The following is a 59638-nucleotide window of genomic DNA, read 5'->3' as shown; positions in this document are numbered from 1 at the left end:
AGAAGGCAATAACATAGAAGGGAAGACAAAAAAATTGGTTGGAATCAGGAACATGGGGCAAGCAAGCGCCTCTCCTTGTATCTTGTTGCTGATGATGTCCACCTACAAGATTAGTTAATGGTGCTGGGATAACAGCAGGTTTCAGTGAAGAACAACCAGCAGGATAGGGATAACAGTTTTCTTTTAATTAAAATGATTTATAGGGAAACTAAACTTTTAAACTTAACTCATAAAGGAGTTCTGGTCCTATGAACTTCTGAACTTGACTGAGAGACAAAGAAAGGTGACTTAAGCAGTTATAGAAAATGGAGGCTTGGATACAGAACAGAATGGAATCAATTTAATTTTTTCACACTCTAAGGAGTTATACCCTGGAACCAAATTTCCACAACTACACTTTGTACAACCAGCATGATTGAATCATAATAGGATGCATTTCAGACTTTGGTACAAATGACTACATCCCCTCTTTGACCTTGTTTGGTCCCTGTTTTTAAAGTTTAATGTCGAGAGGAAGCAGATTGTGTGTGTGTGTGTGTGTGTGTGTGTGTGTGTGTGTGTGTAAGGAAGTGAGTGAGTTTGTGACCAAGAGTACAAAGTTCCATAATAATTAGAAATTCAAGTCTTTATTTTCAATTATAAAACATGGACCATGGTCCTAACAGTAAGGAAATATTTGTGGGAGAGGGGACTTTTAGATTTACCGTAGAAGTGACCAACCCATCATACAAGTGAGTACTGGGTCAACCCAAGGGAGCCGCTATATGCTGGAGACCAGTTCTGACTGCCTACCCCATAATGTCCAATCTACCTGACCTTGCAAGAAGCTATCAAATTATTTTACTGGACTATTGTCCAATTGTATATGCTCCCAAGAAATTGGAAATTTTCCCTGAAGAATCTGCTTATCCCATTTCCCAAATTAATCTACTAGTTCCTGACCTCACTCCCAGTGCTCATGGACGGATGTGAGAAATTCACAGTTCTACCTTAATCTCTGAAGGACAACAAAAATGATGATTTTTGCATTTGACCAATTGGATGATCTAGAGGTCAAACAAAATTAGCCACCTTGAAATCACCCTCCATTAGTCATAGGCCATAGTTTAAACTCCCAAACTTCTGATCCATAATCATGTAAAAGCTACTAAGAAAACTAATGATTCTCTATCACTTGCAACCAGCTCTTCTACCATAAAAGCATTTACACAAAATGTCAGCGTGATCCTCTCTTCTACCATAAAAGGGGTATAATTTGTTGACCCACAGGACATAGAACTTTTGAGGGTTGAACAGCATAAACTATCTCTTTGAGTCCCCATCAGAGTTGCTTAACTTTGACCTTTTGTACTCCACCCACTCCAATCCCTCAACTGGTTGGTTCTCCTACTACCATGACTCAGCTTCTCATTTTTGATCTTGCTTAACCATGCTTAGAAGCCCACATTACCGATTAGAACTTGTTTCTTCCAATTTCTCTTGATCCCACGGCATCCTTCATCCCTGGTCTATACTTCCACATTACCGATTAGAACTTGTTTCTTCCAATTTCTCTTGAACCCCCGGCATCCTTCATCCCTGGTCTATACTTCCCGGGTATTGCTTTGAGAAAAACTTCTAGTTGGCTACCATCTTGCCTCCATAGAATACATCTTGGAAGCCCTCCCTGGAAGGGGAATGTTCCCAGTGGTCACCTTTATCGGGTGATCAGAACGGTTCACATAGCTCAGAATTAAAAAATCGTTATCTGAAGAACGTGCCAGAGTTCAAAAATAGAGCCCTTCCTTAGTTTCAAGGATTTCTCAAGCTTTAAATTGATCGATGATGTAGGTGTCCCCATGGGACCTTTGACTCCTAGTCCCTAGCTCGCACCACCTTCTTCAAATATCCAATCTGCCACCTTCCAGAGAAGAGGAAAACAATTTCTCCTTAGTTTCTAGCCTTCCCGCAAAGTCCAGGATCCCATGTGATTAGTAGATCAAATGATTTACAGGGTAATGAGAAGAGATGTGCATGTTTTTTGACCTTGTGTTCTGAATGTGCTCATTACAATGTCGATAATTCTCCCTCTCCCCTCTTCCTCCTCAAATCCCTTTAACTCCATTTGAGAAAGAGTAATGATCACCTCTGACGCCCCTTCTACGGCACTTTGGCCTTTTGATTGGATTCAGGCAACTCAAACACCAGCCAATCTTCCCAATCTAATGTGAAGGCTAGAATTGAGAGAGAGAGAAAAGCTCAAATTCGCTTAGAGGTTTTCTCCTGTATCTCCACATGAGGTGCTGAATGTGACATTTGTTTTACAACCCTGCCCCAGAAGAACTAAGAAAGGGCAGCTGCCCACAGGAGTGGTTGCAGGGCTGTTCGAGGCTTCCACCTGGCAGCCCACCAACCAAGATCAGTAAAGAGAAACTAATCCCTCAGCTAGCTGCAGATTTCCTTCAGCCATGGAGAACAATGAAGTAGAGAAGTTGCCATCTGTAGTAGTGAGAAGTAAATCTGCTGGGGGCTGGCACCCAAGCATCACAGCGAAACCCCCACATCTGAAGAGCTATCTGAGAAGGAAGAGTCCCTATCATCAATGCTTATTTTTGTTGTTGGTTCAGTCATTTCACTCATCCAACTCTCCACGACCCCACTGGAGCTTTTCTCGGCAAAAACATTAGAGTGGTTTGCCATTGTCTTCTCCAGCTCATTTTCCAGATAAAGAAACTGAGGCAAACAGACTTAAGTAACTTGCCTAGGGTCACCACCTAATAAATATTTGAGGCCAGATTTGAACTCAGAAGACAAGTCTTCCTGACTTCAGGTCCAGCTCTCTGTGCACAGTGGTACCAACCAGCTGCCCATCCATGCTTATTAGCCATCATAAATCAGCATGGGTGAATTTGGAGTCCAGAGGAGTCCAAAGCATGGAAGTCAGAACTACAATACCTAGGGTCATACCCTGGCTCTACTATTTACTACTTGTACAACCTCTGATTCCTTATCTATAAAATGAAGGAGTTGAATAAATCAATCAGTCAACAAGCATTTTCTAAATGCTGTGTATTAGGCATCCTGCTCAGTGTTGGGAATACAAAAAAAGGAAAACTGAGTCCCTGCCCTCAAGGAGCTTACAGTCTAATGGGAAAAACAACAAAGAAATGTCCTAAGGACAAGTTAGAGACAGAGTAAGTGAAAAGTAGCCAGAGAGCAGGGCTACCAACAGCTGGAAAGAAGGAATTGAAGGACAGGGAAAGACCTCTTAGAGAAAATGGAATTAGACATAAATATTTATAGACATCTAAGGTAAATTCCAGCTACGGATTCTAATAAGCTGTGGAAATAAGGGTACATATGCTTAGGACTGAATATCTTCTCACAACTTCCTATCCTCCTATTACTCAGACAATCTAATGGCCATTATCAAGAAACCCCTTGATAACCTAAAGATAGAGCCCTTGAATTCAGGATTATCATCGTAATATGAAGCCACCTTTTCCTGTCCACTATGCCCTATATATGGAGTGCTGGCAGCCTAAATGTAATGAAAGACTTATGGATAAGCACCTGAGTGTATGATAAATTATCTGTTATTTTACTATAATAATATCCTCATCCCCATCTTCATTGCATCATCTTATCTATCATTATTTGTCATCATCCATCATCAATCATTTTATTTTCATCATCATTGTTATCTTATCCTCAGTCATCATTTTCTCAGTTATTATCTTAGCCAACATGATAATTATACTATTTTATTTAAAATTATCATGGTCTCCTTTCTTCTTCCTCCTTTCTTTTTTATTTTTTGTTCTCTTCCTTCTCCACCTTATCTTTTTGCTCCTCCTTCTCCTTCTACTTCTTCTTTACATCTCCCTTTCTTCCTCCTCCTCCTCCTCCTCCTCCTCCTCCTTCTCCTCCTCCTCCTCCTCCTCTTCTCTTCCTTCTCCTCCTCCTTCTTCTTCATCTTCTTCTTTTTCTTCTTCTTCTTCCTCCTTCTCATACTCTGCTATAAAATCATTTTAGAACCTGTTGTATTGTTGTATTGATTCTAATCAATTGGACTGGAAAATAGTTAAAAAGAGGGAAGAATGCAAGTAAGAGAGAAACAAGGCACTAGCTATAAGTGCAATAGCTCCAATATATCATTAAAAACCAAGCTAGATTTTTTAAAATGAGAAACAAAAGGTGATTTTGGTCCTGATTATTACCAATTGTTACTCGGGTGAAACATTTGCCCCAATGTGGAGGCCAAAGGAACACAGAAAATAGTGAAGTAACAAGTGTTTGATTCCCTTCCTAACCAAAGAGCTCTTACAACCCAGGGCAAAGCCAAACTGTTATCTGAACTCATTCATAAAACATTAGGAAAAATGAAATTTGAAATACAATTGTAAAAAAAAAAGAAATGTAATTGTAATATCCTCTTAGAAAACAAGGGGGAAATAGCTGAAGAAAAATAAGAGCCTTCTGGGAGTATGATGGAAACTCCAGGTTAGCTGGACCAGCATGAGGACATTTGTCAATCAGTCTATGAGGACAACAAATCGATATGAAGAAGACCCAGTACTTGTGATGACAGTAGATAGTCCACTTTATCATCTGGATTCCAGTGTCTCAATACCTGAGACACTCCAGGGTGTGGGGAAAGGACTATTTAAAAATCAACGATCTACACATTTTTAAAAACCTGAGATAGCACCTAACAGCTATTAAATTGGCAAAGCTGGTGATTGCACTAAAACTTATTGCCTGTGGGGCTATGAAGAAATAAGTAAGCTAATACACTACTATTGGAATTGTGAATTGATGCAATATTTTTGGAAAGAGTATGGCGTTTTGCAATAATAGCTGCAAGCTGTCCATATACTTTGACCCTGTGATACCACTGCTCAGTCAACACCCCAAGAATGTTATTGACAGGAAACAATCCAGACCTGTAAAAAAACATTCCTGTCAGCTTTATTTTTACTAGACAAAAACCAAAGACAGACAAGAAACTGTGGAAGGTGAATGTGATGCAATATTAATATGTTAAAGAAATATAAAACTACAGGAGAAATGCAGAGGGAACGAACGATACAGAAGCAAAATAATATATATATATATATATATATATATATATATATACTGATAACATGCAAAACTATGTAAAAAAATAAAAATCTGAAGGTACAGAGAATGATAGATTTTTTCATAACATTTACAAAAAGCTTGGAATTTTGCACAGTATTGACCAGCCAGCTCATCTGGGGCTCATAAAAACCTTCTGAGGTAGATACTACTACTAGTATCTGGCACCAGTATATAAAAAAGGAAATAGAGATAGAAGTAAGACAATCTCTCAAGGTCTCTCAGTTGGGAAAGATCAGAGTTAGGATTAGAATCCAGGTCTTCCTGTGTCCAAATCCCCCATTCTTAGCTCCATTATATCTCATGAACAGATTGCAACTGGTTTTCTTTTGTCAATGTCAATATGTACATTTTAAAATAAATAAACAAACTTAATCTTACGGTTTTAACAATACTTTTTAATTCTCACTTCTCTGAATGGACTTGTTGGTGGTAACTAAGTTTAGAAATTTTATTTTAAAAGAAAGAAAAGAATCCTAGGATTTGAGATCATTCATTCACTCATTGAACAGGCATGCAATAAGGGGCCTAGTACATGCCAGGCCCTGTCCTAGGTGCTAGGGATACAAATGTAAAATGATACCTTCAAGGAGCTTCCATTTTCTTCCAGTCAAATTCCCTCATTTCTCTTGATCTCAGTTTTTACAATTGTTAAAAAAAAAAAAAAAAGAAGAAGAAGAAGTAATAAAACTAAGTGCTCTCTGAAGATCCCTTCGAGCTCTAAATCTATGATCTTATGACCATTTAAAGAAACTAAGGATAAGAAGTTTGAAGTGATTTGCCCAAAGTGGGTGGAAAAGGTGTCTGTGGACATACTAGAAAAAATAAGACCAACTAATTCCCATTGTAATTCAGTACACTGAGACCCATTTCCTTAGTCTTCTCTCAGGGCTGAGGTTTGAGATCCTCTGGAGGACTGAGACCAGTTGTGTGCCCAGGTGTGAGCCCAGGTGTGTGCCCAGATGTGAGCCCAGGTGTGAGCCCAGGTATCTGCCCAGATGTGAGCCCAAATATCTGCCCAGGTATGAACCCAGGTATGAGCCCAAGTGTGAACCCAGGTGTCTGTCCAAGTATGCTTTGACACCCAGGTAAAGTTGTGCTTACAAGAAGGAACCACAATGACAATTCCCCATTGCAGATGTTCCCTCATTCCCAAAAATTTGCCAAGAAGACAAATATTCTGATTTTGAGTCATTTTGTTTAATACAATAGGAAACCAAAACTACTTGACAGTGAGTCCTTTTGTAAATGCAAGAAATCTCCATGGTTAGATCAAATCACTCTTAAGCTTAAAGGCCCTTAAACTTTTTGGGTCATGGACTCCTTTGACAATCTGGTGAAACCAGTTAATCCCTACTCAGAAGAATATTACTAAATAATTGACAGAAATGCTAACTTGTATTTAGAAGTTAATGGAAAGAGATGGAATTTTTCCCCTCCAAGTTTTCAGATCCCCAAATATCCATCCACAGATTGTCTCATGTTAAAAAATCCCGTTAACCAGGAGATCATTATATACGTCAACAACGATACTGTATGAGGATGTATTCTGATGGAAGTAGATTTCTTCAACAAAGAGAAGATGTAACTCAGTTTCAATTGATCAAGGATGGACAGAAGCAGCTACACCTAAAGAAAGAACACTGGGAAATGAATGTAAACTGCTTGTATTTTTGTTCTTCTTCCCGGGTTATTTATACCTTCTAAATCCAATTCTCCCTGAGCAACAAGAGAACTGTTCGGTTCTACACACAGATATTGTAGCCAACATCTACTGTAACCTATTTAACATGTATAGGACTGTTTGCCATCTAGGGGAGAGGGTGGAGGGAGGGAGGGGAAAAAATCGGAATAGAAGTGAGTGCAAGGGATAATGTTGTAAAAAATTACCCAGGTATTGGTTCTGTCAATAAAAAGTTATTTTAAAAAAATAAATAAAATAAAACTGAAAAAAAAAATAAAATAAAAACTCCCCTGTTTCTGTTCCTTTCTTTGGAAGGATTGGATTTTTGCTTGTTTTCCTGAGCGGTCCGACTGCCTAAGAGCTGTGCATCATAGGGGGTCGAGGGGACCTTCTTAGAGGTAGTGTTGACATTGAGGTAGGTATTTCAGGACAACTGCTCCTTTGAGGGTGTTGCCCCAAACCTCCGAGCCTCCCTGTGGCCCCAGAGTTTTCCAGAAGCCTTCAGGTATAATGTTTAGGGACTTTAACCAAGGAATTCTCCACCACCTCCCGAGGCAGCCCCTTAGACTGTTTGCCAGCTCATATCATTGGGAAGTAGCTCTAAATATTAAGTTTAAATCTACCTCCTACATCTAACCCAGAAGTTCTTAATCTTTTCTATATCATGGAACCAACCTTTGTCTGCTGAAACCTTCTCAGAATAATGTTTTTAATTGTACAAAATAAAAAAATATAATAAAGGAAATAAATTATATTGAAATACATTGTTATCAAAATGTAAAATAAAAATCTCAGAACCCAGACCTGCCTATCCCCTGCTCCATGGAACAGCCCTTCAGATACTTGAAGGGAGCTACTGTGTTCTCCCCTCGCCCCCCCCCCCAGTCTTTTCAAATAAATCCATTCTCCATCCTGGTTCCTCTTTTGGAAATTCTCCAGCTTAGCAAAGCCCGTCCCACTGAAACTGTGGAGCCCAGAACTGAACACAGTCCTCCAAATGCGGTCTGGCCAGGGCAGAGATATTTTCTAATCCAATTCATACAGACAGACCATAATGCACATGGAGTTTAGTGAGAGTCAGAAGAAAGAAAATGTCGCGGAACATCCAAATTGGCAGCGAACGCTCCCAGACGCAAATGTTGGCTCGGTTTTCGGCAGACAAGTGAATTGACCTTGAAGGAAAAGGGGTTGGGGGATCAATTTCCATTTGATTTTTTTCCTGCAGGAGAGATGCTCCATTAAGCTAAAGCAGAAGTCAGAAGCGGCCTGACCCTGTGGTTGGAGAAGCTGGGACTGAGAGCCGCGGGCCGGGATGTTTGGGAGCCTGTCAGCCCCCGAGACAAGCTCTGCTGCCCTCAGCCCTTCTCTGAGATCCACTTTCTCCCAGGAAGGGATGGTGGCAGACACTGCCAGGCCCGGAAACGGCTTCCAGAGATTCATTAATTCCGAAGAGCGCTTAGAGGATGGGGAGATAATGCTGATTTCCAGGCAAACTCTCCAGCAGCAGAAAAGCATTTCTAATTATAGGGACCACAGAAAAAGGCTATTTCTTTGGAGAACTTGTTTTGCTGACACAGGAGCTGGCTCTAGACCTAGGGCCCCATCCTAAGTCTTTCCTATACAAGCTGTGTGACCTTGGCAAGAGTCTGACCCCCTCTGAGACTGAATTTCCTCACTAGCAAAAAGCTAGGACAATTCTTGCCTTCTTTCTTCCCTCCCTCCCTCCCAGAACTTAAGAATGAAATGTAATGCTGCATAGAAACCTCTTTTTAACCATAAATTCAAGAATAGAAAAATTTCTTAGCTGCCTACTGTATGCCATGCCTTGTGCAAGGCTCTGGTGAAATCAAATAAAAAATAAAAACAGGCCTGGAGGAGTTTGCATCCTACTGTAACGTAATCTGTAAGTGCTCAATGGATGTACATGCATGGGAATATTTACTTAAAAAAATCTGCTTATAGTTCAGAAAGGGGGGAAAGAATAAGCCAGTCACTGGAACCCCCCTTTTCTTTCTTTTCTCCTGGCTTGTTATTCCTCTTCCCCTTAGCTTCCCTGCCAGCTGTGGCCCAGGATCAGCCTCTTTTCCCCTTCTCCAGTCTTCTTCTCTCACCTCAAGACCAGGTTAGCTTAGGATGGCTTCGGCCATGGCAGGACATGGTATGGAGGAGAGCAGGTTCAGGAGATCGCTCCTCATCCTCATCCCTCCCCCAGCCCTGCTTTGATCTTCTACTGTCTGACCCATAAGAGCTCAGGGCCAGAAGGGACCCGGGGTGGGAAGCAGCTAGTCCAGCTAATACCTGCACAGGAACATCTCTAAACAGGGCCCAACCAGGGGCTGTCTAGCTTCCATGGGATTTCTCTGAGAGAAAACTCTCTGCTTCCACAGGCAGCGCATGTGTCAGAAACCATGCTGAAAGCCAAGAGGAGCAAAAAGAGAGTTCTGACCTTCCGACAGCTTACAGGGAAAACACATCAAAGAAAGCAGAAAAGTAGGGGACAGGTAGAGTAGCTGGGAGTCAAATCCAGGTTTAGGAGAGCTCACTGTCGGCAGCTGAACCCCAAATCTGTCTCTACACCTTCGATGCGTCTCTCTCCATTCTGTTCTTCAGGACCAAGCTTCTTCCCCACCGGAGCTCCTCACACTTTATGATGTTCCTTCTTCTCCCACTCCCAATCGTTCTCTTCTGGGGGGGAGGAGAAGCATCTCCTCTTTCTCCTAGAAAAAAATTGTGGTTTCCATCCATCCCAAGCATCCTCTCCCTTCTCACCAAGATTCAGGTCCTGCCCTCCACTGTCTCTGCCCAGGGAGCCAGTACAATGTTATAGAGAGTGAGGAAAGTCAAATGCACCCACTGCAGCCTCTTCCACTTAGTCCCTATGTGACCTTGGTAAAGTAACTTAATTCCTCCTCCGTTGAATGAGCAGCTGGGACTCACTGGCCTTCCCATCCTACACCTAGGATGTCATGGTTCTCTGACCCGTGGCTGACATAATGCCCGATTGACAGAGAACTTGACTCTCTCCTACTCCACTGTCCTGGTGAACCCCCATGTCCTTTATTTCCCACAACAAGGTTCCAGTGAAGGCAGAGAAGGTAAAGGAATGGAAGTAACCAATTACTCCCTCCCTTTGGGCGCACACTAACAGGGAATCTCTGAGGGAGACTCGAAGGGCTCTGCTCCAGATGTTCCCATCTCCAACAGACCAAGGCAGGAGTGGGGTCTTGGTGAAATGTTGTGAGTGACAACAGAAGGAGGAGCCACCAGATCGACGCTTCAGCAGGAAGAGAAGGAAGGGGATGAGCAGGCAGAAAAAAATCTTCAAGGTTAGCCCACAGGAAGCCCTGCCCTCGCCCTCTCTGGCCTCTCGGACCATTCTCCCCATTCCTCTTCCTGCGGGAATCTCTGCCTCTGACCACAGAAGCCATTAAGACCGGGGCTGGAGGAGTCTCTGATCTGGGCAGGGGCAGGGCAGAAATTCAGCAATTAATTTGACAATCGATGTGAAGTATGTACAAATTTATATGGTATAATGAATAAAAGATGGCCCGAGTATCAGGACCTGGTTTAGGTCTTGCTAACATATAATCATAATATTTGGGGAAAGGACCTCCAGAGATTAAACTTATATTAAACCTAAATTTGCCTTTTTACAACTTCCATGATTCTGTTCTCAGCGCCATAATGTAATGTAACGCCAGACCATAATGTACCATAATGTAACACAGGACCACATTGACTTGTTTGGCTGCCATATAGAACTGTTGAATTGAATTCACAGAAACATCAAGATCTTTTTCAGACAAATAGATATCTAACCAAGCCATTCTCATGTTGGAATTTTTAAAAATCTGGATGAGATCTGGCATTTATTCTCATTCATTTCATCTTATCAAATTTTGCCCATTTTTCTATCCTCCCATGATCCTTTTGAGTCCTAGCTATGTCATCCAATGTGTCTTATGACCTCTGACAATTTGACAAACATGCCGTCTAAGCTGATTTTAGATCATTGCTAATAATACAAAATAGCAAAGGTCTCACCACAATCTTTGGTACGTTCTACGGGAGATCTCCTTTCCTGTAGACACAGAATGATGGATGACCACTCTTAGGGTCTGGCCATTCAGAATCCATCAAATTGTTGTATGTAACCTACCTTTCTCCATCATCTTTACAAGAATTAAATTATCTAATATCAAAGCAAATAATATCTAAGGTATTCTCCTGATTCATAACTTTAGCAATTACATCAGAAAAAGGAAATGAAGTTAGTCTGACACGATCTGTTCTTGGTGAAGAGATGCTGACTATGACTATTATTTTTTTTTAATTAATGTAATGGAGGGATAGACAGGGGAGCCCTCCTGATTGGCTGGCTCAAGGTGGCCTCTGAGTTCTCATCCCAAATTCACTAATCATCTCTTTAAAATGTTCTAGAATTTCACCAGAAATAGCCATGCTACAAATGGTCTTTGTAGACTCCATTCTTTTCACTTCTTTGAAAGCTGGAACATTGGCCTTCTCCAGTTCTGCAGTTCTCTGCCCATTCTCTGCCCATTCTCTGCCATCTTTCAAAGGTCATTGACAATGGCTCAGCAATTTCATTGGCTTTTCTTCAATACTTAAGGAGGTCATTTGTCTGGTAAAATTGACTTATCTTCGAAGGTCAAGGACAGATAAATACTTTCTTGCTACTCATCTGGAAGGTCGGCTGTTAGTCACTCATGTTCTGATCTTTGCAGTCCAGAAATAATTCTCCCTGATGAAATGAATAATTTCAGTTATTTATTTCCCCCCTCCCCCAGATGGCAGGATGACCAGTGGATGTTAAATATATTAAAATATAAATTAGATACACAATAAGTATACAAGTCATTCTGCTCTTGGTGGTCGTCAGCTACCATTGTCCACCGGCCATTATCAGGAGTCCCATTCTTTTGGTGACCCTCCTTTTGTTTTCATTATAATGTTTAGAAGAACAAAGCCCTTTAAAAATTATATTTTGGCTTCTCGTCAATCTCGTCTCATTCTGAACGTTGGCTTTCCCGGTGCTATTTTCACAGGACAATGCTACACTTGTGCATTCATCCTCTGTTTTTTGTCCAATCTCCCACGCATATCTTTTAAAAATCAAAATTGGTTAGGAGTCTGGTTTCTCATGCATATACATTGATTTCTGTAGACAACTCTCCATTTTAAAATCTTCCTCCATTGCTCATCTTGATGACTCCAGAACACCATTCTTGATACCTTCTCATGTCCGACACAACAGCTGTGTGGTCCTGGGCAAGTTCCAATCTCCCCAAGTTTTATCTTGCTCATCAGTACAATGTGAGGCTCCAATTGTGTCAGATTGTTGGCCTGACACAATTGCCTATTGTTTTTGGAGGAAGAAAAGGGAAATAAATAACTGAAATTATTCATTTCGGCCTATTGGCAAGCGCTCACACAGCTACCACTTTTGTTCAGGCCCTGATCTCCTCTTGCCTAAATTATTGCAATGGCCTCCTAATTAATCTCCCTGTCTGAAATCTCTCCCCACTCCAGTTCATCCAACACTGCTGTCAAATTTATTTTCCTTAAGCACATCTCTCCACTCCACTGGCTTCCTATTCAGAGACAATGGAGTGAGCCTTCTCCCTTACCTCTCCCATATGGAGGCCAGATATATATTCCCTTCAGGGACTTGAGAAGTGTCTAACTCTATCTATCTAGGGTGTCTATACCAACTCAAGCTCTCACTGTTACCTGCCAGTGATGACTGATAGTGACTGAGGATGATAGTACTCTAGTTTTATTAAATCAATTAACATCAATTAGCTTTTACAAAGAGACATTAGCTTTGACGATATAGGAAGAATTGGAATACAAACATCCTCCCTCTTAGCTTAGAGGAAACCCATTCTCCCCTGAACCATCTTTGTCTCTGAGAAGAGTGAGCTCAAACTGAATGTAGTTTCTAATCCCACAAAATTCATTTCCAAATGCTGGATCTCGGGTGAATGAGTCCTTGTCTCAGTTCACTTTAGGCTGGATGTTGGCGGCTACTCCTTGTCTCTCAGTGTCTCAAATCTTGCCCACTGTCTGCAAACCCTTCAACGTCGTCTCTTTTCTCTGACTTGGACACCAGACAAAAAGGAAGAGTGAGAAGGAAGAGTGCCCTTGGATTGTACACAGCCAATTAAAAAGATTTCTCTTCCCCAAATGGCTAAGAGACCAGATTTAGTTATAGAATATCCACCCAGGTCTGAAAGAACTCCTAGGGATTGCTTTAGCCTAGTACTGTGAGCAGGTTGCTACAGATTGGGCTCTTTAGTCTCCCATTACTTAGAAACTCCACAATTTGGCTTTTAAACCCTTTCACAGCCTGACCCCAGCTTGCTTTTCCAGCCCTGTTGGACATGAATGCCCCTCCTGCACCCAATGATCCCGCTAAACTGGCTTTCTCTCTCTCTCTGTCTCACACATGATCTTCTGTTGACCTCTACATCTTTGTCCTGGCTGGCTACCATTCCTGGAAGACTTCCCTCCTCGCTTCCCTGCCACAGAGTTCCTCCTTTTCTTTAAACTCAAGCGCATACATACCTTCTACATATAGTAGAAGTATATATATACTATGGAATATACTACATATATTCTACAATACTTTATGTAGAGACTTCTCTACAAAGCCTTTCTTGATCTCCCCAAATCCTAGTGCCCCAAAACTTTTATATTTATTTATTTTTTTTTATTTTTATTTATATTTATTAACTTCATATTTATGATATGTGCAAATGTATAAATCTACTTGTGTGTATAAGTGTGTGTATAATCTCCAGTGTTAGACAACAAGTATATTGTCTCCCACTTTCAAAAATAAGATCTTTGAAAGTAGTAAGTGTTTCATTCTTTGTTCTGGGATCCCCAAGGCCCTTCTTGCTGACATAATGCATACATATAGATTTATATATACGCATATATACAAATACATGCACATACAAACACACATATATGATGCATGTTCGATCCCATTTTATTTCTGGCTTTCATTCTCTTTATTATCTGACACATTTGGCCAAATCTGTAATCTTTGGACCCCCTCTAAGCCTCCTGTGTTTATCTAGTATCTTCGGTCATGTGTTATAGTCCAAAACAGGGACAATCAAAGCGAGGGAACATCCGGCATTTGTGGATCAAAGAGAGTGGACTTTCAACCATAGCTCCAGCCCTGAGTACCCTCAGTGTTAAAGTTCATTCATCACTATGTATTCATTCTCTTCCCTGGAAAGCAATTTTCTCATTAGCTGTTGGGGAGCATTTTCTTCTGCTTCTGTATTTTAGGATGAGTGATTTCCCATCCCAAGGGGCTCCAATGGGAAGCTTCCTTTGGAAAGTGACTCCCCTTTGACTATGAGTGTCATTGACTTGGCAATCTGAGAAAATAGCACATGAGCCAGGCCAGATGGCATGTGGAGAATTCTCTCTCTTTTCTGCCCAGACCGTGACTTTTCTGCCCAGGCTATGTCTCCCTAGACTTCCTGGGATGCTTCTCTGGCTCATGATGAAAAGATGTCTTTGGAATGGGATCTAGTGATGACTCCCCCACTCTGTGGTGTTTGAACAGGACGTTCCCCAGAAGCTCAATCCTGACTTCAGGCTCTAACTCATCCTTCAAGAAGCCCCTAATTGAAACTTCCCCTGTGCCCTCTCTCTGCCTCTTCTGCTCATCTCTTCCTGAGAAGACTGATGTGTTCTCCCAACCCAGCCATGATGAGACAAATTATGTTTATTAAATGAGTCATCAATATACTCAGGAAGACTATCAGTGATCTGATGCATTCATGCTCATGGCTCTTGCCGTTAGTATCTGCATGTGAGCCAGCCTGTTCAAGAGTATAATCTCCATTTTAAAATTTCAGGCCTCGCAAGTGGGGAGAAATTTTTAGGCAGAGGAGTCTTCCTGGTCTTTCACAAATCAAACTAGATTACTTAGCTTGCCTTCCCCTCTGACTTTACTTCCCATGTTCTCTGTGTCTGTATCCTGTGTATTATATAATTTATGTGCATTGATGGTCTATATAGTTATTACATATGTAAATATTTACCCATTATTTCTCTCGTCAGAATGTGAGCTCCTTGAAGAAAAGACTGTGGTTTTTGTCTGTCTTGTTATTCCCACTGCTTACACATGTCCGGTACATAATAAGAACTTAAATGCTCATTGAATCATTGATCAGGTCAGTGATACTCTTCCCTCATGATGTCTAGACACAGGCAAGATATATGGGAGAAATCCCCTTCATTTCTGATACTCGATGGTTTTCTGCTAAGTTGAGACAGGCTGAGAGTAAGACTGAAGAAGTCTCACTTCCAGGTACTTGGATTTTGATGAAATCCATTGCTTTCTTCCTTCCCCCTTCTCTACCCTAAGTAGGGCAAACTTGTTTTGACAGGGTTTCCCCTCCTCCCTGGAGAGCCAATCCATATTCGAGGTAGAGAAATAATGAATAATTCCTTAAAATTAGCATAGCCCCGGAGTGGAATGGATTAATGGGATCTTGAGGGAGGGAGCCATTAGGAAAGGCAGACCATCCAAGCCTAGGAAGGTGATTGCCCTCTGGTGCTCTGCCCTCGCCAGCCTGCTTCTGAAGTGATGGGCTCAGTCCTGGCTGCTGCACAGTAGAAAGGACCTTGAACAGCTGAAAGATGTCCAGAGCAGGACAACCAAGAGAGTAAAAGACTTTGAACTGGCTCCCTGTGAGTGATGGAGGGAAAGAAGGATGTTTAGCTTGAAGAAGACAAGAAACATGATATGCTCTTAGGTACTTAAAGGCTATCACATGTAAGAGGGATTAAGTTAATGTACCTTGGGAAAACAGAAACTGGAAGGACACACATTTTGACTTTATATAAACACATAAATCCTTCTTAGTAAATGGGGTCCAAAGAAGAATGGGTGAGCTGTCTCCTTGGAGAGCATTGAACAAAGACTTCAGTATGCCTTGTTGGGCATGTTTTGCAATGGAGATTTTTTAAATTAAAGCTTTTTATTATCCAACTATATACATGGATAATTTTCAACATTCACTCTTACAAAACCTTGTGTTCTAATTTTTCCCTCCCTTTCCCTACCCCTTCCCCCAGACAGCAAGTAATCTAACATATGAACAATATGTATGTAATTCTTCTATATGTATCTCCACAATTGTTTTGCTGCACAAGAAAAGTCAGATCAAAAAGGGAAAAAATGAGAAAACAAAATGCAAGCAAACAACAACAAAAAGAGTGAAAACATTACATTGCGGTCCACACTCAGTCCCCACAGTGCTCTCTCTGGGTGCAGATGGCTCTCTCCATCCCAAGACAATTGGAGCTCGTCTGAATCCTCTCATTGTTGAAAAGAGCCATGTCCATCAGAATTGATTGTAAAATCTTGCTGTTGCCTTGTACAGTGATCTCCTGGTTCTGCTCATTTCTCTCAGCATCAGTTCCTGTAAGTCCCTCCAGACTTTTCTGAAATCCTCCTGCTGATAATTTCATATAGAACAATAATATTCCATAGCACTTAGAGACCATAACTTATTCAGCCATTCCCCACTGATGGGCATCCACTTGGTTTCCAATTTCTTGCCACTACACAAAGGGCTGTCACAAACATTTTTGCATATTTGGGTCCCTTTTTCTCCTTTAGCATCTCTTTGGGGTACAAGCCCAGTAGAAACACTGCTGGGTCAAAGGGTATGCACAATTTGATGGCTCTTTGGCCATAGTTCCAAATGCAATGGAGTTTTGATTAGGTATGGGCAGTTTTAAGTAAGAATTAATGAGCTGCAAGCAAGTCTCACCAAGCATGGTAGGGGTAGTGAGAAAAGTACTCACTCAGCAGTCAGGGCCCCGGATTCAAATCTTCATTGCGACTTTATGTAACTTTCCTTTAATCTCCATAGAGATTTCCATAAGATTTCTCCATAGGTTTCAGTTTCTTCCTGACAGTTGAGACAGGATCCCATCACTGCTGAGATTTCTTCCAGTTCTGAATCTATGACTCTGCAAGAATATCTGGTGCTTGGGGAGTGGATCCTGGAAGTAGAAATCTTTGTACACTCTTATGGGGACATTCCAGGGGAAGCTGCCATGGTGGGCAGGTGAGACAGGCTTCCATTTGATCCATTTTTTTCTTGCTATTTAGATGGTAAGTTCTGATGTTGTTCTGCTGTTTCAAATACTGCAAATTTTGGCAGTGCCTGATGACAAAGTCCTACTCACTCTTCCCTAGTTATAGCTCCGAATACAGGTGAAATCAAATGACTTCTAATATGTTTATAATAAGAATTTATAATTCTTTTCCCAATGAGATGGGGATGAAGTAGATGAGAGTAAAAGGGAAAATAGATCCTTGTTAACTAAAAAAAATTTTAAAGAAGACAGACATTACTTACAACTTCTGAAAATTTGTGAGTATAATTAGATGTTTCAAAGTCTAAGAAAGCACAGGTCCAATCCCAATTCAACTATGCCTGACCCTTGTTACTCTCTTCTCTTCTTATCCTAATTGTTTCCTTCTCCCTGACCCAACTCTAGAAGGCACTCACTATGGTGACCTTTAAACCAGACCCAAACAAGATTGGATAATTTAATTTTTAACATGGCTCATGTTGCTTCTGTCCGGTTACAACTTAAAACACTCAGCCTGCCCTTTTCTATTCTGGGAGGTCCAGCCAAAGATTGTCTTCACATTGGAGCCCATTTTGAGTTGGATCCATCCAAGATCCCTCAACTGCTTCTCCTCCGTGGGCAAGCTGACCTACAGACCGTGACTCACTCCCTCTTGGATGGTCTTTGGGTAGATGCATTTCTGAGGCTGTTCTCTACTACCCAGGAGGCTTTAAAGTTTCCCCAATGCCTTTGTTTAGATAGAAGAACTCCATTTTTATTGTTGTTTTTTAGGATATCATGTTTGTAAATGGAAGGTGCTAAAAAACTAATGGTAACTGGTTTTCTATGGCTCTACTACCCTGTTGGAACTGGCATCTCAGTGCTGGGGCATTCCCTCCAGTGGCACAGATTGCAAACCCTTTTTGTCTAATTCACGAGCACTGCTCTTGCACAAGTCCTTCCAGAATTTCAGCATACAGAGACCGGGATAGTGAGCAGAAGATCAGCCTTGAAGCCCTAGGTCAAGTCCCTCTACCAAATACCAGCTGCGTGACATGGGCCAGACAAGTTACTTAATTTCTTGGTGTTCTAAGTTGGTCTTTAAACTCTCGGCTACCAAGAAGATGCCAGTCTGTAACATTAGAGGAAATGTCCACATTGGACGTGAAATCCTAAGTGCAGATAGGAAAAAATGCACAGATCTGTGCCAGATGCCGGGATTAATAACAAGAACAGAGACAAAAGTTTCTGTGGTCCGGCTTACATTCTTCTGTACAGCTAGATCAAGCAATTATGAGCTCATCTGAGGAGACACTAGCCATCAGGCAATCATGGAAGACTGCATGAGGGAGATGGCCAGTGAATGAACCAAGTATCTCCAATTTAGGGCTGAAAATAAGGGCATCAGAGCCAACCTCCCTTTGCTCCCTCCCTCCCCCGGAGAAATTCAACAAGGCTCCACACAGGATCTTTGAAATTTATGTTCTATTTCTTTCTTCACTGGAGAGATGAAAATGGTTGCCCCCTCAATGTCTATTTAATTTTGTTTAAGATACTTGTCCTCTGTGACCTTCAGTTTCCTCCAATGTAACACGAGGAGCTGGATTATGTGGCCTTTAAGATTGCCTTCAGTTCTTAAGATGTGTTTCTGAGGAAATCAGGGCTGATCCATCCCTACCCATGTGATGTTGGTCCTCGGTTTCCCCATCTCTAAGAGCAATGCTGTGCTCCCATGTATATATGTCCTTCAGAGGAATAAACCCACAGATACAACCTATCTCTGTCTGTCTTTCTTAGACTGAACTCTGGGAAAATATTGACAAGGAATGAAAAGAAATCAGAGAGGGTGTTTCCTGGGTTGATTTTAAAGCCTTTGGCAATTTCCTGAAGGGTTCTGGGTAGAGACTCTGATTGATTGATCCTTGCATTTGTAGCAGATTTGCCACACAGAAATTACCCCACTGCTGATCAACAAGCTTATGAACAATCATGGGTAATGCTGATTTTTTCTTCATGCCTCTGTTCATTCATTCATTCATCTCACAAACATTTATTAAGCACCCATTGTATGCCAAGCAGCACACTGGATACCAGGATTGAGACAAAGTTAATGGGCCACCCCAAACCTGTCCTCATGAAGTTTACAATCTAAAGAGTTACTCTACCTAATGTTACATGAATAATCGAGTGGACTACCTCCCTGGCTCTGGCTTCAGAGAACCTGATTTCGAATTCTACCAGCTGTCACCACCTGAGTATTCTCGGCCAAATCACTTAAGTTCTCAAAGTCTCGTTTTTTCTCATCTATGGAATAAGAAGCTTGGGCTAGATGGCTTCATCCTTCCATACCCAAATCTACAATCTGAGATCATTCTTTTGACTTCAGCTTCTTCTTCCATAAAATAAAAGAGTTCAATGGGGTGGAGAGGGGAGGAAGAAGAAGAAGGGATGGGAAAGGGGGAGAATTTGGAAGTAAAAATAAAACAAAATGGAATTTTCAAATGAAATTAAATGAACTCATTAGCCTAGATTTCTGATAGCATGGTGCTAATCTGGACACCCATTTCCTTCTCATAAATGAGGATGCTGGAGAAGCTGGGTGACTTCCAAGGCCCCCATGACCCTAAAATATGGCACCATGGGAGGTTGAGTCAGGGGAGGAGTTGACATTTGAGTCAAGATATCAGATCATAAAATCCCAGGATTTAGAGTAAAAGGATCTGAAAATGTTCTCACTCGATCCTGCCATTTTACAGCTGAGGAAGCAGTGGCTCAGAAAGGGCAGAGGATCTGCCTGAAGCTGCACAGCCTTGGAAAAAGCCAGACTAGAAGGGTCTCTCCAGTCCAACTCTATCAGCGGCTCAAAAGAGAGAGCCCGAGGTCTAGAGACGGAGCCAGCCTCCCTCCAGGTCTTGCAAATAGTATTGAGTTGTTGATAGACAGGAACCGGCTGAAAAACAAACCAGGAATGTTTATTTTTCTCCCTTGGCTTTGTGAGCCAGCGGGGAGAAGGATGGGGGCACGGGGGAGAGAAGATGAAAGTCAGACTCTGCCCAGCATTTGCCCACAATGCCAGGCACTCTGCCAGGGTGAAAGCTCGGTTGGAAATGCCAGGAGATCCCACCCCCACCTGAGCCCCTGGGGGAGGGGCTTGACTTGAAATAAAAGGAAGAGAAAAGGAGGGAAGAAGGGAAGCGGAGACGGTGAGAGCTGGACCTTGCAGACCCTCGAGCAGCAGCCAGTGTGCTCAGAGGTGAGTGCTGCGCCACATCCTCCCCAGGGGAGCCAGAGCCAGTCCTGAGAGGATGCCCGGGGCTGAGGACTTCTGGGACAGGTGCCTGAGCCCGGCCAGGGGGGCCATGTGAGCCCAGAGCGGGGGCTGGGTTTTTATCCCATCATTGCCCCCGTCTCAAGTCTTGAACTTGAGGTCAGAAGGAGCTGACTTTGAATCCCATTTCAGACAAGACACTGAGCCTGCCTCAGTTTCCACGTGGAGATGGAGCATTGCTGTAGGACCCAACTTGGGAGGGCTGTGGAAAAGAGCAGCTGAGATAACGTTTGTAAAGAGCTTTGCAAAGACAAGGAAACGCTAAAGAAAAAATGGAAGGGAGAGTCTCCCAGTCTACCTCCATTAATCACTGGGGGGCAGTGCATGGTCTTCTGCATCTCCCCCAGATCTGCTTACAATCCCTTTATGAACCTCTTTGTTTGGGTTTAGAAGATCCCAGCTACTGACTAACCCCAAAGCTTTGGGGAAGGGTTGAGGGGTGAGCCCCCATGTTCCCTGCAGTGCCCTGCTTCTCACCTGCCCCCAAGAGGGCTTGCAATCCAGGTCAGAAAGTCAGAGTAGGAAAGGGGGGAGCCCTCGCAGGGTCTATTTGGTTTGCAAACCTCATCTTTGTGGGGTCCCCCGAGGAGCTCATAGTCAACCTCACCTTCCCTGAGTCCCTAAGTCCTCCTCAAGGACTCAGTTTCCTAGATTGTAAGGGAGCTGGACTTGGTGACATCCTGGGCTTGCTGGATTAATTGTGTTTGTGGAGTTTCCCCATCTAGCTTCCCCTTCCCCCATGCCGTTTAAATCCCATATTTGAGTCAAACCAAAAAAATCATTACCCTGCCTGCCTGCCTGCCTCCAAGGTCAGGGAAAGTGTTTTCTAAACCTTGAAGCCCTAAAGAAATGCAATCTGTCATTACCCACCCACCTCGTCTCCTCCTGTCATAGTTCCTATTTCCACCGCCTTCCTTCCCCAAGCTTCCTATCTTCGCAGCAGTAATGGCTTGAGGGATACAGCCCAGAACCACTGCCCCCATTTTATGAGGGGGAAACTCGGAGGGATGGAAAATGAGTTCATATCACTTGTCCTCAGGTCCCAGGAGAAGTAGTGCCACGAGAAAAGGCAGGGCTGCTTAGATCTAGACTGCTACCCTCCCCTCCAAACCCCTTTTCCTTCTCTTCCCATGATGCTCCTCTCCCTATTTTTAATCCTCTCTTATTTCTCCCTCTTAACTGCTCTCCTCTTCTTTCTCTCTTTCTTCTCTTCCCTTCTGTCTTCTCATCCTTCAAGTCTCATGCCCACTCCCTCCAGGAAATAACCTGGAGGCATCGAGAATCATGGGTTCATAGATCTGGGGATCTTGGAACTTCACAATCCCTTGTTTTCACCTGTACAAGCAGAAAACGAGCTCCCCCCCCCCACAAACACACACATTGGAAATAACCATTTCCTCTGAAGTCACAAATGTCTTGTTCCTGGGCTGCTTGGTTTTCCCCACTCTGCCTCAATTTCCAGCTGTCTGTGCATCCATAAGGTGGAGGGCTCACCAGAGAGGAGGCAGGATGTGAGGATCTCCAGCCTGGGCCTGCTGGGGAGACCCATTCTTAGCAAAGATCCAATGAGACCCCCTCATTTGTGATTATCTAGCACTACACTGAAGGACAGCTAGGGAGCACAGGGGATAGGATGCTCTTAGGAGTCAGAAAAGCCTGAGTTCAAATATGGCCTTGCTGGCTGTGCGACTTCACCTTGTTTGCCTCAGTTTCCCCATCTGTAAAACAAGCTGGAGAAAGAAATGGCAAGGCACCCCTGTCTCTTTGCCAAGAAAACCCCAAAGGGGGTCACAAAGAGTCAGACCCAACCGAACAAAAGCTTGTCATTGAGTTTTCCACGCCGGTTTTGAAATCTGGCAGTTGGCACTGCCTTTTCCCCCACTGCCTGTATTTAAAAGAATATGTCAGTACATTTTATTAAGCACTTACCGTCTGCCAGGCTTTGTGCTAAGTACTGCAGACACTTAGGTTTCTTTTAGCTAGGAAATGCTCCTGGAAGGACAGGAGCCCCCAGAGAAAGGGCTGGCTACTTAGGGGCACCCAGCCCTTCCCATGGATTTTGTTTGTCCCTGGGTGGAACACAACGGGGCATCCTGGAAAGAGTGTGGAGGCCAAATGCCGGCTTCCCCAGGGACTCTCTGGGTGATCCGGGCAAGGGCCATCTTCCCTGACCTTCGGATCCCTTCTCTGTGAAGAAGGATGGGGACAAGGAATAGGCTCCCGAGTGCTGCTCACCTATGAGGCAAGACAGCTGCCTTTAGGGTCTTTGGAACTCACCCATTTGGTAGGGACTGACCAGAGGAGGGGCTGAAGAGAATAGAAGATGGAATAAAGGAGTAAAGGAACTTCCTAGTGGCCATCTGAGCCGCCTTTGGCTGGGAATGGGGGTGGAGGAGAGGACCCTGGTGTGAAGAAGTCTCACAATAAAGTGTACTTCAATGGACGCACATCCATTGGACACTGATGGAGTAAGTGACTGGCCCAGAGTCACCCAGCCAGCCTGTGACTCATCTAGGGTCTCTTGATCTGAGGATGGCCCTTTGTCCACTTTGTCATCCAGTCCCCAAATAGACACACATCTCCCATCGCCGCCCCCAGGCAACGAGCCCCGGCTTAGCTCTTGTCAGGCTCCCAGGCAGCTGCAGCTGGTGAGATGAGGAGCTGGACTCGGGATCAGGAGGGTCTGAGCTTCAGTGGGACCTCAGACACTGGCTCCCTGGGTCACTGTGGGCAAGTCACTTCCCTGCTGTTTCCTTCGCTCTCCTCCTCATTAAGACAATACCTCCCAGGGTGGTTGTAGAGATAACATTCGTGAAGCGCTTCATAAACTTCAAAGGACGTGTAAATATGAGCTGTTTATTTACCACCAAGTCTGGGAAAACATAAGGAAAGAGGCTTTATTTTTATTCCTTGGAGCCCATGTGAGGGATCAAAGGGATAATGTGGCCGGGGTTTAAAGGGTCTGGCCGCAGCTTTTGACAGCGTTCTCCCCCGTTCTGTCCCCCCTCTCTCTAGGAACCAGCTGGGATGGAGGTGGGCTCACAGGTCACAGTTGTCAGAAGCAATCGGATGGTGATAAATGACGCCGTCATCCCAGCCGAAATCGTCATCGTGGGGGGCCGGATCGCCCAGATCCTGCCCATTGGAAGCCGAGTCCAGAGCCAGGGGGAAAAGGCAAGTAGGAGGGCAGCCCCGCCTAGCCCCAGGAAGGGTACAGGGGGCAACATTAGCAGGCAACTGGTGACAGAGGCAGCCCTTGGGTTTTGTCAGATAAATAGATGAAGGAATAATCAAGTTTTGAATGAGAGGAAACATTTGTGAGGGGAAAGCTTTATCTGTCGGCCAGAACGGTTTACTCAGACATGAGGGCCTGAAGTGTCAGATTATTCCCTAAAATTCCTGCCATTCACTCCCCACTTTTCCCCAGCAGCTCACCTGAGCTGACCTGTCTGTCCACCTCCCCAAATCCCCAAGAGACTTTTTCCTCTTCCCTTCATGACCTACATATATCTATATCTGTATCTATATCCATATCTATATCTGTATCTGTATCCATATCTATTTCTATATCTGTATCTATATCTGTATCTGCTGTATCTGTATCTATATCTGTCTACATATCTATATCTGTATAAATATACACATATATGTATTATACAATATAATGCACATATAATATTGTATATTATACATATAAACATACATATGTAACATATGTATAGCATATACAATCTATATGTGTATATATAATATATATAATCTATATCCACCTATCTGTATTTGTCATCCCAACAGTCAGTACATTTTGAAGCTTTGATAGCTTAAAAACTGCACTAAGACTTTTGAGGTCTGTATAGAACACAAACATTTTATGAAGAATATATACCATCTATCTTCCCATACATAATCTTTGCTGATAATCCCAGTCTTTGAAATCTACCTTTTATGATTAAAACTGTTTTCAGAATAAAATTTTATGACATAATCATCTTCACTCAGATACCACAAGCAAAGAAGCCTTGCCCATATCCTCAAATAGCCACTTGTCAATTTGGAAGGAAAGGAGATCTATAACTAGATCTATTAGACAATTTCCAACGTCATCAGTAGGTTAGTTTCTAATTTGTTTAACACTTTTCCTTACTTAAGGAAAAAGTAATCCCCAAGTGGACCAAACATCATACAATGTGATTTTTTTATTTTAATTATTTGTGAAGCTAAAATAGCCAATCAATATTATTATTATCATCATCTCATTATATCTTTTTTGATGAAGTTCATATAGAAATGGTTCCATTCTGACATTCTTTATTCTTTGATTTTTAGTGTTCTATGGATCATTGTACAAGTTGATAAAAATAACTGTATTTAATAATTGAATAAAAGTATTGGGATACAAGTGCATCCTTTCTAAGTCCACTGAAATCATTCTTGGCAAAACTCCAGCAGTAGAAAGAATAAGGATGATGTGTTTCTCATTTCACACATTTCCTAAGATCACAGTATTAGGGCTTGGAAAACCCTTAGGAGTTTTCTGTTCATCCCCATGGGCAACGCCCCTGGGCACAGCTCTCATGCCCACTGGAGGGGAAGTTACAAATTCTCCTCTCTTGTCCTGCCCCTTCACACTGTGCCCAAGTAAAGTGGTTACATTATAGTCACTTAGGAGAGAGCCCCTCGTTCTTGTGCAAGGATGTGGAGGTGTTGAGTGTCAAACAGACGATAAGCTTAGGGAGTTTCTGCCCATTAGCCACCACGCCAGACTGAACTCACTCTGTTTGGCCCCTTAGGACCAACCCAAGATGTGTGAGTAATGCAAAGAGATGTGTGAGTCTCAACACCAGGAAAACACTTCCCACCAACTGGAGTTGTCTATGAGTGCAATGGGTTGCTTTAGAAGGCAGCGGATTGCCCCTTATTGGAGGGATATAAGCAAAGGGGAGATAGAGTCTAGCTGGTGGGGGGGCTGTAGGGAGGTCACCTGTCCCAGTGTCTAGAAGAGTGCAAGCACATAGTAGGTGCTTGCTTGCTTGATGGACATCTTCCAACTCAGAGATGCTGGGATTCTACATATGCAGACATGTCAAGGAGACAGTGGATCTTCTCTTTTGGCTGTTCTTCATAAGCCTTAATTGGACACTGTGGTAGAATGAAAAAAATCACCTACCTAGTATCCTAATCCTTTCCTATTTCTCTTGGAAATAGCTTGCTTTGTTTGCTTGCTGTGTCCTCCGTTAGATTGGAAGCTCCCTGAGGGCTTACTAAATATTAGTAGTCGTAGGTGCTTAATAAATATTGATTGATTGATAGCTATTCACAGACTTGATCCCTTCTCAAAGTGAGCGTAGCTGAGACACAGGACCAAGATTTCTCTAAGAAAAGCCTTGAGTCTGAGGGTAACCCCAATATCCGTTAAAGCACATCTCTCTTTGGGACCCAGGGTCTCTCTTAGGAGACACAATTCCACAGCCGTGCACTTGAAGGATGCCAGTTGTACTTGATGGACATGACTCAGAGAGCCAGGTTCGTACCAGGCTCACTCAGGTCAGATCCACGAGTCTTATCAGAGTTTTACTCCACACCAGGGTATTAGGCTGACCTAGTTCATTATCCTTTGGTTATATTTTGTTGTATCTGCTGTGGACTGAGCTCTCTGTCCAAAACAAGTTATTGTGGAGCTACTGGGGCCCAATGGGGTAGCTCAACTCTTATTTCTTTTCTGCCTTTGTTGCCAAGAAGAATGATCTTTGGACTGAAAAGGCATTACAAAATAACTAATAGAGAGCTGATAGACAAAAAGTAAAGAGAGAATAGGAAAGCGTCCAGCTGTCCTCAGGTCACCTAGCCCAATTCAACTCTGGTCACTGGTCTTGAAAAACAGAGAGGTTATAATGATTGAACCATGCTTAACAATTTTTGAAAAATCCTGGAAAACTGGGGTGTTGCCACAGGTTTGGAGAAGAAAAGAGACTATCCCAATTTTTAGAAAAGGAAAGAAAATGGAGACTTATCATAAGTCTTGTTGATGTTGATTTTTGGCAAAATTTTAGAAGGTATTATTAGAAGGGTGGCTGATGAAATTCTAGAAAAGGAAATAGTGACCACAAGGAACCAGCCACCAGATCATCCCAAATGAACTTTATTTCCTTTGGGGACAAGGATATTAACAGGGGGATCCTATCACAAAGTCTTTCATGATGTTCCCATATAAAAGGTAGAGAGTCTTGGACTCAATGGCAGGTCAAATACTTGGGCGTGGGATTAATGAAATGGCCAGACCCAAAGAGACAACTCTCATAAGACACTACTACACCCATAATTTAATGACTTTGGAAGGAAGTTTCCAGGTCTTGATTGACCCTTGTGCTCAGCCCTGAGTAGTTCAGTCTTCTTGCCGAAGGCTTTTTTGAAGACCATAGTTTGAGGAGGCGTTTTAGATTTGTAGATGAGACAAAGTGGGAAGAACACTTAACCTATTAGATGATGGTTAATATCCAAAAAGATCTGGAGAGGCTAGAGCACTGGCTGCACTGAATAAGATGAAACCAATCAGCCAACAAGTACTTCCTAAATGCCTGTAATGTATCAGAAGTGGGCAAAAGGGATCAAGGTACAGACACAATCTGGTTTTAAAAAATATCACATTCACAGAGGGGGCTCTCAGGCATGCTGTGACCACCCAGGAGTTCAGGAAAGGGGTCCCAGAAGGACACTAGCCGAATAGGAGTCCATAATGTTATGTGACAACGAGAAAAAGCCAATGCAATCTTGGACAACATATGTAACGAACGGCATAGCCGGACTGAACTGGTAAAAGTTCAATTTAATGAGAGGCTCCCCTCTCAATGTACACGGGACATACTTTTAAGTTTAATCGACATTTCCATCACTTTCCGAAGTCTAGACAATCAGCAAACTGTAAATCAAGATCTGGTTTATAGTTTGCTGATGTCCAAGTCATCAGTGATCACACTGAAAATTTAATAACTGACTCTCGGAGTCAGTGTGAGCTGACTCTAGCACACCCTAGGGCAGAATTTCCAGGAAGAACTTGGTGATCATCCCATTGCCCTCTGCTCAGGTCAGACCTGATCAAGAGCCCTGGGTTTAGTTCAGGACACCAGAGTTTCAGAGGGTCACTGACAAGCTGGGTTACCTTTGTTTCATGTTTACAAAGCACTCTAAATATACTCTCTCTTCTAAGCCTCTTGCAATAGGTGTTATTGCCCTCATTTTAAAGCCTCCCACAGCTAGAAAGTGTCCCTGGCATCTTGGACTTGGGTCTTCCTAATTCTTATGTTTGTTGCTTTCTAAGCATGGTCCAGGACAGAGAGGTGAGATTTCCTCTGGTCTCTGCTTGAGTCAGATCACAGATAGACTAGAGATGGAAGGAGCTGTGAAGGACTTCTTTATAACATGGAGAAAGTCGGCAGGCGACAGAACTTGGTAGCATCTGGACATCCCTACTCCTAGCCCAGGGTCCTGTCCGTTAGAGCCACTATCCTCGGCACAGAGGAGCTCCAGGTCTCCATTTGAAAAGAAAATGTGCTTCTTATGTGACTTTGAACACAGAGGCACTTTTATAAAAATGCTTCCAGAATATGCTCTTCTACATCAAATGAGATAATGTGTGGAAAGCATTCTGGCAAGGTAAAAATACTGCAGAATTACCAGCTTTTGTTGTTATCCTGGTTAGCATTCTTATTAGCATGACTTATTTCACAAAATAAAAGGTAAGAAATTGACCTGGAGTCAAAATCACCAATCCAAGAGCCAACTCTCAACTGGACATCCTCCATTATCCTGTGATGGAGACGAATCTCTGGGATGGAGACGAAGCTCTAGGATGGAGATGAAGCTCTGGAATGGAGATGAAGCTCTGGGATGGAGGCAAAGCTCTAGAATGGAGATGAAACTCTGGGATGGAGAGGAGGAAAGTCTGGGGAAAAGCCTGTGAATTAACCATTGAAAACAAATCCAAAAGAGAACAGTTCCAAAGGAGGCAGAGATAAGCAAGACTACAAAACAACTATCTACTAATCTAGAATGAAAAAGGGACTGTCTATGACACAGATGATCCTCTTTTTTCTGAAGTTGCTTTATATGGAAAAATCCTCTTTTTTCTGTAGTTACTTATGTAGGAAAATATGGAAATACTTGTATATGGAAATATGGAAATGATGTTAAGATTCAAAATAAATTTTTTAGAAAAAGGAAAAAGTGATAAACTTAAAATGAATACTAAGTTTGGGACCAGATGGACTGGGTTTGAGTTATGGGGCTCCTGTTTCCATCTTTGTGATCTTGATTGAACATGTCAAGTTCCTTCTGTGGCCGAATGAAAGCATTGGATGAGATGCCCTCTTTTTGATCTGCCAGCTCTAAATCTCAACCCTCTAATCCTGCCATGATATCTGCAGTTGTCTCAAAAGTATATAAGCTTCCTTAAAACGAAATCAATATTAATTTAATTTTGTCTCTCTATTAAGCAACTTCATAAGGATGTATGTGCTTGTGTGTATGTGAGCGTGTGTGTACAGGCTCAATCCTGGCCGTGGGCTCTGCTTACGGAACAGTAGTTCCCAAAGTACACAAACAATAAGGCCCTAGAAATATTATTTTAAGTACAATATAGTGAGAGGAAAGTTCTAATGGGCCTTTTATTAGGAAGCATTGCTCTCAATGGACTTTTTATCACTTGAGCAGGATGGGGAGTTTTTTGCTATTGAAATGTTGTTGTTTCTTACATAAATTTTCAATCATGATTGCCTCAACATTTAGCATCGTTGCATGGCTATGTTGCATGGCTATCGGATAATCAAAACATCTAAGAAACATAATCCTTGTAAGGGTCTTTGTCACTTAATAAATGTTTACACAGTCTAATCCAAAAAAACAACAGTAAGGATCTAATGTCAAATTAGATGCAAGAAATCCCTAAGAGTAAAGTTAAATTATATTTTTGGTTTTTGTTTTTAGGATTTCCCCTCTTCTTCCACCCAAACCCCACCAAGTTTGGTTTCTGGAATCCATTATTAATTTGGCCCTGGCTGTTCAGTGGGGCTCCATCTCTGCCCAGAGGACGGTTTCTTTCTGATCTGTACTTGGGCATCTTAGGAGCAGTCACAGCCTTGTTTTTCTCCTAGAAATAGGATCAAGCCTCCTGGGGATTTTGTCTGCTCAAAGAGCCCGCCCACCTGCCCACTTTTGAAGTGCACGCACAGAGGGGGCACTTTCTTGAGGCTCTCTGAAGAGATTATGATCCAGCACCCCCAGATTCCTGTCATCCCCCACTGGAGCCCATGACCCCGAATTCCTAGGGCCGTGCCTTCTCGGGGGCAGGTCTTCCCTGCTTGTGGCAGTTTCCCATTCAGGATCAAGGCTCACCCCTCCCTTGATTTGCCTTTCTCTCTCTCCCACTCCTTTCCAGGTGCTCGATGCTGGTAACCTGGTGGTCATGCCGGGCATCGTAGACTCTCATGTGCACATCAACGAGCCGGGACGCACGGCCTGGGAGGGATTCCACTCGGCGACCAGGGCCGCCGCTGCCGGGGGCATCACCACCCTGGTAGACATGCCGCTGTAAGTGCCCAGAGTGGCAGGGAGGAAGGTGGGCACGGGGATGGTGCAGGCCTGGGGATGGCGCAAGCATGGATGGGAGGAAGGCGGATGGGCTTCAGAAAGGGGTCGGGGGCTACAGGCCGAAGCATCGCCCCAAAGACCCCCCACAAGCAATTCGCAGGAGCCCCAGCCTGTCTGCTCTCTTTGTGGTTACCAGCATCCACGAGCGTTCAGCTGTGCAGATTTAGAGCCAGAAGGGACCTAATCATCTGATCTAATCTTCATTTTACCAATAAGGAATCTGGAATAATGACGATGATAATAACTATCATTTGCATCATGCTCATACATGTTATATATACTTTATATCACATATATTGTATATATATGTCATATATAATGTGTATGTCTGCATATATATGTATATATTTACATAATACATAAACACATACATATATATATATATATAATTAAATGGAGGAGATTGGACAAAATGGCCTCCAAAGACCACCTCTTTCTAGGATCTCCATGACAGGATGACCCAGGACTATCAGCTTCCAGTAACAAATAAGGTCTCACATAAGTCCAAGGAGAGTCAGTGTCCAAGCTCCCAGGCCCATCAGCTTCCAGTAACAAGAAAGGGCTCTCTAGGTCCATGGAGAGTCAGTGTCCAAGCTCCCTCTCCCTGCTCTGGCTCAGTTAGAACCGGCGACTGGCACTCGGCCTCAGAGCACAGAAAATCTGACAGTCCCCACTGCCTTTGCTCCTTTGTGGCCGCCAAATTTAGCACCCAGTTAGCGAGAACAATCAGTAAAAGTAGGAAATCCCGGGGCCCATTTGGGGCCGTATTTCACACCCAGGCACAAACTGCTCATTTGGAATTCTCTCCTGCCTCAGATTGTTGTGGTTCATGTGTGACTCGTGGTAGGGAGAGCAAACCCTCGGTCTGAGGGGACCAGCGCCTCCCACAGCCCCCCAGTACAGGCCAGTCCTCCTCCCAGAGGAAGAAACCTCCTGTCCCCTAACCTGGGCAGCCATAGGCAAGCGGACACCTCGATGTATCTCTATACTTTCATCTCTCCTTAGGGAGCTCCCGCTTCCCACTGGGGCATCCTGTCATTTGAGTTGACAAGGAGACGAGATGCTATTTCTGTTCCCCTTTGGGGGGTCTCTGTTCTGGGACTTTCTGCCTTTTACGTGGCCACGGCCTGGCTTGAGATTCGGCCCAGAGCCAGGGGCCTCCACGGCCCGGCTAAGCTTCTCGTCTCCTGGGCTGGAGAACCCGGCGGGGTTTAGGAATCCCAAAGAGTTTCTTGAATAAGGGCGCCCCCCTGTTGGCCCAGGTGAGCTACTGGAGTCTTCCAAGGCTTGGGACTTCAATCCCAAAGGAGAGAACTTCAAAGGGAGAGCAGGGAAGGCTCCCTGGGACAGGAGGGAGTCCCGTCAGGGCAGCCAGGAGGCGAGTAGAACCAGACCGAGCAGGGCACTTGCCTTATCTCAGGCAGGTTCCTTCTCTGTAAAATGGGAATAACGAGCATAACAACCACCCCAGCCTATGAGCTTTAAGGCCCAATGTATGTGGCCACTGTTCCTGAGGTGATTCTGCTCCTTAGCCACTGTATGCTGGGGGAGGGATGGGGAGGAGGGATGGGGAAGAAGCGTGGGAGAGGAAGGATGAGGAGGGATGGAGAGAAGGGGTAGGGAAAAGGGATGAGGAGGAGGGATAGGAGAGGAAGGATGAGAAGGAGGGATGGAGAAGAGAGATGGGAAAAGGGATGAGGAGGAGAGGTGGGGAGGAGTGAGAGAGGAAGGATTAGGGGGAGGGGTGGGGAAAGAGAGGTGGGGGAGGAGGAAGCTCAGGTGTACAGCAGAACCCCATGAGCCAGCATCCCAGAATCCCAAGCTCAAAGGAGCCTTGAAGGTTACTTAGTCCAGCTCCCACCTGCCCAGGAACCCCCTGTAAGGCAATCCCATTAGTGGCTGTCCGGCCTCTGCTTGAAACCCTCAGTGAGGTCTGGGTGCCCAGGTCCTGGGGTCCTCATTGCTTTCCCTTTCCTTCCCTTTCATTAAGCCTAAATCTGCCTCTCTGGGATCCCCCATCTCCTCCCTTCCATTTCGCCAGGTTCTGCCTCGAGACCAAACAGAGCAAGGTCAATCCCTTGCATATGGCAGCCTTCCAGATCCTGGAAAACGGATCCCATGGACCTTCCCTCCCCGCCCTGGGCACTCCTGGATAATTCAGTCTAATCCCCTCCTTTTACACAGGCAGCATAACCAGGGCTGCACTGAATGAAGTCCTTCTGTATATACACACACACACACACTCACACACACTCGCACACACACTCACACACTCGCACACACACTCACACAGAGACACACAGACTGTTCTTCCCTTGGTTCTCCAGAAAAGCTTTTATCCAGCGCTGCCTTCTTTTTCTGAAGTTCTTTTTTTGGCTTTTGTGTGCTGGAGAAAAACAGCATTTTCTCAGAAAAACGAACTGAATGGAACCTGCTAGGATTGAAGGCAGCACCTTAGAGTCCCCCTCTTTTAATCTGGGGCTTTGGAGCTTTGTGGTCAATAAAATCTCAAGGCAAAACTCTGCCCGAACCTGCCCCAGGGGCCTGCAGCTCCTCCCCAGCTGCTCTTTGGAGCTGCCCTGCCCAGGATCTGGCTCTTAGCTCCCTCTCGCAGGGACTTCCTGAAACTACGCGTGAGCCAACACTGCCCTCTCCTGCTGGACGCTGGTCCTAGGGGAGCATCAGTCTCAGAGGCTGCCCAGTCCACTTGGCACTTTACAGATGGGGAAACTGAGGCCCAGGGAGCTGCAGCAGCAGGGACTGCATGTCAGAGCTGGGATCTGCAAACGGACCTCGATTCCAAGCCCCGCTCTCAGTCCCTGGAGCCATGACGTCCTCCAGGGAAGCTTCTGATGGGAGACGGGCACCCAGAGCTTTGTTTGCTAAACTTCCCACAGGGATTCCTCTGAGGGCAGGAGGACGCCCCGCCTGCAGTTGGTCCCCTTGCTGTGACCTTAAATGCTCCTTGCCCAGGGGTTCTCCTCAGCCTCTCCCTGTTCAGCCTCTCCCTCCATCCCTCCCACAGCATGACAGGGAGGCCCCATCTCCCAGAGGTCACGGGACCCCCACACTCTCCACGCTGAGGATCCCCCCCGCAGAGAGCTCCCCCAACCATGGGGAGGAAAGCCCCCTCACCGATTTCTCCTCCTCTGCAGGAACTGCCAGCCCCCGACCACCACCTTGGACAATTTCCACAGCAAGCTCAGGGCGGCCAGGAGGCAGTGCTACGTGGACGTGGCCTTCTGGGGCGGGCTGGTCCCTGGGAACGCTGTGAGTAACTGCGCCCTTCGCCCTCTTACGTCCAGTCCCCCCCAATCCCCCAGAACAAAGCCTGGAGGAGACCAGCCAGTTACAGCCTCTTCCCCAAAGCAGGGGGGATGCTCAGTGCCAGCAACACAAAGGAAGTCAAAGCCAGGAGTTTCCCCTCCAGAAACCTACCCGCTGATGGGGTAGCAGATAACCAAGCAGGAACCAAGGGTGTGCAGTGGGGAGAGGATCTCAGGGGGAAGGTTCTGGGAGGGGGCACTGGGACAGGCTGGAGCTGACTCTGGAGTCCAAATGTCTGTCCAACCAACCAACACGTCCATTAAGTTCTTGTCCTAGGCCAGGACTTGTGCCAGTACTACAAACCCGGGCCCTCCCGAAGCTCCCATTCTACCGGGTTTGGCTCCCTGGATCCCCTGCCCCGACTTCACTTCTTCTCATAGACGCCTCCACCAACTTTTCCTTTTCCTCCCTGCTGTTGTTTTGAGGCAATTGGCCTTTAAGTGACTTGTCCAGGGTCATACGACTAGTAAGTGTCGGAGATCTGATTTGAGTGTGGGTCCTCCTGACCCCAGGCTCAGCACGATATCCGGGAAGTTTTTAATAACAACAACAACAACAATTTCTGCAGCTCAACAATATGTGATTTCAGGAGTCTCAAGCAAGAGTTCTTAACTTAAATCCATGAATTTGTTTTTATCGTTTTACATTTTGACAACTGAATTTCAAGATAATTGATTTCTTTTATAATCCTGCATTTTATTTTATGCTTTTAAAAACATTATTCTGAAAAGGGATCCATAAGTTTCCCCAGATTGTGGCCAAAGGAACCATCCCAAACACGCATGTATACACACATGTGCACACACAGAGACACAGACTTAAGAACTTCCAACCTTGGACCAGTATTGATCATGCATTAATTAAGCACCTACTGTGTACCCAACGTTGTGCTAACTGTGAAAGATGCACAGCAAGACAAAAACACGGTTTCTATCTTCAAGATAAAGAAAGAAAAAATCCTGACTGCCAAAAAATTCTTTCCCCTATGATTTAGTGCAGCAGCTCTCAAACTTTCTGGTCCTAAGATCCTTCTATATCCTTAGAAATTATTGAGAACTTCAAAGAGCTTTTGTTTAGGTAGCTCATATCTGTTGATATTCATCATGTTGGAGATTAAAACTAATATAATTTAAAATATTTGCTAATTATTACTTTTATTATTATATATTATTATTAGTTTTATATTTATATATTTTATATATTTGTGTATTAATTTATTAATATAATTATAAAATATTAATAATACAACATAATTAATTATAATATATTATATTAACTTAGAATAACAATCAATTATATGCTCACACCAATAACATTTTAATGAAAACTATATTAACCAAAACAAAACATAAATTAGTGAAAAGAGTAACATTATTTTAATAGTTTTACAAATATCTCTAATGTCTGGCTTAAGGGATGACGGCTAGATTCTCATTTCTTCTGCATTCGATCTGTCAAGATATGTTGTTTTGGTTGCCTCACACAGATAGACAGTTAAAAAGGGAAGGAGAGGGCAGCCGGGTGGCGCAGAGGACAGAGCACCAGCCCTGAAGTCAGGAGGACCCGAGTTCAAATCTGACCTCAGACACTTGGCACTTCCTGGCTGTGTGATCCTGGGCAAGTCACTTAACCCCAATTGTCTCAGCAAAAAAAAAAAAGGAAAAAAAAAAAACACTGGCAAATAACATCTTAGTATTATTATGCAAATAACAACATCTTTTGTTGAAGTTGTCTGGTAGACTGTTAAAAGACTAAGAACCATATGCTTATTCCAAATCTTGGCCTGAACGGAGCAGAGAAAATGGCAGATTTTGGAAGCCCAGAAAGCCCCTCGTGTTCGTTCCCCAGCCCTGACCTGCATAGGCTCCTCGTTGCAGAAACAGGAAACAGCGCATGATCAGATGCTACACCGTGTTGGAGCCGGGAGGGCCTCTCCAGAGCCCCTGGGTCCACTGTCCATGGCTTTGTTTTCATCATGCCCGACTCTGAGCCCTGAGCTGCCATTGCCCTGTTGAGCTCTTGCTGTGACAGGAAGCCCGGGGCTTGAGGCTCTCGTCTCTCGGGTCTCTTTCAGAATGACCTGAGACCCATGATGGAGGCCGGCGTGCCAGGCTTCAAATGCTTCCTGATTGACAGCGGGGTGAAAGAATTCCCCCATGTCGGCGTCCAGGATCTGCACGTGGCCATGAAGGAGCTGCAGGGAACAGACTGTGTGCTTCTGGTGAGTTCCCCCTCTCCCCCCCCCCCCTCGCTGCCTGCTGCTCTCTCCCTCCTTAGGGCCTGGGGGGGTGACCCATGCACTCAGTGGGATCTGCTCATTCAACACCATCGACCAGAAATGGGAGGAACTGCAAGATCCCAAATTGTATTTATTTATGTGTTTGTTTCTTTATTTATTCATTCATTTATTCATTTGTTTATTTATTTATTGCTGAGGCAATTGGGGTTAAGTGACTTGCTCTGGGTCACACAGCTAAGAAGTGTTCAGTGTCTGAGACCAGATTTGAACTCGGGTCCTCCTGACTTCAGGGCCAGTGCTCTATCCATTGTGCCATCCCCGACTATAAAATTTTCTAAAGCATTATTAAAAGTCAGCATTATTGAAAGTTAGTGTCTAAAATTCACCAACTCAGCAAAGCTGTATGGTCACAATAGGTTGTGTAATAATAATAGCAAGCACTTATATAACACCTATTGTATACCAGGCACCAGGCTAAGTGCCTTATGAATATCTCCTACAACAGCCCTAGGAGACAGCTGCTGTTCTCACCTCCCTTCTATAGTTAGGAAAGGGAAGCAGACGGGAGCTGAGGGACTTGCCCAAGATCATGCAGCCAGTAAGTGTGTGAGGCTGGATTTTCCTGACTACAGGTCTGGTGCTTTAACCACCGTCTGGCTGCCTCTAAATTTGGAAAGGATTCGGTGAGGAGGCCGGTGACTGGATTGGGGGAGACGTGCGAGTCCCGGCTCAGGGTCCCTGGGAGACCAGCAGAGTGCGCAGCTCCCCCGGACGCACAAGGGTGGTCGGCGTCAGAAGACCCCCAAGGTCCCTTCCAGCCCTCCCCTCCCAGGCAAAGACAAACACAAAGCGCCAGCCCTGAGCCCAGAGCCCATTTTAACGTCCTGTCCTCTGGTCACTGTCCCACAGTTCCACGCAGAGGAAGAGCTGGACGTGGGGAAACCTGTCGGCGGAGGTAAGCCCCGGGGACCAAGCTCTCTTTGCTGCTAACTTGCGTTATTTTACCATCATTCTATTTTATTCCTGTATTCTTATTATTATTATTAATTGCCGTTATCACTGCTTTGGGAGAAATTAAAATTATTGGGGCCAGGGAGGAAGGAGGAGCCGGTCTTTGTTTATTTCCTTCTTTGGGATTTCTTCTGGCTGGTGGTGAGAGTAAAAACCTAGGACATCTTTGAATCATCAAAATGAACCAAATCATATCACGGAGCTGTCGCTGCAAAGCCGAATGCCGAACATAAAAGACATTGCATGAGTTTCCACTGGAAACACATTCATTGCATGTTATGGGGGAGTAAAGGCAGAGAAGATTTGCTTCTGAGCTGAACGACTTTTCTGAGGATCCATGTAACCCTCCACATCCCGGCCAATGGGGTACTTGGCTTAGAAGAAGGTTAAGGATCCCGGCCAACCCTTCCTCTCACCAGTCCCTCTTGGGATCTGGAGGTCGAGTTCTGGAAGGTTAAGCCTTCAGAGCTGCCCTTGGATAGTCGGTGTCTCTGCTGTCTGAGGACGGGCTGCCCTGAAGTTGGGGCTCATCGCCCCAAGACTGGGTCCCCAATTTGGTCCAGAGCAACTCACGGAAGTCCATCCCCTAAAAGAGAATGCAACCTGTGTTACTGGGGCGATTTTTGCACCAATCGAATCACAGCCCTGGTGAGGCAGTTCTTGAGGGGGCCGTGTAAATCTCCTTGACTCGGGAGCCAAAGGCCATAAGCTCAAATGCTTCCTCCTGTTTCCTGAGGGATGTCAGGTCACAGCCTCCTCATCTGTAAAATGAATGGACTAGAATGGACTAGATGGCCAGGGTCAGGGGGAGGCGTTCCAGTTTTTTATGTTTTAATTAAGTTTAGGGGCCGACTGTGTTTTAGGCACTGGGCAGACAAAGAAGTAAGTGGTGATAAGTCCAGGATGGTTGAAGAAGTGGGTCCTTCCCTCTCATCCCAAAACAGAGTCAGATTGTTCCTGAGCCTTGTGGGGTCGGGACTCTGGGATCCAGGCCGATCCAGGTGGCATTGATCGGAGCATAGATTGAGACTGGGAAGGGACTTGGGGGCTCATCAGGCCAGTCCCCAACCTCTCCCAGATAGGATTCACGTTGTAGATGACTTTGTTCAAGGTCCCCCCACAGAGTAAGAAATGCTTTGGATTGGAACCCGAATTTAGGAGCCCTAACCGCCTCTCCAACAAGGAAACGTACCTGGCAGCCTCGGAGTCTGTGGACAAAGTTCCACGCAGAAGCCAAACAAACGGCGAACCTCCCCAGCGCCACCTGGCTCCCACAGGCATCCCTGAGCTCGGGGCCTTGGGGTGTCGATCCTCCTGAGGGTCGTGACCGTTTTTCCCTTCATTCTCTGTGTGCAGAACCCTCGGAGTACAGCACGTTCTTAGCATCCCGCCCGGACGCCATGGAGGTCAAGGCCATCCGGACCATCTGTGAGCTGTGTCTCCAGTATAAGTAAGTGGGAGAGCCCAGTCCCACCACTGGAGGGACTGGTCAGGGGGGGAGGGGGAAGGGGGAGCGGGTATCAGGGAAGCTCCAGCTTTTCCTGCAGCTGGGAATGCCCCCTCCCCCTCCCCCCCATCGCCACCTTCCATCTCTGTGTTTGCAACGAGTGTTCTACAAGGTGACGTCTACAAGGTGGCAGAGTCCCCGGCTTCCTTTTCCTCCCCTCTCCCAAGCCAAGAAAGGAAACCAAGGAATGGGCAAAGTGGGAACAAGCCTCACTGACAAACCCGCCCTCGCCCCAGGGGTGTCAGAGGGGAGCTCACAGGTCATAGGCTTGGAACTCAAAGGGTCGCTAGAAACACTGAGTCCAAGAGTCCCACTTTCCAGAACCCATGAGGCGGAGGCTAAGTGGGAATTACGGAGTCTTTGGACTCCTTTGCCTCAACCTCCCACAACCTGACATGACTGATGGGTTGGCCAGCCCGCCGTTTCTTTGGGAGTTTTTTCCAACTTGCCTCACGGACTCCTTGTCTCTTTGTGGCTGTGCTGCTGTCCCTGGCCCTTCTTTGCATCCTCAGTGTTTGGCACAAAGGCACGTTGCTCATTGCCCAGACTCAGCTCAGTCCTTAGTGCTAGAGATGCAAAAACTCGCCTGGAGACGGTCCCAGCCTCTCCCACAGGCCGACGGTAATCCACGGCTGCTGCCAGTCACACCCGGCTGAGCTTGGAGGAGTGAGAGGGGACGGGCCCCTGCCCGCAGGAAGCATGCCGCTTAACGGAGGGAGAGGGGCTGGGAGGAACATCTATGGCACCCTCTCTTTCCCTCCGTAACAGGGTGAGGTGCCATATTGTTCACCTGTCAAGTGCCCAAGCCCTGCCAATCATCCAGGCGGCGAGGAGGGAGGGGGCACCGCTCACCGTGGAGACCACCCATCACTATCTCTCCCTGGAGGCTTCGGAGGTGCCCCCTGGAAGCACCCAGTACAAGTGCTGTCCCCCAATCAGGAGCAAGAAGAATCAGGTGACATGTGGCGACCTTCCAGCAAGGGGGAAAGAGTGGGGAGGGGAAGAGGGAGGGGAAGAGGAAGGAGGAGGAGGAGGAGGAGGAGAAGGAGAAGGAGGGAAGAAGAAGAGGGGAAGAGGGACCAGAGCTGTGATCTCACCTGGGAGAGAGCTCTTTGACCCAGACGTGGGAGTCTCTTTTCTTTACCTCAGAGCCCTAGAAAGTTGCCTAAAGCCTCAGGAGCTGAAGGAGTCTCTTCTGGGACCCACAGCCAGCAGGTGCCGGAGGCAGCCCAGATTTCTTGTCCCTGTCCGGCCCATACCACGCTGCCTTTTCCCCTAAGCATCCGCTGCATTATATTAACGCCCTTTTGGATGCGGATAAATCCACTCCATCAGCCCAGCTTCTGCCTTTATCCTTGTGGCTGATGGGTTAGCGATTAAGTGAGATGATATGGGGACGAGCTTTAAAAACCCTCCAGCATAAAAAACTGCCAGAAATGAGTCTGCCTTAATATCTATGCAATTGTCTCAGGGGGCCCTTCTTGAGCTGCTCACGAGAGCCCCCCATGAGCTGCTCTCCAGGTAAGGTGCCTGTGGGGCACTCCCAGCTCCAGGAAGGGGCGAATCTTGGCGAGGAGAATCCAGAGAGCCTCCATCCTGAGGGAGCCACGGGTCAGAAAGTGGTCCTTTCCCTCCCAGAGCGCCACCTTCCCTCCCCTTCCTGGGGATTCTAACCAGGCGTCTCTGTCTCAGGATCAGCTGTGGGTGGCCCTCCAGAAGGGGGACATTGACCTGGTGGTCTCGGACCACTCGCCCTGCACGGCAGACCTGAAGCACTTGGACAGCGGCAACTTCCTGCAGGCCTGGGGGGGCATTTCCTCCTTGCAGTTCGGTGAGAGCCCTCAGGAGCCCATCCTGGTGGAAGCCGCAGGGGAGGCTGCTTCTCAGATGCCTCAGTGGGGATGGGAACGATGGCAGAACTGAAAAGAGCTGTACGATCAGTGCTGGGCAGGGGGCGACTTTGGGCCTGTTTTCCCACCTGTGAGATGGGGGAAGAGGATGGGCCTCCCACGTCTCCACTCTAAGCATGCAGAGCGGGGCCCTCGTCCCGGGACCTCTTCCTTTCATGCTCAGCCAGCACGCTGGGATGGAGGGGGCTTATGAGCCCCCACTCTGGGCTTCCCGGCGGCTGCTACCTGGGCCCCCAACAGCGGCGGGCTCCCGCTGCTGCCCTCGGCGATGGGAACATTGGCAAGTTTGTGGCAGTCTCTGCCAGGCCCAACACAGCCTCAACTTCCCTTTGGTAGATGTGACAATTCCCAGGGAAATCTTTGGAAGACAAAATATCTCCCCAAGTGACATTCTCCCCAGCCAAAGTCAGTGGAAAAGCAGACTCTTTACCCTTGGTACCCCCCGCGCTGTTCTCTGTTCCCATCCGAGACAGAACCCCTTCTGAAGCCACCTTAGTCTCCTTTTCTTGGAAATGGCTTTCGATTTTTTTCTATTTCCTCATTTGTTTTCATGCGCTATCCCTCTCCCCCTCCCCAATTGAATGGATCTCTTTGAGAGCAGCCACCATTGAGCCATAGGGTGCTCTGGCCAAAGGCCTGTTTAGCCAAGTGCATCTGGGAAGCCCTCTCTTAGTCGGGTGGGTTAGTCTGGTGCCACGTGGGAGACGGGGGTGCTCCTGGCTGTGACCCTTCCTCCGCCCGCAGGACTCCCCCTTTTCTGGACCTCGGCCAGACTCAGAGGGTTCGCCCTTCCTGACGTGGTCAGGTTTATGTGCACGAATCCAGCCAAACTCAGCGGGCTGGAGACACACAAGGGGTCCCTGCGCCCGGGCCACGATGCTGACCTGGTGATCTGGGATCCAGACAAGGAGCTGGAGGTGAATGAAGACCAGGATGTGCCCCCCAGAGACGCTCCAATTCTGGCCAGAGAGGGAGACTGTGGGAGGGAGGGAAGAACCGTCAGAGCGGGCCCTCGGAGGCCAGTGGGAGGTGGGGGAGCCTGAAAGCTGCAAGGCCCAGGGAGGGGGCGCATTTATACGGGGCCTTGAGAGGTAGGAGCTAAACAGGGGACCCGGAGAGGTGGGAGAACTCACGTTAATACAGGGAGCCCAAGAAGCGCCCCAGAGCAGGCCCCAGGCCCCCCACCCTTCTCCCTCCACCCCCAGGATAGATGGGAGAACTTGGGAGATTGTAGCCTGAACACGTGTGTTCTTTCATTTCAGGTCAATGAAAGGATGATTCAGCACAAAAACAAGGTAGGGGGGTTTGGTTTGGAGCAGGGGCTCCTCGGGGCGGGCGGGGAGGGCGTTTCCCACCCGGAGCCCCGGGCTTGGGGCTAGTGGACTTAGGGGCTGCCGCTCCCAGCCAGGGAAGGAAGGGAGATTCCCCTTGGGTTTCCCAGAACCTCAGGAAGGAACTTATCAGGGTTTCTCTGGTCGTGGAGGGTCAGGCTTGAAAGATGGATCCAGAGCCAGAGAGTTGGGGGAACCTCCTGAGAGCTAAGGAGGAAGGCCATCCCTCCTTTTTGTCCAGGGCTCCCTTACATCTCGCTGCAGCCTCCACCTGGGGTGGGGCTCTCCAAGGCAGGGATACAGCCGGACTGGGCCAGGGGACAGCAGGAGCTCGCTTTGCCCACAGTCGGGCTGGTCGTGGCCCACGATTGTCCCGAGGCGGGAGCGGGGAGCCCCCAGAGCAGCCCTTCAGAAGGAGCCTGAGGGAAACTCCGGGAGGAGGCGGCCTTTTCACAGGTGTCTCATTTCACTCGCAGCTGACGCCCTACCTGGGCTTTCGCCTTCTTGGAGAGGTTTTCGCCACCGTGGTCCGCGGCAACCTGGTTTACCTGAATGGGGAGTTCTCGCCGACGCCACTTGGGAATCTGCTTCTGGTGGGAAATGATAAACTCCGGGGGAGAGACAGCATCTGCTAGCTGCTGCCAGGGCTCAGCACAGGCGCCTCCTCCTCCAGGAAGCCCTGCTGGTGCCTCCGGCCTCACTCCCTTCGCAAATGTAACTTTGTACTTGGTATATTGTGAGTCAAGTTTCCTGTGTACGTGATCTTCCTCAGGCCTCACGCCTTGGGAGAAGAAGCTCCCTGAGAGCAAACGCTCGCTCTATTCTTTGTGTCATCCACGCCTGGTATACTGTGGCGATTAATAAATGCTCGCTGGGTTGCTTTGGACTGAATTCATAGAGAATAGAGCAGCCACTTGGCCGTGACTCAACCTCCTGACACTCTAGACATGCTGGCCAGAAGGGAAAGGGGGAGAGGGGACGGTGTGATCATTGGGACAGATTCGAAAACTCCCCCAAGGCGGGCCACAGGCTGAGGGCCAGGTGGGACGTGCTACTTGGGGTCTCCAGGCAGGCTCAGAGATGATGAGAGTCACCACCAAGGGGACACTCCCAAGGCCTGGGGCCCGGGACGTCGAGAAAGTTCCCTCTGCCCCCAAGTGCCGCCCGCAGTCCCACAGCTCAAGAGATTCCACTAGCTTTGTCTCATGTTAAAAGAGAAAATTCCCCCAGAATGGGGACACCTGGAGCATGTGCAGAAGCAGCAAAGTACCAGGGGGTGAAGGTTAGATTGGGGTTAGAGGTTCTGGGAGTGAAACTCAGCTCGGTCACATTTCCAGGGGACCTTCCCCCATTGGGGCCTCAGTTTCCTCATGTGTGATGTGAGGAGCTTGGACCAGACGGCATCTCAGGGCCTTTGCAGAAAGCTGTGGCTGATTCTTCATTTACACTTTGGGTGACTGAGCTCAGGGGCTTTTGATTATAGGAGAGAACAGCAGGAAGGCCCCGGGGCCTTCAGGGAGGTGGTTAAGCCGGGGCACCCCCCTCTAGGGAGAGGATTCGGCCACTGGCCATTGCGCCCCCGCCAAGTCCTGCAGGTGCGCTGTGACACTGAGCCCCGAGCCGCTCACATTTCCAAGCACAGAGGGCACTGAGAGGCAGGGCGGGCAGAGGCTGGGGATTGGCCTCCAGACCATCCTCCCCCGGGGCTGCTGGGCGACCCTGGGCAAAGCTCAGGACCCTAGGGACCTTCTGCACGAACTGCAGAAACCTTGCCCTGCATGGGCGGTGGGAGACTTGCTCTCCCAGAGTTCCCTGTGCCAGGGAGAGCCCAGCATTCAGGAAATGGGACGGGCCCAGGGGCACTGAGTCCCCGCGGATGGAGGGATGCCAGCAGAGGTAAGTGATGGTCGGCTACCGTCAGCATGCTTTGGGCTTGGAATCAGTGGTGACCCCAAAGTCGTTTCTGACCCAAAGAGGGGGATTCTGAGAAATGCAAACTGACCCACCCTGGTCAAACCCTGGTGAAGTGGCCCAAAGGGACTATTTCTGGGAAAGGGGGAGGGCAAAGGAAGAGTGTGGCGGGGAGGAGGACAAAGGGAGGGAAAGGGAGAGAAAAGGAAGGAGGAAAGAGAGCAGGTCATGGAACCAAAGCCCTGCCAGGGGGGGTGACCCAAGAACCAGAGATTTCAAAGAATGTCTGAGGACATCTCAGCAAATAAATAAACACAGTTCTTTTATAAGTGAAAACAAGAACAGATTCTCCTTAGGGATAGCTAGAAGTGCTTGGTTTCCTGGGATCAGGAGTGAGAGTTCAAATCCAGCCTCAGATACTTACTAGCTGTGTGACCCTGAGCAAGTAACTAACCTCTGTCTGCCTCAGTTTCCTCATCTATAAAATGGGGAGAATAACAGCACTCACCTTTCAAAGCTGTAAGGAACAAATGATCTAATATTTGTTCAACACTTACATGGTCCCTGGTACATGGCAGGTGCTTAATAAATGTTGTTCCTTGTCCCGCTTCTTCTCCCTTGGATCCCCACGGTAGGAGTCACACAAGCAGGAAGCATCATCTGGTTTCCCTGGGAAATCAAGGTAGAGAGTCGTTGAGCCCAGCACCCACATGAGAGGAGCCCAGGGATTCTGGCCTTGTTCTGGGTCCGGGTCCCCTTGGCGCTCTGTGCTAGCCTGCAGATCCCCTCTTGGGATTATCCTTTTTAATTTTTGTCGTCTAGTCCTTTCACTTGTTCACATTTCGGGTTTTCTTAGCAAAGACACTGGAGTGATTCGCTATTTCCTTTTCCAGCTCATTTGGGGAAACCGAGGCAAGCAGGGTGAAGCAGCTTGCCCGAGGTCCCCCAGACGGGAAGAGTCTGAGGCTGAATTTGAACTCGGGAAGATGAGTCTTTTGGACTCCAGGCCTGGGGGGCTGTGCTAGCAGCTTATGCTTTTTAATCCAACAACAAAGCACCCAGGATGGCAAAGGAAACTGCTCCTGAGGAACAACCTTATTAAAATGCTGGAGAAACCGTTCACGGCCCTGGCCAAGAAGCCCTGTCCCTGTGGGGGGAGACTGGCCTTCGCCGCACCGGCTCCCCCATTTCCCAGCTGCCCTCTAGTCTAAGTCTCCAGGCTGGTCACAAATTTATTAGGAAGGGGGGGGTGCCTGTGTGTTTATGTCACGGGGCTTCCTCCCTCCGGGGAGGCGAAAGCTCCCACTCTGAGGAGGACGGGGGCGGGATGGGGCCTTCTTCTGGAGCGGGCAGCTTCTTCCTCCATCTCTGCTCTGTTGGTTCCTGGCAAACACTGTGGCCAAGGGGAAGGTTCTGAACATACTCGGGGCCTTGTGTAATGAGGACCTTCGGGCCTGTCAGCGGCAGGAAACCCGCATCCCCACCTTCTCCTAGGGGGCTCAGAGAGGAAACTGGGGGGTGGGGAGTATAGGAAGAAATCCCATGTCTTGTTGGCCCCCAGAGACCCCACAAATAGCCAGGGGGTCCCCAAGAGTGCCCTGAATCCTCAGCAAATACTGATGACACACGGACTGTGTGCCGAGCCCTGTGCTGGGTGCCTGGTGTCCTGCCCATCTTCACTAGTACACAAGAGGAGGCTTCCTCTGACAAGCTCTGGCCCGGGAGCCCAGAGGCCTGGGTCCGATTTCCTTTCTGTGACAAGGCCCAGTGTTGGAGGGAGCTCAGCAGCCTGGCCAGGGCCCCTAAAGCCCTTCCAGCTGGTCTCTGCTCCGAGTCTGGAGCGTCCTTGGGCAGCCCTCCCCGCTAGGAAGTTTCTCCTGACAGCCAGCACAGACTTAAGCCCATCCCAAGAGTCACCGACCTCTCCCGGGTCTGCCCTCTTCATCCTTCTCCGTGCCGGCCGTTCCAAGCCTTAAAGACAGCGAGGATGGCCCCCAGCTTCTGTTTTCCAAGCCAAACATCCCTCATTTCTCCCCCTGATCTTCACATGGCACCGATTTAAGGAGCTCTCCCCGACATATCAACGCCCTTCACAAAGCCTGGCACTCAGAACAATTAAGCGGTCAAATTACAAACATTTATCAAGCGCTTCCTTTGGGCCTGGCCTTGTGCTAAGCTAAATATCAAGCTACGGATCTGGTCTCATCCAGGTGGAGTAAAAAGGTCTTCCCCCCAATACCGGAAACCACGCTTACCAAGGAAACAAAAGCTTCGCCTGCTCCATCACCCGGAGCAGTACCAGAAATGACCATCACCAAGGAAACAAAGGCTCCAAGGAGCATCTCTGCCTGCTCCATCACCTGGGTCAGTACCAGAAATGACGATCACCAAGGAAACAAAGGCTCTAAGGAGCATCTCTGCCTGCTCCATCACCTGGGTCAGTACCAGAAATGACGATCACCAAGGAAACAAAGGCTCTAAGGAGCATCTCCTCCCACTCCATCCCCCAGGTGAGTCACGCTGGGCTCGCCAAAAGTCACATCACACGTGGCTCTGGCTACTGACTCACGTCTGTCCGTCCCGCACTTATGGCTTGGTGACTTGACATGTGTGACCAAGGTCCGTTGAGACGCAGGAACATTAGACAAGGGCAGTGAGCCTGCATTGAGGTCCAAGTGGGCAACGCGGGAGAGTGGGCTACAGGCAATGCCCCCCGGGGTCCAGCTCTAAAGTCAGAGGGCAAGTTCAACCTCTGAGGTTTACTTCCCATGGAATCTTAGGCAAACTACCCAAGTGCACCGGCTCTTATCTGTAAAACAGAGGAGCAGAACTAGACATCTTGGTTCCCCATCAGTGCTGGATTCTCTAGGCTGGATTCTCCACTTCGATTATAGATTTTTTTTTCCCTGAAGGTGGGAATCAGGATCTGTGTCTTTCCATCCTTTTTGATTTAAAAAAATCCCATAGAATGCTGTTGCTCAGTTGTGTCCAGTTCTTCGTGACTCCATTTGGAGTTTTCCCGGCAAAGATACTGGGGTGATTAGCTATTTTCTCCCCACCTCATTTTACAGATAAGGAAATTAAGGCAAACAGAGTGAAGTGACTTAGCCAAAGACACATAGTCAGTAAGTGTCTGAAGGCAGATTTGAACTCATAAAGTCGAGTCTTCTCATCTCCAAGCCCCGCACTATGGCATCCCCCAGCTATGTCCCTCAAAACAGAATAGTGCCCAGGGGCTCATTTATTTGATTTGTTGTCAAAGAACAGTCCCTTGAATTACCTTTGGGAAACTACAAAAGTTCTGTTGTTATTGTTCTTTGTTGTTTGGTTTTTAACGCCCCCAAGCTTCTCCCTGGGACAAAAGCCCATGTTTCCAGCATCGAGAATCCTCCAAGACAGTGGAGAGACCCTTTGCAGGAGGGATTGATCGCCCGGGAGATCTGAGTTCAGAAATAACAATAAATAATAATAATAATATTTACCCAGCACAGCACGTACCAGGGGCTTTACGAATGTTCTCTCACTTGATCCAATCAAGCAGCCAGCATTTGGGAAGTACTTTTATTTTGTACCCAGTGCAGTGGCTACCACGGCTAGCCGTGACAGGGCAGGGGCAGTGAGCTTGGAGAGAGACGAGTGGGAGGTGACGGGACCCAGAGAAATGCAGCGGGGGGCCCTGAAACTCTCTTTTGCCTCCTACACTTTCAATCGTTCGTTTGTTCATTTATTTGCTTTTTTATTTTGCTCAAGGTGGACTATGAGCAAGTAACCCACTCAGCCACGCGGTGTCGCTGTTTCTCCACACTCCGTCTGCGCCCGCACAAACCAGTTTTTTCTCAGAAAGGGGAGGATCAGAGTATTTAGAGTGACTAGAACCTGCTCCAATCTCTTCATCTTATGAAAGAAGAAACAGAGACAGAAAGGTGCTCAGAGCTCTGGCTTTGAGGACTGAGACTGCTCCAACCTAAGCCACCCCTTCCCTGAGCCTCAGTTTCCCCTCCCCTTCATTCTCCCCCACCCCGGGTCTCAGTTTCTTCATAAGAAAATGAAGGAGCTGGACAAGATGCCCTCTAAGCTTCCACTCAGCTCAGGAAGGAAGATCTGCTGCTCCTTCAGCTTTTCAGCTCTCAGTTTCCAGAGTTTAGCCTTATAATGGTTAATTTCTGAAATCCCTTTCAGCTCTTGAATCCTCTCCATTGCTACAATCAGGTTTGTAGGATAATTTCCCATTACCCAGGTAACCTGAGTTCTTCTTGAGACCTCAGTCTTTACACCCAGGAAATGGGGATAATGATTTTTGGACATCCTGTACCCCGGAGCTGTGAATAATGTGCTCACTAAAGCCCAACATGCTGCAGCAAAGGGAATGGTTATCAGCATTGCTGGGCCAGGAAGCCCCGATCAGCTGTGGCCGATCAGTATCCACAGGAAAGGGGAAGGAGGAGATGGCGTTTTTAATAAGAACCCATCAGCCAGAAACTAAGTGCCCTGCAGTCAGAGAACAGCCCTGGCTGGTCATTCAATGCTTCGGAGGGATCCAAGTGGGAGTTTCAGAGAAGGGTCCTTGAATGGGGAATTTAATTTCAAGAAATTCTGCAATTTCTTCCAGACTCCAGGTCCAAATGAACAATCATCGCCAGACTTGGATGCATTTGGTGGGTAAAGAGGCACTGGGAGACTCAGCCCTTACGGTCTCTCTCCACCCTCCTGTCCTGGGGCCAGGGAATCCAGGTCCTCAGGCTCTTGAAGGTTCAGCTGGCTTTGTTCCGGTGCCCGGCCTCAGGCTGTGCTCCTGCCCTCCGGAAGGGCTCAGCACCAAAGCCTTCCTATAGGAAAAGAGCTTGGACAGCTCCAGCTCCTGCCCAATAACATTGGAAGATCCAGGAGCATCTATTTAGACCCAGAAAGGACCAAAACCCCCTTCATTTTACAGATAAAGAGACTTAACTAATTATGAAGGAGAAAAACCTTGTCGGGCAGCGTGACAGAGTGGGAAAGATCCTGAATTTAAATGTCTGAGGAGCTGTATTCAAATTCTAGAGCTGAAGTCAAAAAGACTCGGAGTTAAATCCTGTTCCAGACACTAGCAATATGACCTTAGACAAGTCATGAACTCCCTGGGTGTGAGTTTTGTTACATCTAAACTGGGAGAATGGGGTCTGCATGACCTCGAAGGTCTCTTCCAATTCTGATTCCTATGATCCTTTCCCAATCTAATTATATAGACTGCTGTGATCCTCTATTCCTTCCTTTTTTCCTTCCTCCCTTCCTTCTTCTCTCTCCTTTCCTTACTCCCTTCCTCCTTCCTCCATTTCTTTCTTTCTTCCTCCCTCCTTTCCCTCCCTTCCCTCCTTCTTTTCTTCCTCTCTCTCTCTCCCTTCCTCCTTCTCTTCCCTCCTTCCTCCATTTCTTTTGTTTTTCTGTCTCTTTCTTCTTTCCTTCTTCCTTTCTTCCTTTTTCTTTCCTTCCCTCTTTCCTTCCTTTCTTCTTTATCTCTCTTTTCTATGCTTTCTTTCTTTCTCTTTATTATTTTCCTTCTTTCTTTCCTCCTTTTTCAGACTTTCCTTTCCTTTCTTGCCGCCTTTCTTTCCCCTCCTTCATTTCTTTCTTTCATTAGCACTCTTGCTCACTGTATTTTCCTTCTGTTTTTTGCTTCACAAGGTTTCAACACATGCACACAGTTAAAGATCAACCAAAGCCAAAGGGCATCTATCACAGAGTAGTGGGGTTGGGACAGTTCACTGGGCTTTGGAAGCATCTCATTACTCAATGTTCCCAGCGAGTTGACTCTTTCTGACCTACCTACGTGAGAACCCCTGAGAGGAGGCCAATTTCTTTCTCCTTTGGCTCAGCAATAGGCCCCCTCCACGCACAGCATGGCTTGCAGTGAGCACGGGCAGAAAAACTGCTGGCAGACACTCCCTGGGCTGAAAGATGGAGCAGACATCTCCTTAGAATATTGATGCAACAGAGAGACAGAGAAAGAAAATATTAAGAACAAGAAAGACAGGACAGAAGGATAGGTGAGAAAGAAAGATTTGTGTGTATATGTGTGAAACAGAGACAGAGACAGAGAGAGAGAAACAGAGACAGACAGACAGACACGAGAGAGAGAGAGAGACAGAGACAGAGAGAAGAGAGAGATGGGGGGGAAGAAAGGGAGAAGGAGAGACAGAGACAGAAAGAAAACTTGAGGCAGCCCAGTGTGCTGGAGGAAGAGAGGGAGGTGGGCAGAGTTTATACAGAACCAACAGAAGGTAAATGATTTAGGAAGGTTCAACCACAGGGGCCGTTTCTGCCCAATAGACCTTCCAGAGAGGGCCAGGGGGAAAGGATACAAAGTCGTCTTTGGGGAAAAACTGTTTTCTGCAATCCTGGAGGCTGAGCCATTTCAGACAACTCCTACTCAAAGAGTCCTTTGTGCCGCCTGGCCTGGGACTGCCCTAGACTCCCGAGATCTGGGAGGGGCCACATTCCACAACCTGTTAGCGGTTAAAGGTGTTTCATTCCTCCCCTTCCCTTTCCCCCTTTACTTGGTATTGGCGAAGACACTCAGAAGCTCAGAAGCCTTGTCTCATTTGTTGACAGGTCCAGTGGGAATCCTGGATTCCCACATCAGCTGATCCTGCCCACTGTTTCCCCCTCACCTGCAAGGGGACAGTTAGAGAAAGCTCTAGACTAGTGGGCTCAGGGGGAGGGGAGACATAAAAGTGTCTGTCTTCCTCCTTAGTTTGGGAAATTCTCTGAGTCATGCATAGGGTTAAGATTAGGGTGGGTCTGCTCTCTCTCTGATCCCTAAAGCACCAGAAGACCAAACCAGAAGATTCTTCCCAGTTCTTGTATCAGAGAAAGTCTAGCCCAAATAGAATTAGCTTTCATTTCCTTTTGCAATCCAGTTCTAGATTACTTGATTCTGATTCTCTCAGATAGAAGTTGCATTCTGGTTTCTGTGTCTTTGCCCAGCTCTCTGTCATCAGAAAGGCACTCTCCTTTCTTCTACCTCTTAAATCTCTGTCTCTTCAAACCACAGATCAAGCCCAGCAGTCCAAATGGAGCCTTTCCTGGTGATCCCCATTGCTAGTCCCCCCAACCACTTTATTTCACATAAGTTCTGTTTACAGCATGTTCACAACCATAGCAATCTCTTGCCAAAGCCTGTCAATTTCATCTCTGCAATATCCCTTGTCAATTCCATCTCTGCACTATCTCTTGTCTATTTCACATTCTCAATTGTCTCTTGTATATTTCACATCCCCAACATCTCTTGTCTATTTCACATCCTCAACTGTCTCTTGTATCTTTCACATCCTCAATGTTTCATGTCTTTCACAACCACAACATCTCTTGTCTATTTCACATTCCCAGCATCTCTTGTCTATTTCACAACCACAATATCTCTTGTTTATTTCACATCTGCAAGGTCTCTATTCCTATAGAGTGGCTCCTATGCTCCCTCAGGAATCTAGGCTTAGTTGAGGGTTGAGAGGGGTTTTCCCCAATGTTATCTTGATCTTGAGTGCTCGTCACTGTGCCTGGTCATCAGTTAATATCACTGAGTCAGCCAGACTTAAAGACAAGCATTAATATAGTCTTTTAATACTTGAAAAGGAACATAAAAGATCTCCCTTGATCCCCACGACAAATCTGGGCGATATAAATAGTTATTATAAGTAATATATAGAGATGAACCAAATCATTTCCAATCGAGCAGTAATGAACTGAACCAGCTACGCCCAGAGAAAGAACTCTGGGAGATGACTAAAAACCATTACATTGAATTCCCAATCCCTATATTTTTGCCCACCTGCATTTTTGATTTCCTTCACAAGCTAATTGTACAATATTTCAGAGTCTGATTCTTTTTGTACAGCAAAATAACGTTTTGGTCATGTATACTTATTGTGTATCTAATTTATATTTTAATGTACTTAACATCTACTGGTCATCCTGCCATCTGGAGGAGGGGGTGGGGGGTAAGAGGCGAAAAATTGGAACAAGAGGTTTGGCAATTGTTAATGCTGTAAAGTTACCCATGCATATAACCTGTAAATAAAAGGCTATTAAAAATAAGTAATACATACATATATATATGTGTGTGTGTGTGTGTGTGTGTGTGTGTGTGTAAAATGAAAGCAACCGATGTGGAGGGACAGTAAATGATTTTTTCCAGGGCCACACAATTTACAAGTAACTAAGAAGGATTTGAATTTGTCATTCTATCTTTAAGCCCAGCACTCTTATCCACTGTACCACTTAGCTGCCAGGGCTGCTGGGTTCACATAAACTTAGAAAAAGCTGGCCTAGAATAGTACATGACTGGAGCATGTCACAGAAACCTTCTGAATGAATCAGGGGAAAGGACCAATGGAGCCAGGGAATCCTTAGGGAGCTTGCACCTCTTAAATGATTTTGTATTCACTCATCTGTGTGAATGCTGGGTGGAAGCTCCCTGAGGATAAGCACCCTTTTCCTGTCCTGTTTGTTTTTTATTCCCACTGCTTAGTACAATATTTGAACCATAGTAAACACTCAATAAATGCTTGTGGGTATGTATGTGAGAGAGAGAGAAGGAGAGACAGACCGACAGAGAATGCTTATTAAGTATATTATGAGACATTAGATTTATGTGTGAAACACTGGGCTAAATGCTGCAGGAACAAATGGAAGAAACCAACACAATCACTTCTCTCAACGCAACACATTCTAATGAAATAAAATAATATACAAAGGGATTACAGAAGGGAATACACTCCTACTACCAAGACTTATAGATCTCTTGAGCCCCCAGCGGTGCGCATCCCATTTATACAAAATCAGTCTCTGGCTCTTGAAAATTAATCATTCTTCTAAAATTATCATTTACTTAATGATAACCAAAATCAATAATCCTCACAATATTTACTCAATTGAAATCAAAAGAAAGGTAATCAAAGCATAGTATTCTACCCGCTAACATGGGTAACACTTTTCCATCCATGCCCACGTATCTGTGGGGAAGAGTGAACATGCACAATAACTCAGCAAGGGGCCATCTGAAGGAGCTGAAATTTGAGATGAGCTGTAAAGCATAAGCAAGTTTTAGAGACAAGTGGGGGAAAATATTTAGTGCAACAGAAAAGAGATAGAAGTAGGTCTAGCTACTGCAAAGGAGAGCAGGATTAGTGGGAGAGAAAATATCCACAATATGTGTCTATGCTATTTAAATTGACCTTTGGTCCCGGACTCAGTGTTGATTATTATTTGACATCATTTCAGGCAATATTGGCCCAGGCGGGTGATGGAAATATTGAGACATCCAGCAATCATCACTAACTGGGCTGTTTGGAAATAGTTTGCTCACCTAGGACAATTATAACAAAGCAGCGCAACGGCCTATTTAAAATTAAAGTGACCTTTCTTAAATAGGCTTGTTTTATGCATAGAACCACAGTATGCCATGAAGGCCTGTGGGTAGCTTGCTGTGTGAAGCACCCACAGGTTTCACGAAAGTACAGTGAGAACCCATCTCCATAAAACCAGCTAGACAACAGGGGCCGAATAAGAGGGTGGCTACTTGGTATGATTCTTGGAGGCCGGGAAGGGCCCCTTGCTTTTTTTAATTCAACAAGGATTTGGCAAGTACCTGCGGTGTCAGTCACTATGCAAAATGGCAGAAAATGAAGCTCCTGGGATAAAAAGAAGATAAGCATTTCCTATCCTAAAGGAACTTATTTCTATTGGAGAAAACATTAAGAAGGAGGAAAAACAACAAAATGCATGCAAAGTAATAACAGGTCAGGAGAGGAAGGGAAGAGGGAGAAGGAAATGTGTGTCTGATTCTACTTATCCAGCACCTGCTATGCCCCAAATAAGTGATTTTTACAAACATCTTCTTACCTAGCTATGAGGAAGTCAGAATGGACTTTGTGTAGGAGGTGGCGCAAGAACTAAGTTTTGAAGGGCAATAAAGATTCTGAAAGTCAGAGGAGAGGAGGGAGAGATTTGAGGCATGAGAAATAGCCCCTGCAAAGGAATCATGTCCCATTTAAAGGAAGCCTGACACTGCAAATACTCCTGGGAAAGAACATGAGCAATTTCACTCTAGAATGAGAATGCCTGAGATCAGGTTTTGAATGGAGTCATGGGGTAAAAGCCCTGGATATTCATGTTGGGAGAGAAAATAGCAGAAATGGAGGTAGGAAAGTGTCATGCTTCTGCCCATTGCTCCGAGTGCCACAGGTAATAGACCTTTATATTTGTCTCTAAATATCTTTAAAAAATTTTAAAAATAACAACAATAAACCCTAAAAAACAAACAAACAAACAAAACCTAAAAGAACTAAGTTAGGGAGTCTATCCACCACTGGGGACATGACTGGGGATATGGGGAAATGACACCACTGTCAGTAAAGATTAATTGGTATTATTTCTTCCCACTGAGACAGCTGCTTAGAGGGAATGGGTGGAAGGTTGTGCTAGAGTAAACACCCAGTTCCAGGAGCCGATTGTTAAAATTTCAGGGTGAGCATTCACTCAACTCTGTGAATGCTGCAAATGGGGGCTTGATGTTTTATTTTGTTGGTTTCTAGACTTAAAAAGGGGAGAAAACCAAGAGGAAAGGTTTATAGTAAAGATGAAATGTAAAAGTGTGTCCAGTGTGTAACATGCACATTTACCAGCTCCCCCTTGGTGGGGATCCACCTACATCCTGTTGGAGAGGGCAGGGGGGAGAGGGAGTACAGCTCCAGAACTGTAGGGTAAAGGCTATAGCCGGAGGGTCTGGGGGAGCAGGGGATGGTGGAAAAGGGAGAGCACCCCCTCCTCCAATTTCACTTGTCAGCTTCCTTCAAGGCTCCCTCAAATCCAGGAAAAACTTGGCAAACCTTCTTCAGGCCCCTTGGGTGCCATTACACACTTCCTGGCCGCTGGCAAGCTTTGTTATCTTAATGTGTCACTTCGAAAGGCCAGCGGGCACCTCCTAAATTCATAAAACTCGGCCATAAAGAGGGTTGAAGGCCGGAATCCTGTCCCACCCACCATAAAAGCGGGGGCCCTCCAGGAGGGCGCAGCCGGCCTCGCAGGGAGGGAGCTGGTCGCCGGCCCAGGCCTTTCATGTCTCTCCAACCTCAGGCAGCCAGAGGTTGGCTGCCTGCACTTTCTTGGCTGCCTCCATCTCTTCCTCCGGGAGGCTGTTGGCAGCCGCTCCTCCTGGGCCCCAGATGTGCGCCCAAGGAAGGGCTGCCCCCCTGTTGCTGGGATCCGCGGCTCTGTAAACTGTGGCTTCATGAACATCTGCCCTGTTTCCTTCCATGCTGGGGAGCTTGGCAGGCGCTCCCGACCCCCGGGGAGGATTTGGAACCCTCGCTCCCAGGCCTTTTCTGGGGAAGAAAGAGAACAGGACAGAACAGAACAGAACAAGCCCGGGGGCTTTATTCCCCCAAGGCCTCTGATCCGAAGGGGAGGGTCCCGTTTGCTATTCTTAGAGCAGGGGAGGGGTTCCTGCAGCTGAGTCAGATCACGCAGAGAGGAGCCTCCGTCCAATCTCTCCCTCTCCAGGTGGGAACATTGAAAGGCGATTTTTCCTCCTCTCCTTTGACGTGGATTCCTTTCTGGTGGAGGACGCTCTGGCCTCCTCCTCTGTTAGGGACCCACAAGAGTTGGGGACTCTTGTTCTGAGCCTCCCTGCGAGGAAGAGCAGCTCCAGACACTTCCCAACATGGCCAGCATCGCTGCCCCCTTCATTTGTAGCCCTTGTCTGTGCTCCGTCCCCTCCCTCCAACACAAACACTCACATTCACACACACACACACACACACACACACAATCACACACACTATCACAAACATACACACACACAATCACACACACACAATCACAAATACACTGGCACACCCAACTTTCCAGTTCTGGAAGCTTAAACAAATCACCTCCATCAGCTTCTTTATGGTCCTGTACCTTCCCAAACGCCCCTTGCCATCACTTTGCTGTGTATCTTGTCTGTCCCTACTAGGCCATAGACTTCTGGAAAACCAACGTGGTCTGAGCATTTGCATTGTATTCCAAGGGCTTCCAATGTCTTTTTGCTCCTTCATGCGTTCAACAAATGTATAAAATATTATTCCAAACCAAAATGAGCCCAAGGTTTTACTTCATACCTGGAAGATTTGCAAAGATGACAAAAGGTGTTGAAGGGTCTCCAGGAAGGTGGCCACACTAATACATTATTGGTGGAACTGAGAAAGTTATTTAAAACTGAAAAAAAGTGATTTAAACATTTGGAAACATGCCCCAGATCACTGATTTAAAAAACAAAAAAGAAAATAACGTGGGAATAATTGGATGAACTGAAGCAGAGTGAAGTAAGCAGAATTGGGGGTGGGGGGAGAAACCCATCAATAATAACTATGATTATTGGGAACAGAAAGAATAGCAGGGGAAAAATGACCCCCCAAACCCCACCATGTAATTATAAGAACCAGGTTTGACTTTGGAGAAGAGCTAAGTGCGTTCCCCCTTTCATGGAAGAGGCGGGATCATGGAATCGTGCTTTTGCCGTGGGACGGCATCAGTCTGTTGGCTCCCCTCAGTGGAGGAGGGAGAGGAAAGTGGTTGGTGTGGAGATCACTGAATGAAGGAAAGAGCATTTATTAAACACTTGCCAGGTGCCCCATTGGAAGGGAACAGATATAAAACAAACTCAATCCTTGCCCTCGAGGAGCTTACACTCCATGGAGGAGATGACAAACATGGGGAACGGCAGCCGGGACGGACCGTTGGGTTTTCAGTTTATTGAGATGGCGAGTGGAGCCCTTGGAAATCAGACTGGCTCGCCCTTTCCGGAAGCAGTCACAGGGTGCACGTGCTGGTGCCCGGGGAGGGCAGGGGAATGAAGCCGAGAAGAGCTGGCACAAGCGCAGATGGGCTGCGCCAAAGGGAAAAGTCCTAGGAACAGACCTGGGCACTTTATAGGTTTGGAGCTGGGGGAGAGACCTTCACCTCATCCAATCCCTGTGTTGCTGATAAGTAAACTGAGATCCAGGGAGTTGCTTCAGTGACTCAACTCAAGGTCAGGCTGGGTGCAATCTGATTGATTAGCCAAGGGTCCCAATGCCTGAGCTAGATCACAGAGACGCTCGTCCCCAGAAGGTTGGCACCGAGAAACGGTCCTTCTGAGCCACATGGACTCATGGGGGAATCGGAGGGAAAACTCCTTTAATTTTGAAGTCAGGAGACCCAGATTCCAATCTTGCTGCCATTCCTTTGGACAATGTGATGGACAGACACCCAATAATCTCTCAGGGCCTCAGTTTCCTCATCTGTAAAATGAGGAAATTGACTTAAATGGTCCCTAAATTTCTATCCTTCTTCTTTTTTCCCTGAGGCAATTGGGGTTAAGTGACTTGCCCAGGGTCACACAGTCAGGAAGTGTTAAAGTATCTGAGATCACATTTGAACTCGGGTCCTCCTGATTTCAGGTGCTCTCTCCCCTGCGCCCCATAGCTGCCCCTTTTTCTTTCCTTCTTGAGGCAAATAATGGAGCTGACCTTCACCTTAGACAAGACACAGGACAATAGAATCCCAGAACTTTGAGAATATAGACAGATTCATAGAAGTATTTCTCTTCAGAGCCCTGCAAGCCCCAGGAACGATAACAGCTAACAGAGCCGGAGCTTTTTTTAAAATGACAACGTGCTCGATTTCATCAACGACCAGAATTGTTCCTCGGTGGCAATGCCAGTCATTATTTGCTCAGCAGCCTTTGAGGGCATCGAGAGCCTGACCTGTCCACAGTCTCACAACCAGTGTATGGCAGAAGCGGGACCTGAGTCTCTTCACCGGGCCGTGTTTCCTTCTCCCGCAGAGCGCTGCCATGTATCATCTTACAAACTTTCAATCAGTCAATCAATCAATAAGCTTTACTGAATTCCTGGTATGCACTGGAGGAATTGTGCTAAAAACTTGCAAAAGCAAAAAGGAGAAGGTCCCTGGGCCCAAAGAGGCATTTTGCTAGTAGAAACATCCTGAATATAGATGATTTACATATTAATATAATTAATAGACAAATTAGATATATAAAATATAAATTATAAATATACAAAACATAATTAATATATTATTATATTATAATATAATATATTATGTATTAATATAATATAATAATATATGTTAATATATAATGTATAATATATCATATATTAACATATATGTGTAGGTATATATATCCATATGGATATATATATAAAATGTATTTGTATGTGGAAATATATATACACATAATACCAAGGTAAATGAGAAGGTGCTAGGAGCAGGAAGTTTAGTGTATTATTACATATTTCTAAAGTGTAAATGGACCTCAGAAACCACCTAGTCCAACTCTATCATTTTACAAGAGAGAGAAATAGAGAAGCAGAGACTTAGTACCTTGGCCAGGGTGATACAGGGAGTGAAAATTCTAGGTGGATGGTGTGGAAGCCCAGGCTGTCTGGCTTCAGAACCAGCGCTCTCTCCACTGGATGCAATTGATGCCCATTTAGCAGAAGAGAAAACATAATCCTAGAGGGGGAAGGAATTAGCCCAACTTTACAATCTAAGTGTCAGAGGTGGGACTTGAACTCAGGACTCTCCTGACCACCAAGCAGGCCATTACTCTCTTGGTCCCATTGTGGCCCAAGACAGAAAGCACATCTGGTCTTCTTGCCAGGCGCTGGGAGCCAGCCTCCCAGGGATTTTGTTTTTTCTTTCCATTTCACGTCACCCAAGTTCCACTGATCAACCTGGGGGAGTTTATTATCAGCAACAACACGCCCAATGAGTTTTCACTTCTCAGAAACTCCCTCGTTGTTGCAACAGCATCTCCCACCGTGAGCACACACCTGCCGGGAAAGTCAACAAATCGGCAGAACAGCCAGGCTCTTTTCTGTAGCATTTAACAGTTTATAAACTGTTTCGTAAACATCTCTCTGCATAATGAATTATTGCCCCCAACTTTATAGACGATGGGCAGTTAGTTACATGATACAGCCGACAAAGTGCAGAGTCTGGAGTCAAGAAGATTCATCCTATGTGAATCTGGCCTCAGATACTTCCTAGCTGTGTGACTGTGGGCAAGTCACTTAGCCCTGTTTCCTCCGTTTGCTCACTTGTAATATGGACTGGAGAAGGGAATGGCAATCCAAATCCAGTATCTCTGCCATGAAAACCCCAAATGGGGCATGAACAGTAGGGCAGGACTAAAATGACAGAACAACAGTTTATGGATGAGAAGGCAGAGAGGCTCAGGGAAGAAAGGAACTGAGGCAAGCTCATAGCTAGAACATGACAAAACATGGAACAAAACTTCTAAGAGTGCCCTATGGGCAACCTAGAGATGTAGACAATTAAAGGGGTTTTAGAATTGATGAAAGGAATGGACCAAAAGCCTGGTAATCAGTGGCTGACTGATAGCTTGGAGGTAAGACCCTAGTGGGGTGCCCCAGGGCTCTGTCCTTTGTCCTGCTCTGTTCCATAATCTAGAGGAAAGCTCTGATGACTAATCCTCATTATACAAATGAGCTCTTGGACTTGGAAGTTGTCCCCATTGGTGCAGATCACAGCCTCTCCTGGTCAGCCCATCCCCCAGAGTTCTAGTCCCAGTTATCCCATAAATTCACTTCAAGGAGACCACCCAGTGTCGTAGCAGCCTTCCTGATTGGGAGCAGTAGTGACTGGCCATCTGCATCCATCACCCAGGTCATCTCCAGCACTTACTCTCTTAGCATGCATTTTCCCGATGACATATTTTACTTCTGTCCTTATCGGCCTCTTTAGTTATCATGGCTAACATGTATCCAACAATTTGAGGTATGGAAAATGCTTTACCTAAATTATATTATCTTCTCAATAACCTTGGGGGCTAATATTGTTATTATCTCTATTTAAAAGAGAAGAAAATTGAGGCACAAAGAAGTTATATGACTTGTTCAGGCTCATAGTTAGTAGAAATCTGAAGCAATATTCAAACTCAGAGCTTCCAGACATCAAATCCAGAGTCTTACCCACTGAAGCACCCAGATGGCTAACTGCTCACATGCTCACATCTACCAGACACTTCCCCGTTGTCCTTTACATGATATTTATTTTTGATGAAATGCTTACCACATTTTCAGGTCATGCAAAGCTGGGAGATAACTCACTGAATGGCAGAATTCAAAAAATATTACAAAGCAAGAACGATAAGCTAAACCTAGTAAGATAAAATTTAATAGAATTAAATATGAAACTGTGTGCACATGCACAGAATGATACCAAGTCTCTGAGTTGGAAGGACATCAGGAAATGTAAAGAAAAAAAGTTTAGCAGTGCCAGATGTTAAACTATAGCATAAGGCAGTAATTATCAAAATTATCTAGTATTGATGATTTAGGCATAAAGGATGATACTATAAGCAAAAAAGGGATGATTTACCCATCAGATCTTTGGAGAAGGGAGGAATTTAGGACCAAACAAGAAATATGGAACATTATGAAATG

General features: G+C 46.0%; 1 protein-coding gene across 1 annotated transcript; it reads left to right on the top strand.

Moving 5' to 3' along the window:
• The first annotated feature begins 20111 nt into the window (after positions 1-20111).
• LOC100925002 (allantoinase, mitochondrial-like) lies at positions 20112-43174 on the top strand. Its single transcript, XM_023500864.2, has 12 exons — positions 20112-20198; positions 23289-23447; positions 29704-29855; positions 33071-33185; positions 35317-35463; positions 36391-36436; positions 37849-37942; positions 38768-38954; positions 39692-39830; positions 40654-40826; positions 41172-41204; positions 41717-43174. The coding sequence occupies exons 2-12, from the start codon at positions 23301-23303 to the stop codon at positions 41873-41875; spliced, it is 1392 nt and encodes a 463-aa protein (XP_023356632.1). The 5' UTR covers positions 20112-20198; positions 23289-23300; the 3' UTR covers positions 41876-43174.
• The last annotated feature ends 16464 nt before the right edge of the window (positions 43175-59638 follow it).

The sequence above is a fragment of the Sarcophilus harrisii genome, chromosome 3, assembly GCF_902635505.1.
Source record: "Sarcophilus harrisii chromosome 3, mSarHar1.11, whole genome shotgun sequence".
Taxonomy (NCBI): domain Eukaryota; kingdom Metazoa; phylum Chordata; class Mammalia; order Dasyuromorphia; family Dasyuridae; genus Sarcophilus; species Sarcophilus harrisii.
Note: the sequence above shows the minus strand (reverse complement) of the source record. Positions and strands in the feature narration are given on the sequence as shown.

Coding starts and splice junctions, on each gene's coding strand:
- LOC100925002 (XM_023500864.2), top strand. CDS start 23,301: ATGGAGGTGGGCTCACAGGTCACAGTTGTCAGAAGCAATCGGATGGTG. Junction 29,856..33,070: donor ACCCTGGTAGACATGCCGCT/GTAAGTGCCCAG, acceptor CCTCCTCTGCAG/GAACTGCCAGCCCCCGACCA. Junction 39,831..40,653: donor CATTTCCTCCTTGCAGTTCG/GTGAGAGCCCTC, acceptor CTCCGCCCGCAG/GACTCCCCCTTTTCTGGACC.